The 60948-nt window shown below is 44.1% G+C and overlaps 1 protein-coding gene across 1 annotated transcript; it reads right to left on the reverse strand.

The window, feature by feature from the left end:
• Window positions 1-22295: 22295 nt before the first annotated feature.
• Window positions 22296-59481, reverse strand: TMIE (transmembrane inner ear). The gene is made up of 4 exons (XM_086615052.1): window positions 59383-59481; window positions 44126-44243; window positions 27730-27879; window positions 22296-22621 (listed from the first exon to the last, which is right to left on the reverse strand). The coding sequence occupies exons 1-4, from the start codon at window positions 59479-59481 to the stop codon at window positions 22296-22298; spliced, it is 693 nt and encodes a 230-aa protein (XP_086471178.1).
• Between the last annotated feature and the right edge of the window lie 1467 nt (window positions 59482-60948).

Here is a 60948-nt window from a genome sequence, read left to right on the forward strand (position 1 = left end):
CTCCCGGGCACAGGTCGGGGCGCATTTACTCATTTGAAGTCTGTGAACACAGACCCATTCCCTACAGGTGGGCACTTGAAGATGTTTCCTGTCTGCCTATTTAATTATTATTTTTGCCATCCTATTTAGATTTGTAGCTATTCAGGGCAGAAGCCAGTTGTTAGAAAATGTTTATGTGACAAAGCATGGTGGGGCCCAGACCTTGTTGGAGGCCCCTAGATGTTGCTGTGGTTCACACGTATTTTTATTTGCTACGTGCAGTTACTGCATGGTGGATGAGTCTGGAGTAGACCCAAAGGCCAAAGCACGCACACACACATCCATAAAAGCAAATTGTTTAAATTAGCTCTGCAAAACTCACTGAATAAGGGTCTCTGCTGCTCTTCAGCCAAATATTGCTGGATGCTTAAAATGGTTTTCAAAACATAGTTTTGATCAGCTGCAATTTGCCTTTTTTAAATGAAAAACGAGGAAGTGGTGTCAGAATAGGGGTGTATTTCTCCATCATTGTGGTCACATGTGAAAGAAGTGATGTCTCAGATAATTTCTTGTCATACCTTTGGACCCTGCAAATATTAACATTAAGATGTGTCTCTGCAGCAACGTACCCCACTAATGCACTTAGAAACACTGAGTGGTTAAACACCAATCTGTGCTCTCCTGCACTCTGATCCTTCTGGAATAACATGACACACTTGCCAGTGGAGGTGATGCAACCAGAGATGCAGTGATCACAAATCAGGTTTTGAGTATAGGTTTTGGGTGAGTCCATTCCCCATGCCACCACTGAGAGAGGAAATCATGTTTCAGCCAAGCTTGCCACAAAGGACCTTGAAAAAGAATAATCATGCAAAGAGTTCTTTCCCATTTTTTTCTAATTACCTAATGGATCTGTGATGGGATTGAGCTTTCATGAGCACTGCAAGAAGATGGGATGGTTGGACTCGATCTCTAAGGTCTTTTCCAACCTAGAAATCTATGAAGAGCAAGGGGCAAGCTGCGACCTTCAGGTCAGGAGGATCTCTTGTATCACCACCTTCTCCACCACGGGTCTACATGTCCAGGCAATATGAATGTCCTCTTTAGTGTGTAACTTCATACAGGACTTTATTTTTTTATTTCCTTTTAAACCCAGGTAGAAATACACCAAAGGAGGCACCAAAGAAAGTGGTGGTTGCCTCTCTGTTAAGCACCACTCAATATAGCAACCTTTTTGCATAAGGTGATGGACAGTAACCACAGAATTATTCCTCCGTTCTGGGTGGCCCTCAGTTCCCTGAACTTCCAGCCTCATCTAAGTCTTCACTAGTCCATACCCTTAACCACGCTGGCTAACACACACTCAGAATATATTTTGTCTTCCTATAGAGAAACAGTCTTCTGTCCTTGCACTCTCTTAATGGAGTCAAGGACCTACAAAAATTCAAACAATGCCAAAACCTTGATTGTTTTATTTTTTTTTTTAATCTATATTTTAGTCAAGAGCAACATTTTACGTAGAGGGAAAAAAAACCCCAAAACAATAAAACACAAATCTTGTTGATAGAACACTCTGTTGCTTGCTCCAAGTCTTTCAAGACCTTTTGGAGGTCTAAACCTTTGGACTCTTGACTGTCTGTAATAAGAGACATAAGAATTTTCTTATAGAGCTTTGAGAACTGGTATGGTTATAGTTAGGAAAGTGATTCTCTAGCAACATAAGCCCCTTTCCCCAAAGATCTGTTTCATTATGTCTTTGAGTCATAGTGGATTCTTTAGCAAGCAAAACTAATATTTTACTCCTGTTGGTTCTGCAGAGCCAAAGCCGTTAATGGAAAAATCATCTCCATTTAGTTCCAGCTCATGCATCGTCAACAAAATGGTTGGCCAAATTCCAGTGGCAGAACTTTTGGGGACGACTTGAGAGGCACACACAAAAGGTTTTCATCCAAAACTTTATTTGTGTCCCTGGTAATTAGGGGAGGGGGGAGCACATCTTTCATTTTGTGAATCAGATGGATGCAATCTGGAAGCCGTTGAGCGAAACCAGAGAGGGGGAGAGAATTTCGAACTTCGCCATTTTTATCAAGTCCATTTTCTGATGCGTGGCTACACTTTCATGTGAAAGTTTTTTTGTTCTGGCTTGTGAAAGGCTGCTGGATGTAGAATGAAGGATGTGGAAATGCGTCTGTGCCCAGAGATCAAGGATATTCATGGCTATTTTCATTTTGTTAAGGTTGCAGAATGGTGACAATAAAGAACACAGCTGGGCCACTTAATGTTTAAAGGTTGGATATAAAAGTCTGGTGTTTCATTTAAATGAGAAGGCAATGCTTGGGTTTTTTTTTTTCAAAAGAATCTAGTCTACAAAGGCGTGAGTTAAAAGTCATCCCCCATAGCAAATATTGTGATTTTTTTTTTTTTTTGTGGTATTTAAAGTTTATGATGTACTCACACGTTTAGAGTTCTTTGAGGTTCCTCTCTTCTCAGGGCAAGTCAGAGCCAGAGAAGAACACAGGAAGGTCTGTAAGTCCATTAACTCCCTTGTTGAACTCTTTGTAGGGCAGGGAAGGTCCCATGTTCTGTAAACAGGTGGTCAGGGTTTTAGAAGGAGGCAAGTTCTCAACAGCAGGCTGCTTTGATCACCATGCCGTTGATAAGTAGGAACTGCAGCCCTGACAACTTAATAGTGGAGGTTTTCTTCCATTTCCCTTTCCTTCTCACATCATCACCCTTTAGCCACGGGTGGTTTATCATCAAAACCTCAGCTTTAACAACCCATATTACGTTTCCAGCTCTTTCTCACAGCTTTCCAGGCTGTCTCAGGGACCATAGTTTTGTGATTCCCTGTTCTGTTGCTATTCAAGTGTGTAACACCAAGATGAGCGTCCCAGGGCTCTGCAGCATGCTCATCATCACTTCCTGCTGCAACTACCAGACCTTACCACCCTTCTCTGCTCTGCAGTAGGACACCACGTGGAGAAAGAAAACTCAAATGCCTTTAGATGTCTACAGTGCTGTCATATGCCTGTGGTCTAGTGACCCTGGGCTCCTTTTGTAGTCAGTAGAAGGAAACAGAGCCTTGCAGGGAGAAATTCATTTGATCTAGTGTCCACCTTAGAAGTAGAGGAGAAATGCCTTAGGAGCATTTATTTCTTTTAGCAAGCTGTAAAAGAAGCTTAGGTTGCCATCACCTAGACATGGGCAACTCAGATGTCTCCACTTAGTTACAGAACTCCTGTTCTTGTGCCTCAGTTTACCCAGAACCAGGAATCCAGACACCCTAGAAAACATCAAAGACTCTATCAGTGGTTTTCTTTCTCTCTCAAAATCAAATTGATTACAAATGCCAGCTTCACTGAGAACAAAGCATTTGTAGAACTGGCATTCCTGGTGCAAAGAGCTAAGGATGTTGAGCACAGCACCGGGTTAATAGTCTTATGCTGGCTGACTTCTTTTAAACCTCTGGGATATTTGACCATTGATTTTAATAGTCTCATCCTTACCAACAGTTTTCCAGAGATGTTCATCACATTGATTTAAATCCAGTCAAGATTTAAAGTTATTAAAAAAAACCCCACAATTGAAATTCTCCTTAAAATGCATAATTTACATCTTACAGAGGCCTTACTTCACACTCTCATTATTACACAAAAGCTGAAATCCTCCTTGAAGTGCATTATTTACATCTTATAGAGGCCTCATACTCTGCAGAACACCTTTCTTCTTGTCTAATAAGATTATTTACTTACCAGTTTGCTCTCTCTCTTGCTCCTGGGCTTCATATTATGTCAAGTTGCCATCTGGTTCTCCCAGTGAAATTCATTTTTACTTATGCTGATGCAGTTCCTTTGTTTTAGTAAATGGATGGCCCAGCCCTCAAGCCATTTCTTTACATCAAATATTTACTGACTTGTGTCTCAGAGCAGTGCAGGAAGCCAACCCTTATTACATGATGTTCTCTTGACCAAGATTTTATTGACCTCAATGACTGGTGACAACTCTGGGATGTGAACTGGTAAATATTATGAACAGGTACTGTGCCAGTACTTTGTTACGGTTCAGCTGACTTACATTTGTTCAGTCCATGAATCTTCAACGAGCCTAAAAGTTGACTCTAAAACTTTCAGATTCTCTGTAGTCTGCTGACAAAATGTCATCCTTCTAGCTCTACATCAGTTTTAGCATGGCTGTGGACATTTAACCACATCTGGGGCTGTATATATGTACTGTTTCTAATTGCTCATCGTTGCACCCACTGGATATCATGACGACCTTTGCAGTCTGCCAGTGGAGTCTAATTGCTTCCCAATCTCTCTGGGGCAAAACCAATCAAGTTAGCTTGAGCCACGGTTTTACAGTCATTAAAACCATGTCTGTGTGCTGTCAGGTTGCTCAGAAGTTTCCATCTGATCTAGATTGGACATGGAATTGTAGGCACGTTGCTCTTAAATCAGCCAGAAGTGCAAGGTGTCTTTCAGCTGTGTACATGTATGCCAGCTTCATACCAGAGTGGGAGGCGACCTGACACCCAATCCACCCCAAAGCCTGCAGATATAAACTCATAATGCCCAAATGGTCAGTCTGACAAGGAAGCAAAAGATCCTGATTTGTCCTTGACCTGTTCTATAGGACCTGTATTAATGTAAGAGAGAATTAGCTTCAATATTTCTATTTGCTGGGAAGGTGACCTGCACAGAGACTTGATCATGGCCACTCAGAAAACTATTTTTCCAATTCTTGGAGAAGAAATGGTATGCTTGTGCTGTTGAGTAGGGCCACAGAACAAATTAGATACCACATCCTTCAGTATTTTGATCTCCAGAATCTATCTATACCCCTAACCAGAAACAGTGTTTGAAATATCTGTTAGGTGGGTGCTTCAATACGGGCTGGGGTAACAATGAGAATCATCACCAAGGCCTCTTTTCATTTCACTACACTTCAACATGTAGTGATGTTTGACAAGTTATATGGTGCTCAAGGCATCCTCATGATGCTGGCAGATCATATGAGAGACTCGACAGTACTTTAAGACACAGTTGCTCTTTCCTGGTCCTCTTCTCTGATCTCTCTTACTTGCCTTTTTGCCCACTAGCCTCCCCGCAGTGTGCCTTGGTATGAAGTCCCACATCTAGGAAACCTATGTATGTCTTCCCAGATAAGAAATGTCAAATGCCTTTTACAAAATCCTACTGAAAGAGAAAAGATAAAAAGAGGAAAAAAACCTAAACCCAATTACAATAAGCAAAACCCCCTCCTCCTCTAAAAATACAGGAGATAAAGAGTGAAAAGCAGATAGGAGAAGTAAATAGAATGAATCATAGGATGGTTTGGGTTGGAAGGGACCTTAAAGATCATCCAGTTCCAACCCCCCTGCCATAAGCAGGGAAACCCTCCACTACACCAGGTTGCCCAAAGCCTCATCCAACCTGGCCTTGAACACTGCCAGGGATGGGGCAGCCACAGCTTCTCTGGGCAACCTGTGCCAGTGCCTCACCACCCTCAGAGGGAAGAATTTATTTCTTATATCCAATCTAATAATCTTATATCTAACCTAAATCTGCCCTCTTTCAGTTTAAATCCGTTGCCCCGTGTCCTGTCACTACACGCCCTTGTAAAAAGCTCCTCTCCAGCTTTCCTGTAGCCCCTTTAGGCACTGGAAGGTGCTGGAAGGTCTCCCCGGAGCCTTCTCTTCTCCAGGCTGAACAGCCCCAACTCTCTCAGCCTGTCTCCAGAGCAGAGGTGCTCCAGCCCTCGGATCATCTTCGTGGCCCTCCTCTGGACTCGTTCCAGTAGCTCCATGTCCTTCTTGTGTTGGGGACTCCAGAGCTGAACACAGTATTCCAGGTGGGGTCTCAAGACACCACTGCGGACGGTGGAATTGGAAGCAGCTTTAAATCACTTTGATGCCAATCTCCACTTGAGGTTAAATTCTCAAAAAGTGACACTGTATTTCATCATTTTTATTTTGTCAGCATTTTATCCTTGAATCAGACAGTTTCACAAGGCAGATTTGCAAAGAGTATCCTCTAAGGTTTCCTGGTTTAGTTGGCTACTTCCTCAAATGCTGCTTTAATAAGTAGTGTCTTCCTAAAGGTCTTGAGATATTTATTCATCAGTGCCTGTTCAACTTCGTTACAGTATTGCTGCTTTACATTTGCCTTTGAATTTGAAGATTATGCAAAAAATTCTCCTTCTCCCTGACTCTGCTGTGTAGTAGACTTCAGAATATCTGTTTCCAAGAGAGCGAATTTAGTGTCTGACATCTACAACCTCTCTGATTTTTGTAAAACATTTACCACCATGTTGTGTGTGTGTCTGATATCAAGATTAATTTGGAAGAACAAAAGTTGGACAGCGATAAAGTAAAACCTTCTACGTATATTAGAAGAATTGGAACCACTAAATAATGCTGAGCCTATAAATATTGGATCTGGCTTGTCCCTTGGAAGTGCTCCAATGGTTTCATGGGTCATATCTACACTTGTCAAACAAAAAGGAAGTTGGAGAGTGAGCCAAGACAGGAGAATTCAGTGTTCTCCATTCACATTCTTTGGTATGACCTGACTCTAGATATAGACACATCTGAATCCATAAGTAAAATGGATCAGAGTCTTTCCAGTGATCCTGAGGCCAACTGGCACAACGTAGCCTACGACCCTGCAGCTGAGTTCTTCTACACCTACTTTTAGGTCGTGACAACTTGAAACAGGAAATCTTCATGCACTGCATGTTAGGAACAGTCCTTGGCCTGTGCAAACCTCAGAAAAGACCCAGGCATTTGCTGGAAGGATGCTACCTGGCGTTGGCCAGGGACTTAGAGAAATTAACTGGATGGATGACAGAATTCTTGCACTGGGGGAAGTTCCTTGATATTCTCTAACTTATTAGCATAGACGTAAACAGAATCTTGGTATTATAGAATCATAGAATCATAAAATGGTTGAGGTTGGAAGGGACCTCAAAGATCATCCAGTTCCAACCCCTCTGCCATGGGCAGGGACACCCTCTGCTACACCAGGTTGCCCAAAGCCCCATCCAACCTGGCCTTGAACACTTCCAGGGATGGAGCAGCCACAGCTTCTCTGGGCAACCTGTGCCAGTGCCTCACCACTCTCAATGTAAAAAATTTCTTCCTTAGATCTAATCGAAATCTCCCCTCTTCCAGTTTAAAGCCATTGCCCCTTGTCCTGTCACAGTTAAACAGTATTATAGTTTGGAAGGAGGGAGAAGTTCTTTGTTTATTCTTTTAGGAGTTGCAAGTGTTTCTATACAATAAAGGTAAATTTCTTGGCTTGCTGGTTGAGTTTGGTTTTTCTTACTTAGCAAAGTATGTCACTCAAAACATGTACAGTTCTTCAGAACTCTACAGGAACAACTGCTAGAACTTGCTCGCTGCCAATACAACCAGGCCAAGGGCCTGCCTTGAAGCAGCAGATGTTACATTCTCAGATGTTCTGCACCTACCTCAAAGATGATAGCATGCTTGAGCAGTGACTATGGTTGAAGGAGAAGAGTGATGAGGAAGTTGATCTGGGTGAAGGATGGTCACGGAGGGAACAGTCATTCTGAGGAAGCCTGTCTAGGAGCTTTCAAAGGATTGAGGACTCCTTCAATCTCCCTAGGAGAAACTGGGAAAAGCTGGTCTACGAAGGAGGATTCTTACCCTTGTCAGTGGAAGTCCAAAACACAGATGTCAAAAAAAAAGTGGGCACACAGGTTATACACACATGAGTACATTTACAAGTATGTTTTTGCAGATACCTCTTGGTTATAGGCCAGGCTGGTGGGGTGTTGAGTTCTGACTCATGTTTTTTGAGCTCTTCACTTTGGCATCATGGGGCATCCTGAACGAGCCTCTAATGGGTGGCAATGAAGAGGAGTGGGATATTATTTTGGCTGTGAAGACAAAATGACTTCTGGGAACCAGGAGAATGTGAGTTATTTTCAGGACAGAAAGGACAATGTCTACACTGTGAGTTTTCCCCAGCTTCCAAGCTGGCCTGGAAGCTGTCTGAAAGCACCGTATAAACAAACTCCCAGCTACCAGAATAGGTGTTACCACCTCTTCAGTTTTAACCAGATTTCAAAGAGTTGATCTATTTGCTCTGTTGGCCAACAGGGCTCCATCCATGAGTTGTAAGGCGTTATTCCTCACAAACAGCCTCATGAAACAGGGCAGAGCTCTTTCCTGCACCCCTGCAGAGCCAGTGGTCACAACACAGAGAGGAGAAATTAGTTATTTAAGGACAAACATGAAGCATTTGACAGCAGGGTCTTGATTCCAAGATTTGAGCTAAACCTGTAACTGTTGAGCTACCTTGTTCTAACCATGCTTCAGACCTTTTAAAAACTGCTTTAATTTTGGAAAGACGGATCACTTGCATAAAGAAAGCGTTATTTTTCTCTACCAAAAAAAAAAAAAAGGAAGACTGGTAGATTTCAAGTCAACTTTTAGACAATATTTTTTTCCATTTCGTTGTGTTGGAAGAACAAGGCCTGGAAAAACGGAGTAAGAACCTCTGAAAACAGAAAGTCCTAAGAAAAAAGCACATCCCCAAACCCATATTTTTAAAAATTATTTAAACAAACCTCATGACTTCTAGTTTGAACTGGAAATAATCTGCCACATCTTGTGTGTACCAAACCACCACTTTTCTACTCAAGACATTGTCTCGTTCCGTGTCACAGTCCTAACATTGAATGAGCTCCACCTAAACCAGCCATGATTTGCATCTTACCTGTTCTTAAAATCCTAAAATAAGGGAGATTTCAATATTTCATTACTCTCATTGTTTGGAGTCTGTTATACCGCCTCCCCTAGATGTCTATTTCTAGAATTAAATTCATTTTCACTTGTTCTGTCCACAGTAGACTAGGAAAACACAATGTTTCTTTGATCCAGTCAATGATCTTTGAGGTTTTTGAAAACTATTTCCAGGCTTTTCCTTGGCGCTCTTTACAGTAAGACTTTGTTTCGTTTTTCTTTGCAGGCCATTATTTCCACTTCTCTGATGCATCTCATTAGCAAAGTGGTCTCTGGACCACTTTGACCTTCACCACTGACTCCAAACGAAGTGTAGGACGTATCAACCTTCTCAGATATTCACACTATTTTTTTTCTGTGTTTCAGCATTCATTAAACCCTTGACCATCATTTTCCATATTTTCCATTCTTTTACAGTAAAGGAGTTGCATTCAGCCACTGCTTTTCTATTCACAAATGCGTGAATGTTGAAACAGCGTTTGGAAAGTGTGTTTAAGTTGAACTGAAGTGAAAGAACTAAGTATAATAGGGTTTTAATTTTTCCCAAATCTTCTTTAGTCCCTCTTAGCCATTAGCTTCCTGCACCACTGAAACGCTTCTCTGGAAGTCCTCAGATTGAACCGTGGCTTATATGCTCAGTAAGTAGAATAAAATGGACAAATAAAAGGAAGATCCTTCTCTTTGTCTTTTTCCAGTACATAACAGGATAAAATATTCAGTTTGGGGAATTTGTCTGAAAAGGTTTGGCAGCCTTCTGAGATTTTTTTTGGCCAGTGGGACAATCTGATTTGGCAAACCAGCTAAGAAGTTGTTGAAAGAATTAAACTGTATTATTGGATCAGATGTGGTATAGCTGTTTTGCCAGAACTGTGTTTTGGAGGTCTCACTTCCACCGGCGGGTATTTTTCAAATTATACAGGCTAGGTGGCTTTCTTGTATGTGTGTAGTTAAGAAGGTCCTCAGATCACGCACACAATGAACACGTTAGTCTGAAACGAGCACAGAGTAATTTTCAAGCATTCTTCTTTTTCTCAGAAGTTCACATTCAATGTCTAAGTCATTAGATGCCTAAGTCATTAGGCCTAAATCCTATTGTGAATTTATAGTTTATTTTATGGGTAAAATCCCAGCAGACAGCAGGTCAGTGCTTACATAAGTCACATGTCCTTTTTCTTGCCAGTTCTTGTGCTTGGTTGAGTTTTTCAAGTCTTCAGAGGAGAACGATTGCATTCTGAAAGACTCAGATCAGAAACTTTTACCCTCTTTCTGTGGACAGGAAATATTCCCCTTGGTGATTTTCCATGAGGAATGTGTCTCTCAAATCAATTTCATGCTTGCAATTTGACGTTTACACTCTGAAAGCTTGGCCTAGTGACCTGGAGTTGAACCTATTGTCTTTGGTAAATGCAGGAGCTCTCATGCACCAGCTAAAATGCCCAGGTTAGTTGTCTCAGAGATTATTTCTCTTCTTTCAAGTCAGATCTGGACCCTCCAAGGAGAGAAAATGCCACCCTTTATTCCAGCATGGTTCTACCACCTTTAGCTTCTATTTAATCATTGAAATAATGCTTCATCCTTAATTAACATCTAGGTTTCATATGTGCTGGAATTAGGTAAGAACATACATTCATGGAAAATCTGTTTTTTTAATTCATATTTTTTTGCTAGGTAACCCTGTTAACTTGGAAATGTATATAAAGGCCACCTGTGATAAGTGAGTATTAACTCAGATGTGCCACCAATCCAAAGTCCTCCATTAACTAACCCCCTGGTTACAATTTCTGGCAAATTTACCTCTTTTTATCTCAATTATGCAGCCCACATTTAGCTTCCTTGGAAACAGGTTATAACCTGCCCCACTGTTTCGTATCTCTAGAAATGATGAGCGAAATGTGGCCCACCTTGTGCATCATTCTGATGATCTCCCAGGTGTTAGGTGTAAAACCAAACCTTAGAAATGCACAGTCTTTCCAACACCAAGGCAATGGACCTGGTTCATCTCGGTGGCACAGTAAATATCCCAGCAGAACAGTTTCCAAGTGTCCTCTTCCTACAGATCTTCCTTGTGTGTTACACCATGTCCCTTGAGTATTCATTTGGCAAACCAAAATACAGGCCACCTTCTCATATCTGAATGTCCTGCAATAATCCTTTGTTGCCTGGGGGGTTGTGTCCAGGCTGGTGCTCAAAAACTTTGCTGAGATGTGTATGCAGGGATGGGAAACACAGCAGTTTATCCAAGCTCCACTGTCTCTACCATGTCTTTCACATCCAAGTAAGAAGAGTCTCGGCAGCTTTTTCTTTCCTCTAGAACAAAGCTGGTAACACTCAGAAAGTGCAAGAGTGCAAAAGAAGCTTTTCAATTCAGGGACACCTCCAGAAATGCCTTAGATGGACAATTTTTCTAATATCCTGAGCTGGTACACAACAATTCTGTGGCAGTCAAAGAAATTAATGAATCATTCTTTCCAATAATTAGAGGACATGAGATCTCAGAATCTCCTAACAAGCTTCTTTCCAAGCAGATGTGGACAAATCACTCCATTGAAATAACTTCTTTTGCCCTCAAAAACACAAAATGCATTGCTGTTGAGAAGATATCTTTTTTTTTTTTTTTTCCCAACTGTTTGGAAAAAAGTCTGGATGGAAATTTTAAATTAAATTGAATCCCCTTCATTATCTTGAGGTTCTGTTTTACAGTTGCTTGTCTCAGGATGCCATCACTGGCCTGCGAGGATCAATATTATGGTCATCAGAAATCACCCATAGGGCAGCTCTTAGACACACAAATGAATGAAAATTGGGAATTAAGCCCAGGATACTTCTCTGAAGGATGGAAAGGAGGAGAGGAAGGCATGGCAGTTGATTTACACTTGGCAGGAGGACATCTGTAGCATGGGCATATCTCTGATAGGTGGTGGGGAACCTTAATAGGGCTAAGGCAGGACTGATGTTACATTACTCTGCAGAAAATGGTGTGGATTTGCAAAGAACTGTACAAAAACCAAAGTTTTTTTCCCAAAGTATCAGGGAGGAGCATACTTAATGAGCCCACAAAGAAGAAACAACCCCATGTTTGTGGGATCTGCCACCCATCTACAACTTCCATCAGCAGTTGCTGCAAGCGTTAGAATTTACTGTCTTTACACCAGCAACTCAACAAGACCAGGAGACGGGCCAAACATTGTTCTGATACCACCTATGCTGTTGAGTTTTTGGCTCAGTCTCTAGCATAGTTTTGGCCCAGGTTAACTAATATTTGCCAAAACAATTCCTGGGTATTGTTCAGGCATTATCACAAGCCGGGAATCCTTCCAACTGCACAATTTACACGCAACCAGACTGTTCCAGATTTCAGATATGTGGATGTACGCCCTGGTGGGGCAGATGGCTTCTGGGGCAGCAAATGGTGCTGGCTCATTTCTTTACCAGTGTAGGTGTATCCTCTGAGTGCAACGAGAGCAGGGTTTGTGTCTACTCTAAACTGGACTGCCCTTCATTATGTTATGGCTGTGATAGCTGGACTGTGAGAGTCAAGCTGTTGGATGCGTACGTCCGTGCTTCTACTATGACCATATGTCTGGGGTTTGGTTGTTTTGTTTTTTTTTCCTGGAAACTTTTTCTGCATATATATCAGGCTGCTTACTATCTCCTTCCTTGGATCAGCTGAATTTTTTGCTCTTTCCCAGCTGTCTGGCCTAGGGCACTCTGTTACTTTGGAAGACAAAGCAGTAGATCTGCCGAATCTAGCTCTGAATTTCTCACTTTTTCCCTATTGTCTAGCTCTGAATTTCTCACTTTTTCCCTATTGTCTAGCTCTGAATTTCTCACTTTTTCCCTATTGTCTAGCTCTGAATTTCTCACTTTTTCCCTATTGCTGTCAAGCTCGGTGAAGGTTCTTTTTTACCTTGTTCCTACACAGCTCAGTCTCACCTGGTGTCCCTCCCCAACTGTACATGTCAGGAAAGAGTCAGGCTAAGACAATTAGGATCCTAAGCAAGATTTGGAGATGGATAGTCTCAACTGCATTCAATTTTGGGTTCTTCACTGCAAGAAAGACATTGAGGTGCTAGAGTGTGTCCAAAGAAGAGCAATGAAGCTGGTGAAGGATCTAGAGAACAATTCTCATGAGGAAGACCTTATTGCTCTCTACAACTACCTGAAAGGAGGCTGTAGTGAGGTGAAGGTCCATCTCTTCTCCCAAGTAACAAGTGATAGGACAAGAGGAAACAGCCTCAAGTTGCATCAGGGCAGGTTTAGACTGGATATTAAGAAAAATTTTTTCACCAAAAGGGTTGTGAAACATTGGAACAGGCCATATCTCCCCATTCCATATCCACTATGGACATCTCCCTTCCAGTGTTTTCAGGTGCACAGTCACCACAAGCTGCTCTTTTGCTCTTAGGAACAGAGGCCTGGATGGGTCACATCTTTCAGGCTTCTCAAATTACAGGGCTCCAGACAATTGCTTGTACCTAAAGTAAGTTCTGGCCCAGGTCCTGTTGGTTCAGGAAACCCTCTCTGGAAGGGGTCTTGTTTGCAGGCTGTACTCCTGTGCTCCACATCTGCCTTTGGGAATCTGCATTCATAGCCTCCCTACTCAGCTCATTTCCTCACAGCTGGCTGTTAAAATAACCCCACATGGGCCGATAAGGACCATTCCAGCAAAGAGGTCAGTTTGCTTCTGTGTCTTCAGCGTCCACGCTGACTTGCATCTGCTCCTTCCTTTCCTGCCCCTTGAAGCTCAAAGGCTACACAGCCTGAAGCTCACTTATCCATCATGCCACTGAGCCTGCTCAGGGAAGATTTACTGCATTCAGCTTTGGAGTCCCCAGCACAAGAAGGACATGGAGCTGCTGGAGTGAGTCCAGAGGAGGCCACGAAGATGATGGGAGGGCTGGAGCACCTCTGCTCTGGAGACAGGCTGAGGGAGTTGGGGCTGTTCAGCCTGGAGAAGAGAAGGCTCCGGAGTGATCTTATTGCAGCCTTCCAGTACTTAAAGGGGGCCTACAGGAAAGCTGGAGAGGGGCTTTTTACAAGGGCGTGTAGTGATAGGGCAAGGGGCAATGGCTTTAAACTAAAAGAGGGCAGATTTAGATTGGATATAAGAAAGAAATTTTTCACTCTGAGGGTGGTGAGGCACTGGCACAGGTTGCCCAGAGAAGTTGTGGCTGCCCAATCCCTGGCAGTGTTCAAGGCCAGGTTGGATGGGGCTTTGGGCAACCTGGTGTAGTGGAGGGTGTCCCTGCCCATGGCAGGGGGGTTGGAACTGGATGATCTTTGAGGTCCCTTCCCACCCAAACCATTCTATGATTCTGAGACAGGATTTCAGAAGGACCTCAGGATGTGCATCTAGAGGCACAAGAGAACTTGGGATCTTGGCTTGGTATGGGTGGCAGGCAGTAGAAAGCTTGTAAGGCTCTGGTGTTTACCACAAGAGAGTCAGCATTAAACAGTTATTCCTTTGGACCTTTCCCTCAACCTTATGTCTCCAAAGTGATAACGGACAGTAAGAAATCCCTGCTATATTTCCAAACATGCATGTGAGAGAATTGTTTTTGACCCCTCAAAAAAGGTCTGGGGCAATCAAATCCACACCTGTTTCTTGCACAGGGTGAAGATAATCCCATGGAGCTCACATCTCCTGGAAAGTGCTTCATGGAGCTGAAGGACTGATAATCTTTAGTTTGTTTTTGTTGTTGCCTGATAGTTTGCGTTCCCCAGGAGAGAGGTTTCCCAATGTCTATGGACAGTATCTCCCCAGTATCTCTCCTCCTCAACGACATGTCAGCACCCACTGGGTCAGTTCAGCCCAGCTTTCCACCTCTCTGACTAAGAGAGAAAATGCAGAGGGGAAATGTGTGCTAAGCCCTTTCATTAATAACCAGAAGCACACAACACAAGTGACCCTCAGTGAACGTGGGCCCCCCCCCCGCCCCCTCATCCGTGTATCTGCTGTCCCAAACAACTCGCCCCTGATGGCACATTCCAGCCAGGACGGGACTTGTGCCCTACACAGCAGTTCTGTCCCTCTCCCAGCTCAGCAACTCATCAAACAGAAAGCCACAGAAATTAAACGATTAGCCTTTATTTCTATACACACGGGGCATTGATCCTAGGGTCTGTTTTATGGGCTGGGGAGGGGGGAAATGGGATGGGGACGGGGTGGGAGAGAGCATGAGTGTGTTTCATTTATAAAGTCAAGCCCTGTTCTAGTGAAAATCGAAGTTCCTGTTTCTTTCCCTCTGTATTAGCCTCCCTGTCCTCTTACAGGAAGTCTTAATAAAGTCTCCAGGGACGTTTAAAATTAATTTTAAAAAATAATAATCCCCATATGGAAGCATTGGCATCAGTAAGATACGCCACTGTGTGATAGCATGGAGCCAGGGAATATTTGAAAGCCTGTAAAATAAACTCATTAAATTGGTATTCTGAATGCATTGCCTATGGAGAAAGCTCCCCATAAGCTACCTCCTATCTCTTGAGCAAAGAAAAAGATGTGACTGAGTTTCAGAGCTGAGCCGTTTGAGGCTGGGGTGGAGGAAGAGCAGCACTACATTCCATAGGAGGGACAAACAGCAAGGGACAGACTCTCCCTGCAAAGCACAGAGCTGGATTTCTGCTTCAGGGAGTTTTGTTTCAAAGCCATCCCTCCTCGTACCAAGGAACAAACAGTCCACAGCTCGTTTGGTCAGACTTTTCATGTGCAAGGGAATGACCAGAGGTCTTTGAATGCTAGAAATAGTATAAAGTAGAGATCACCACAATGGGTCTCGGCTTTTGAGAGACAGCAAGGCAGGACCAGCCACCAAAGTGCTTGGAAGTGATGGCCCCAGATGGGTGCGGACCCCAGGCAGCAAGCAAGGCACACTACAGAGGATCATACGAATAGAATATCTATCCAAAGGCCACCAAAATTCCATATCCCTTCAGCATTAGACCAGCCAAAGGTCCCTGTAGCCCAGCCTCTTGTCCTGCATGGTAGCACAAAAATACCCAGGAAAGGCAAAAAGAAGAGGTCAGATATGGACTGAAGATTTTCTGGAGGTAAAAAGAGACTTTCTCTTCCCTGAAATCACTGACTCAAGAGAGCTGTGAGTAACAGCCCAAGGAAAGGCAAATTACCAAAGTCTTTATGTCTTGTTTTCCATTTTCCCTTTACCCTCCTCAAAGCAAAATGAGTTCCTCCCAGTGCTATCACCTCTTTAGTTTCTCAACAGATTTTGAAAGTGAACATGCATGTCTATTATATATTAAATAGGAGCATTTCTATTGTGTCCTACGACCTCCCTGCAAATAGCTTTGTTATGACAGGCAGTTTTATGGTAAGAGAAGATAGCAAAGTTCAGAGATGCTCTGCCACTATTATTTTAGATCAAATCCCTGGAGCATCTTAAGAAGGAAATGTGCACAAAGCCCTGTTTCACAAGATCAATGCTCAGGTCCCATCTATTGTCCCACATTTTGCTTCTGACATTAAGCAGATTGCCTTTTGTGCCCCAGTTACCCTGCATGACACTTCTCAGCCTGCAGGAGTCCAGACTGAGGGACTCAGGACATCAGGAACTCAGCAAATGAAGACGTGTTTTGTTTAGACATAAAAGATTAGGACCATAAAAGTCTTTCGGGTCTTTGTGTAGAAATGAGGGGAGTGCCATGCAAAATGCCTTAGGAAATTAAGAACAGTGGAGATCCTGAGTTATCTCATAGTTGTTGTATGATGCATCTCTAAGACACCTTAGGGGTTTTGGAGTTATTCTTCATGAGAGTGTTTAGCTGGCTGGTGTATTTACAGGAATACGCTCAAAGGACCCCAGTTTCTCCCCCTACTCCCCTGCCCCCTCAAAAAAAATAAGAAAAAGAGGGAAAGTAGAACTTTCAAAGCTCTTTATTTCAGAAAAAGACTCTGTTCTTTAAGCCTGCAAAACCTTGTCTCTTTGAAAATGGCCACCCATGTCAGTAACACAAAGGCCAACTTGACCTACAGATGAAAAGATCCATCCCCAGTCCTGGAAATATCTAGAGGTTGATCCTTTTCTGTTTCGGTCACTGGAAGGAAAAACTCGTGGTTTTAACAGCTCTGCCTCAGGTTAGAGACTCCACATGTCATGTGGTGGAAGGGGGAATCTCCCAGTCCCAGCGAAGACCTTATTTTTTCTCCATGGGTTTAACCAGGTGATCAGGACAGCAGCACAGGTGATCCAGATTTCTTCCTTGCTACATCTCAAAAGGGAGCAGGGCACGGAGAGTTTACTTTCAGAAGGTAGATCCAAGACACTTCCAGTATTTAGATCTGTATTATGAAATCAATAAGAATCATAGAATCATAGAATCACAGAATGGTTTGGGTTGGAAGGGACCTCAAAGATCACCCAGTTCCAACCCCCCTGCCATGGGCAGGGACACCCTCCACTACACCAGGTTGCTCAAAGCCTCATCCAGCCTGGCCTTGAACACTTCCAGGGATAGGGCATCCACAACTTCTCCAGGCAGCAGTTCTTATTCAGAGTCCCACTGTGTAAGGAAGTACACAAAGAGAGGAACAAAAAGACCATATTTTTCCTTGAGAGCCTCTTGGGCAGCTGTAATTACTCCAGAGGATTTCATCCTTTGGAGAAGTTTCCAATTTAGTGGTGAAAAGGTATCATGAAATTTCCTAGCAAGAGATGTGTCTTGTGTGCAGTGTCTCCTGGCAGATCGGCACAGAACCTATGCTTAATTTTTCACCACTTTTCATTAATACCAAAAGCAAAATTGGTGAAGAAAAGGGAGTGAGAGAAAAATAATGCGGACAGCTTTTCCATGGGCTTCTTTCCCAAAAGAACCAGGAGTTAAATTAAAATACTTCAGCTTCCCATGTCCTCAAACTGACTTGCTCATCCGGACTTATGATCCTCACCACAACCCCCTGGGGACACTTAGCTCAGCTGACTTAAGTTTTATCTGCCAAAGCCAATGACTATTTTCTTGATGTCTCTTACATCAATGATATATTTGGGATATCAAGCTGCTGTCACCTGAACTCTTGCCTCTCTTAACCAGTGGAAGAACAACACTGGAAGAACATATGATGGTTTAGGTAGCTAAACCAATGCCATGAAAGTCTTCTTTCCTATGAGGACAGGCTGAAAGAGTTGGGGCTGTTCAGCCTGGAGAAGAGGAGGCTCCGGGATGACCTTACAGCGGTCTTCCAGTACCTCAAGGGGGCCTACAAGAAAGATGAGGAGAGGCTGTTCAGGAGGGCCTGTTGTGATAGGACAAGGGGTAATGGTTTTAAAATAGAGGGAGGTAGATTCAGATTGGATATTAGGAAAAAATTTTTTACCATGAGAGTTGTAGAACACTGGGACAGGTTGCCCAGAGAGGTGGTGGATGCTCCATCCCTGGAGACGTTCAAGGCCAGGTTGGACGAGGCCCTGAGCAACCTGATCTAGTTGGAGATATCCCTGTTCCTTGCAGGGGGGTTGGACTAGATGACCTTTGAAGGTCCCTTCCAGCCCTAACCATTCTATGATTCTATGATTCTATGATTCTTTAGACCGAAGAAGAGATGTCATCAAAGCCAGGCTTGATTTAACACCACAAATAAGACAAAATGTATCCAGCACAAACTACCTTTGAAACAGCCTCCCGTTACCATAGAGGAAGGAAAAGGTCCCTTCTAGTGGAGAGCTATGGAATGTGTCGAGCAGAAGATCCTGCAAGTGCTTCCTTGCCCTGTCTATGTAGTATCTCAGTTTGTGTCCTCCACAGCACCCTTGCCATGCTCACACCATCAGTCTAACCTAATGAAAGCGGAGCTACTGTCATCATCACCTGCCTTGGGTCTTAAATCCTACTTTTGGCCTCTGAGATTTGTTTTCTCACTTACGTTTTTGCAGAAATCAGTGTATGTCCAATCTTGTCGTTAACGACTCAGGTTGCAAAGCTGCAGCAGCTCCGGGTATAAGTTTTCCGACGCAATTTCTCCATCTGGTGGTGTAAAAAGCAGCTCCTGAGCTGCCGTCGGTCAGCGCGCTCCGCTCCAGCAGTGCTATTTTACACCCACCGAGATCCGGATTTCAGATTCCAGGGCAAGACACACATCAGTCTGGGATGGTGCCTGTAAATCTCCTTCCCTCCATGCCCACTTCAGGCATTATGAACAGTTTTCTTAGGCAGGATGTTTTCCTGAAAGTCAGCAGCCCTCAGGAATGTTTTCCCTTCGTTCCACCCCTACGCTGTCGCTCTGACAACTTAGAAACAAGTCCATATATCCCCTCAGATATATGACTCAGAGCTGGGTCTTCTCAGAGGAGGATTTTTCTTTTTAATTAACACAGCATCTTTTTTTTTTTTTCAGTAGGACATGACCACAAGCTAATGCAATCCTATATGTAAGAGTTTTAATGTATTTTCTATCTGATCTTGGCAGAAATTAAGACGAATTCTAACGACTCCAGCAGTCTCAGATGCAGTATTTTATTTATTTTTTTATTTTTTGAAGGAAAGGGCTGTTTTGCTCTGTGGTAGTGAGCTTAATGACAAAGTGCAGGGGCAGATTTTCTTCATTGAAACCTTCAGACCAGGAATAGATCTGCTCCTCTTCCCTCTCACCAGACAGGTACAGACCGAGTCAGCATCCCTCATTCTGCACATTCCAAGTAGGATTAACAGCATCCCACCATATTTCCAGCTGCAGGATGGGGAAGCAGTCTTTCCTGACCAAATCACAGCTGGATCCCATTTTACAGCTGCTTGACCTGTGAACTGGAGTTTATAAGACATAAACATCCACTCAGTCCTCCCGAAATTCGGTGAGCTCACGCAACCTTGCGCAGTTCCCAGGGAGTCCCATCTGTGCACACAGGCAAATAGTATGGCCCGAACGCAGTTTTAAAGATCTTTTTTTCCTTCTTTTTCTTTGTGAATCCTTATGAAAGAAATCAGTTAAACAGGGAGAGAACAGAAGAAAACAGATGACTGAAACATATCGATTGCCACCCATAATGTTTCTGTGTGTCGGGATCAATGTGCTTTCATGAACTCTGGCACTAGGAGCCTCTGAGTGAAGGTGTGTTAAAGTGAACTCATCAGGTAGAATCATAGAACAGAATCACAGAATTTTTTAGGTTGGAAGTGACCTTGAAGATCATCGAGTCCAAACATTAACCCAGCACTGCCAAGTCCACCACTAAACCATGTCCCTCAGGATCACATCTACACGGCTTTTAAATACCTCCAGGGATGGTGACTCAACCACTTCCCTGGGCAGCCTCTTCCAATGTTTAACAACCCTTTCAGTGAAGAAATTTTTCCTAATATCCAATCTAAACCTCCCCTAGTGCCACTTGAAGCCATTTCCTCTTGTCCTATCCCTTGCTATTTGGGAGAAGAGATTGACCCCCACCTCACTACGACCTCCTTTCAGGTAGTTGTAGAGAGCAAGGAGGTCTCCCCTCAGCCTCCTTTTCTCCAGGCTGAACAACCCCAGTTCCCCCAGTTGCTCCTCATAAGGCTTGTGCTCCAGATCCTTCACCAGCTTCGTTGCCATTCTTTGGACATGCTCCAGCTCCTCAAAGTCCTTTTTGTAGTGAGAGGCTTAAAACTGAACACAGTATTTGAGATGCGACCTCACCAGTGTCAAGTACCCTGCCCTACTCCTAGCAACTTCTGGTCAAGCCAGGATGCTCTTGGCCTTCTTGGCCACCTGGGCACACTGCTGGCTGCCAGCCAACGCTCCCGGGTCGTTTTCTGGTGAGCAGCTTTGCAGTCGGTCTTCCCCAAGCCTGTAGTGTTACAGGTACACATAACACACAGACTGGATTATGGACCTGTGCTGCTGCAAGGTTACTGAGATACAGAGACTTAAACATCTATAATATACGTATTCACACTCATCATGAGTATCATTTCAGTGGGTGGAGCTATTGGGCTCCAACCACTTGTCCCTATGTAGGGGCAGAATTTCTGACCCTGACTTCTCTCTGTACTCCTCTAGCACAGCAGATCATACCTGGAGACAGTGAATCATCAACGTTCATGCTCCTAGTAAATATTTCTGTGATTGTGAATATTTTTCACATCCTTGCTCCTCAACTCTTATACCATCCCTTCGGTAGCTCTGGTGCTTTTGGGGCCTTTTATGAGCTGTCTGACCTCACTAACACAGCAGAACATGCTCTTCATTTTTCTGGGTTCATTTTCTACGAGGATGGGCTGGGTAGGAGAGGAGAGAGGGGAAAGGAGAGGTGGAACAAATAAGAAATGTCTTTGCAGTGATAGATCAGCTCTCTGCATTGAAACCACAAGGTGAATAGAAAGTAGTTGGATTAATATGAATCTAACTCATGGGGCCTGAGGTGAAAAAGCTACAGGAGGTAACTCCATCCTTGCCCCATGGAGCAGACAAAGTCATGCCAGTGTATAACACTGAGAGATGGTGTATCCAGCAGAGACAATAGGTACAGCTTTAGTCATGGCAATAGCTTGCAAACTATCCCCTATTAGCTAATTAGCTAAATACTCGGTGGCTGTTAATCTTCAGGCATAAATTGCTGCCATATTTACAAAACACATCGAGAGAAAAGCTGCTCCTGATAAAACTACTCTTCAGAATTTTCCAGGAGGTGAGCGGAACTGTAGCCACGTAAAAGTGTAGCAAAACCCGTGGTTTCAAAACTGCTCAGGGAGAAAGCAATGACTTGAATACACTCATCCTCACTCCCCTGAGACCCTGAGTTTCTGCTGCAACATGCTGAGCATCTTCACATCCCCTTTGTCCCAGCAGGCTCTTGTCATCTCTCACCTTTTCGGTAGGGATGATGAACTGAGGACAGCTATTGCCTACAGCAGCACAGATGCAATTTGCTTTTTTTTTTTATTCTGGGCACATCCTCCTACAGCTTGATTTATGTGTCTTTCATCAGAAAGGAGAAAAAGGTGGATAAATCTTCTGGGAGATATGCAGTTCTTTTTATTTCCTTCAGCAGTCCAGAGAAAGAGGCACCTGAGAAGGAAGGAAAGCTTCTCCCTTGTCTCTAGGCCACCTCTCAGAAACCAAATGAGCTATGCCTTAGAAAACTCCATTCTTTGGGTTTCAGCATCCAGAATTTACTTAATCCCTAAAATTACTCATATGCAAACCCTATTTAGGAGGAGATGAGGGCTAGTAAACACTAATTAAACTCCTTAAGGTCCTCGAGGAGAGTAAATTTTAAATGAATCATGCCCTCCCATTAGTTTAGATCTTCATCTCTGTCCATTTCCATGGTGATCCAAAGTCCTGGTTCTTAATCTAGGCTGTGGTTCAGTTCCAGTTGTTGCTATCATGTAGTTCTGCACAACGCATTGTATTTACAAGATACTGTCCAGCCTAACGGCCAAGTTTTCCTTTGGTGGACAAAAAGCAGCGACTTGGTCTTCAAAGGTAGTAAATCCTATATCCAGTGGCACTCAACAGCCTGAGTACATGAAGACAACAGGTCCCATCTGCTCCCAGAGCTCTACCCACAGCAGTTTGACAGTGTCCTCCCTGAAAGACTGCCAGCACTGTCTTTTAGTAAAGTCACTTCTTCTTTGCTGGGGCTTTGGCATTCCCACCAGCCTTGCCGTTAGTTTTGTTGCTTCCTCCTGATTTTACCGCATCACCTTCTTTTTCACCTTTCTTCCCACCACCTTGTTTCTTGTCAGTAGTGTCTTTTCCCCCCTTTTCTCCCTTTTCTCCCTCTTTCTTTTTGGCCCCATCCTTCTCCTCTTTCTTGGATCCTTCTTTCTGGTCCTTTTCACCATCCTTCTTCTTGGAGCTTTTGGATCCATCTTTCTTACCCTGAGCCTTGTCCACTTTTCCAGACACAGTGGGAACTTCTTCTTTTTTTTCTTCTGCCACCTGTGCTGTACGCAAGGATGAAAAAAAGAAAACAAGCAAGCAGTTAACTTAGGTCAACATTAGCCAGGAAGATGGCAAAACTCTTACTCCCTACTGCCAAACCTTGGACAAAGGGATAAAATACTTCTACTGGGGCTTTGTCCATACAGCTGTCCTCACTGACTACCAGCTTTCCATGTCTTCATTTTGAGAAGATAGGCAAATGGGATAAAGCAGAACTGGTAATTTCAAGAGCTAAGTTGTGGATCTATTGGAGAAAATGGCTCCTGTTGATAGGAACTGATCCATGAATGTTATAAGCACAGTCCATACGTATTTCCCACTAATGACCTTCAACGTGGAGTTGTCTCCTTCCACAAGAAGGAACAGAAATATTTCTCATGCAATTCTAGTACAGACCTGTCTTGGGTTTGTGTTTTGGTTCTTTTTTTTGCTGGTTGGCTTTTCTAATTCTGTGTGAGGCATGTCTCCTGCAGCTGACAGTGGACAGTAGGGAATCTGCTGGGGATCTTTGCTCTCAAAGACAAGCAAGGAGAAGATGGCTTGCCCAGCACAAGACTACAAAGTAGGCTTAGCTTATGTCCTGTCCACATCCGGTCACCACGGGACTGGCTTCCTACCTGTGCCACTGTAATTAATGGCAGCAATCATAGAATTGTAGAATCATAGGATGGTTAGGGTTGGAAGGGACCTCAAAGATCATCTAGTTCCAACCCCCCTGCCATGAGCAGGGAAACCCTCCACTACACCAGGTTGCCCAAAGCCTCATCCAACCTGGCCTTGAACACTTCCAGGGATGGGGCATCCACAGCTTCTCTGGGCAACCTGTTCCAGTGCCTCACCACCCTCAATGTAAAGAATTTCTTTCTTATATCTAACCTAAATCTGCCCTCTTTCAGTCTAAATCCATTGCCCCTTGTCCTATCACTACACACCCTTGTAAAAAGCCCCTCTCCAGCTTTCCTGTAGGTCCCCTTTAGGTACTGGTGAGCTGCTATAAGATCACCCCGGACATACAGCAATTAACTCTGATGCATAATTAGCCCTGGTTTGGTATGTTTTAACACACAAGCCATATTAATTATAGGAAGCTTATAATATCTTATGATATTCTTTATGAAATATTTTTATTTAGACATATCTTGGATTCCATGCCCAGATTCCAGGTGAGAAGACTCATAAGTATCACACTGGCTCTGCAGACTTTAGTTATTCTGACAAAGGTTTTGGTGGCAGAAAACTTTTCCTCATGTTTCTTTCTTTTTCTTTTACTAGAAATGGTTCATTTTCTCGACAGTGTTTCTGAATTCAGATCTTGATCCACTGAACTCTCATCTCAAACTGCAACTTGACACTTACACACAGATTATACTTCATATATTTCTTAAGAAAGTTTTTCCTTTGCTCAAGACAGAGTTTAAAGTTTTGCAAAAACAAGTTAAAATATGTTGTTTCCAACGCCCTTCTTCTCTGAAAATCCCCAGTATAGGACTCAGATGTGTAAATAGATAACCATGTTAACACAACTTAATAATTAAAAGCAGCCCAGATGTAGCAATGACCTGAGAGTGACCTCAGCACATGGAGGATGGTCGCTCACTGTTTAGCTTTCTTCAGCTGGCACGTAGGTGAAGTTGAATTATTCTGTGTTTGTCACAGGCTAAGGAAAGATGACAGTGAACTGGGTTAGGAGATAATTTGGTAAGGGCCTTTGGTGAGATGTCTCAACTCTTACCTGGAGCCATTGGACTCAAATCTGTTTAAGTAGCCCCAAATCTCCCATTGCTGTGGATGTGTGTAGTGTCACTTTCAAATTGCACCAATATGTATTCCAGGTGGAAAATAAACCTGTATTTGTTACATTTACCTAAAATATTCCTTCAGTATGCACATTAAAATAAAATATCATCCTTTGACCTGGGGAACTGGCAATTCATTTGTACGTACCAAAGTGAGTGGAACAATACAGACTCTTTGTTACAACCATAGGGGAAATCCTGACATCTCATATAGTAAAAAAAAAGGGAGAGAATAAAAGAAAGAATGAAAAATAAGGCACCACATTGTCTGCTTCCTGGAAAAATATGGTAGGAATCAGGTGAACTCCAAAAAAGTCAGCTGGAGCAGCCTCAGACAAAAATACTTGAAGATCTCCCAGGCCATGGACCCAGACAGTACATCTCCACCCAGAGCAAAGGCCAAGTCCTGCTTGTACTTCTCCCGCAGACTGGGAGACAGAGCACAAATGAAACAGTTTGTATGTAACATTTCATACACTGAACCCTAAAGTCCATTTTATTTATGTCTAATAAAGGAGTTTGCCATATATGAGACTCAAAAAAGCGCATGGAGAGCCATTTGGCAGTTAGAATATTCCATCACAGTAAACGTGAAGTAGAGTAAATAGTGCCAAGAAATGGGAGTATTTAAGCATTGTAATATATTCATGATTAATAGCATCTGACACTTACAGAAATGTTTAAAACATTTAATGGCCACCCAGTAATTAAAATCACTCAAGCCATCTCTCTGGCCTTGACTGGGTTTTTCAGGGATTGTCAAGAATAAGTGTATAAATAGTCGACAAATACCTACATTATATTTCATGAGCACAAGAATCAAGGTGGGCTGCCAAACGTCAGTGAGCATCACACTCTGTACAGACGAAAATAACAGCACAGAGAAGAAGCCCAAAGGTTTGCATACTTTCCACTGTGAGTGCCGAAATCACGTAGGGAAACTTTTTTGGGGGCAGGATGCACACTAATCTCAGAAGGAGAGCAAACCCGTGGGCTTGATCACCTCTGCAGCTAACAGCTTAGCTGAATTTAGCTGAGTTCAGCTAACAGCTGAGTCGGTCCTTTTGGGTCCCCAGGACTGGAGACACACAGGCATTTTTAAGGCACAATTTACCTCTTCATAGAATCATAAAATGGTTTGGGTTGGAAAGGACCTCAAAGATCATCTAGTTCCAACCCCTCTGCCATGGGCAGGGACACCTTCTGCTATACCAGGTTGCTCAAAGCCCCATCCAACCTGGCCTTGAACACTGCCAGGGATGGGGCACTTCCACTTTAACACCTGCCCTACTATGAAAGGAATCAGATCCTTTTCAAAATTTTCCTCTGTGGATAAAGGGATAAAGTCTAGACAATTAGTGCAGATGCAGACTTCATAGATGTGGATAATGTACTTGTGGATAGATGACTTCCACCCCAGTACCAGTTCAGGGCAACTTAGGCAGATTTATACCTGTCCTCAGAGGACTAGGAGCTTCAGAATATACATATTCACGAGCCATTACCAGATATCAGAAGCCACGCAGCAACGTGTTATCCACCAGCCTCCTACCCTGCACCATGCCAGGACCATAATTCTGGGATTCTCAAAAGGTCAAAGGGCAGTCAACTACTCAACTTATACATTTAACTGGATAAAAGTTTAGGTAGCTTTTATGGTGTAGCTGACTCCTCATAAATTGCTTTCTTGTGGTAATTTATTCATGAGTTCATGCTGCAATAATTTACTGTGATCTGACTAAATCTGCACCAAAATAGCCAGACTTTGGATGGACTACATGTACATGTTTGTGGGATATAAAGGCTGCTTACAGGAGATTGAAATTTATTAGCGTTCTGGGGTGAAATGGTCATTCTGCTGCCCACATACCCTTTCTGTCTCTTCTGGATATTCTCATCCTCAATTTATTGTTTTCTTTTTTCCAGAAGTAACATCTAGGCAGGAAGAGGATGCAGCAGCAAATGAGTGAATTTGGTTTTCTGCTCTCTACTGGCATGAGCCTTCATACCCTCTGGGATCCGCTGATAGCTGGTTCTTACACAGTCAGGATTTGAACTTTTGGGCAGGAAATTGAAGGATACAACACCAAGTACTTCCATGTGTGATTGCTCATACCTGTAAGAGTGCATTAACTAGACCTTTGGGTGGCCTTTGACTTCACAGAATCATAGAATCATAGAATCATAGAATCATAGAATGGTTTGGGTTGGAAGGGACCTTAAAGATCATCTAGTTCCAACCCCCCTGCCATGGACAGGGACACCCTCCACTACACCAGGTTCAAAGTGGGTTAAGAGAGTTTAACTCTATGGGCAAGGGCTTATCTATGCCAACTGGGTTCAGCTTCAGAGAGTGGTCTGGCCATCCTCAGTTTATAGTATAGGCATAGTCAGGTGTCTGAGCACCTCCGAAATACAAACACTGAGGTATGTGCAAAGTCCTACTGTTAAGTACTTAGTTGTGTATTTTGCTGGTGTAGGACTAAATTTCTGCAGTTATGTTATCTGCCTCTTTCACCAGTTTCATGAACTGAAGCATCACATTTTGAGTCAAGGAGACTTTCAGTTTCTATCAAGCTAGAGACCACAGGGCTTGCAGAGACACAGGAAAGAGAAAAAAAAATAATTATAAAAAAGTATTGAGAAAACAGAAGTCAAATGCAGAAAGGGAACTGAGAAGCAGAAAGTCCAAGGTATGATGGAGCTCATCAGAAAACAGAAGCCATAGACAGACAGACAGGAAGGCAATCCCCTAATTTCCTTGCAGGGCCATTTCATCTTCTTCTTTCACCACAGGCAGGGAGTTGAGAGGTCTGGACTGGACATGACCAGAGAGAGTTAGGAGAGTTTCAGTAGAGCCTAGGGTACAGAATCAGGAAAGATGAGTGAGAGGAGAGGAGACCAGTGAAAGAAATACTCTTGGCCATTCAAACAGGGCAAGCCATTTATGGGTAATGTGAAACTCTAACAACTCTTTTTCTTCCTACTGACATCCCCCAACCCAGGAACTGGCCCTTAAAATGAGTCAGACTCTCTGGAAATTTTAAACACGAATTTCAAAGAAATGACCCTGACTTGTACTGATGGAGAAACTGTCCCTTTCATCTAAACAAGCGTGCCTGCTGCCACAAATGCTGCAGGTTTAGTGCATGTGAGTGAGAGGGGTTTGACAAGTCATGTCAATATATTAATGGTTGTGCCCAAGAAGCCACATCGATTGACATGGAGGGAGGACCTAGTGCATTCACACATACAGACAGCAGCCCCAAAAGAAGAGATGGGTCTACATGTGTAGGTGTAGGCATGGGAAGTACCTCCAGGGATCTCTGTCAGCTCGTTGAGTGGTGGGACAGTCTCCAGTTTGTCTGCATATGTCTTGGCTGCTTGTCGTTGAGCATATCGTGCCTCAATCTCTTTCTTTGTCCGGGGAATCCGGCACTTGAAGATACAGCAGAGTGTGATAACTGGGAAAAGAGAGAGAGAAGGGAGAGTATTCAGTTTAGTCAGCAGATCTCAGAATTAACCACTCTTCAGCTGAGCTGAGGTAAAGGACTGAGCGTGTCCTTCTCACCAAAACCAATGTAAACCATCGCCTTAAACTAGGCCACTGATGTTTCTGAGCATCAACTTTAATTCTTCATCTCTTTGGAAATGGCAGCAGCAATTGAGATGTACTGTCACCCTCCAACAGTGTGTTATTGCTAGAGTTTCCTGACAACATGTCTTAGTAATTCATTTTTGTGGTAGGTAGATGCTGGGGCTGCAGACCTCCAGCTGAAGAAAGCAATGAGGATTTTGGCATGGAAACGTTGTAAACCCTTCAAAATAGATCCAGAACAAGAGCTCAATATATGCCTTAACTGACTTTCATCCAAAGCCATGTAGTGCAAGCCAAGAATTGAACCCAGATCTCCTAAATCCTCCCATCATGCTCTTACTATTCCATCCTGCTTCTTTCCATGAGCCAGGCTTCTTTACGTGATTTAAGGATGCAGCTGATAGTTTTACTCCTAGTAAGAAATATTTTCCCTTCATACTTAAACCTGTACATTATTTCAGGATTTCCATCTGCAAATCTAATCGTGATTCAGACAATTCATTGTAATGAAATGGCTATTGTTTGATTTCCTAGACAAGGAATTCACAGGCTTGAGTAGGTCATTGGTTCATCTATGTATCACTTCTGATGACAGCAAAGCAGCAACTTCAGGGAAAAGATCAATGAAGCTCAGAAACAGGTAGTCATAACATTAGTTGTCCCATAGGTCACAAACACATGTCGAGAAGAATAAGATCTCATGGTCTTTATGAACTTTTGAGTTGTTTTGTTTTTTTTTGTGGGCATCTTTAAAATAGTTTGAGGGATTCTTCCGTGCTAAATAAAAGATCAAACTTCCAACCTGCCTAAGTTCTTAACCTTGTTTATGTATCTCATGGAAACGGGTTCTGCAGGCAGGCAGAGCCTTGTGCTTGGAAAGACGTTGTATGACCAGTTTTACATGCTCCATCTCATATTTTAACTGGAGTTCCCCCATGCTGCAGCAGCACTACGAGAAAGGAGCAAGCATCCAACTTTCTGTACACTTCAAAAGTCAGGTAATCTCCTCTGGCTTTCTACCACCATGAGAAACATATCAGACCTTTGAGACTAATCCCAGGAAATGAGAGAAATAATCTGTATGTTCAGTTCCAAGCCTGAGCTTTTCTCTTTCACCAGGAATAAAACCATTTTGCAGACAACTTTCACATCACACGGATCATCTGCTGGTATAAATTTTACTGCCTAGAAGTTTGTCCTGTACCTGTCCAGCCTGTCCTAAGAGGGATCACATTAACCAGAAACGAGCTCTGCATGACCTCTTCAGATAACAAAAGAGAAAAGGAAAGTAGTAAAAAATCATTCTCAGTGTTTTGAGGTTGCTGTGAAGTTACCAAGGAAAGTGCAGCAGCTCCTCTAGCCCTTTGCTGAATTTTGCTGCCAGAAATATCAGTCCCCTTACACAGTTTGTTGCAGATGTTTTGTAGTGGAATCACACTCAGGGCTATTTAAATGTCACAACAGGATGAGACACCTGAAGCTGAAGTAAATTGCCTAAAACAACGTGAAATTGTAACAAACTGTAATTGAGGAAACAATCAAGATGCTTTTATCCTTGCTCTTCCACGAAAAGTCCCTGACCCATGGACAGGACTTTCTGGCTTCACCTCAGTGCTTCATCACTACCAACTTGGACGTGTCTGACGCCAGTTACACATAGCAATCGTGTGAAGATTGTTGATAATGAGGACTGCTGTTTCAAAATATCTATTCCTATAAGATAACAGATCAGGAATTGGACTATACTCATAGAATCATAGAATCATAGAATCATAGAATGGTTTGGGTTGGAAGGGACCTCAAAGATCATCCAGTTCCAACCCCCCTGCCATGGGCAGGGAAACCCTCCACTACTCTTTCATGAATAAAACATTACAGCAATACTCTTATAAAAGCTTAGTATGTGACATGCCATCAGTTGAGCTTATTAAATGATAGGTCCCTGTTCTCAGGGTAGAAGAATTACAACACACAAAAAAAATCCAGCACTAAAAACCTCTGTGAGGATAATATGTACAATTAAAGTACCTTAAACGAAAAGTTTTTGTTTGGGGTATGAAAATGTGCAGGGATATTAATTGGAACTCGGCTGAATAGTGATAACTTGATCACTGTGGATCTGGGTCCATAGGGTGAAGTATTTAGGGGAACAGTTAGCTTGGATGTAACATGAGAATTTGTTATTCTTCTGGCAGGCAGATGACCTGACTTCCAGCCTTGGATGGCTGTTTTATATTAAATGCTCACCAATTCTCGATTCCCTAGGTGAATGCTTTAATAACACTGCTATCAAGCAACATTTAGTCCCTTTTATTCACGCTGTGGGTCTCCTTTTTCCTTTCCAGGATTTTGTTTTTCATTTTAATTGTTCAGAAGGTTTCTAAAACGAAGCCTGAGTAAACCATCACCTGTCTTAAAGCAATCTCCATGAGATGTATCAGTGCCCCATCAGCACCATGGAAGGTCCATGAAAATATTCACCACGAAGGCTTGGAATGGTGACATCATTCATGGCTTCTCTGCTGTAAGACTGCATAAAGCAGCAGAAGAAACAGCCCGTGTGAAAAAATGTAGTGGAGGAATTTTCAATTCTCTCTGTTTTCTCAGCTTTTCTGTATTAATAATATGTGGTCTTGTGACGCTGTGATAATAAGCATCTTATTAAAATAACTGCACAATTAATACAAGCTTTTTCTTTTTCAGTAACACACTGTGGGTTGCTTTGCTGTTTGTCTTCCATAAATCATTTTCTCACCTCTTTTTTTTTTTCATTCCTTTTCAGTTACCTGACATCTGTGCCTGAATTCAGCCGCCTATTCTGAAGGAACATTTCTGTTTTAAATTAAAAAGTCAGGTCTGATCCTGCACGTGGTGTTCTCTTTCCACACGGAAGATTCAAGCTGACAACGTATCGAATAATTTTTCATGGTTTCTGCCAGGCTGATCATGCGAAATGTAATTTTTAAAGAAGGCAACAAATACTGAGTAATCCTTTATGGAACAGGTATTTTAAAGGAGTCTTTTTTTTTGCTATCTATGATGACAAAAGAGGTGCTGTAAGTGATGTATTTTAATTCTTCAGCACATACTAAAAAAAACCTGACTTGGGAAATAATGAAGAACTCTGAGGCTTGCTCCTTTCTGGATTTTTAGCATGTTTTCCTTATTTTCACAGAGGGCAGTGTCTTCCTAATATTCATAACCAATACTATTCAGGTTGGAAATGCTGAGAAATGGCCCCAGAAAACCATCCCCTAAAGCACAAAAACACAGAAACTTTAAACATACAATTTCCACCATAAAAAATTAGATGCTTGTGACTGAACAATGGCTGTGTGTTTACTCCCACTGGCTTAAATAAAAATATGTTGGTTTATAATTGAAACAAGCCAAGAGCATGTGCAAAAGACTGTGGAAGGAGCTCTTTTGGCTTAAACTAAACATCCATGTGGCCAAATTACCCTGTTCATAGTCTCTTTTGTTGTTTTCACTTAAGTGAGTTTAGCTCATGGACAGTAACACAGTTGCTTCTGGCTTAATTGGGCAGTAAATTAAAAAAAAAAAAAAAATGAAAGAAGAAAGAAAAAACCAACTCGGTTCTCCTAGGAGCTGGGAAAGATGTAAATGACATCTCTTCTCCAGAGACCACTTGGTGTGATGTGTCAGCACAGCTATGACTGAGAACTGAACGCTTTTATAAATTGAATGGAAATGGGCTGCAAGACACAGCAGGTTTGTTCCCTTTGAAGCTGAAAAAAAAATACAGCCTGCCAAGGAAGCATTTAATTACCATTTAGCAAAGTAGCCCGTGCTGCTCTGAGTTAATTAGGCTGCCATTCCGTTGTTAATAATGCAAGCAATTAATGCAGATGTAGTCAATGGCGAGTTAACTGCAACACTTGTGTTTAAATGCTCTTCAAAGGAGGAGTTGCTCACTACATGGCTACAGTGATGCTTTAAGGAATAGCTGGTTTATTTTGTCTGTTGGAGCTGCTCACGGCAGCGTTAATAACTGGCTAATTGTGATAATGCAATGACCGGTGGGGGCTGCTAAAGCTGAAGGAAAATTAGTGCTTGGGTGGCTGCTTCATAGAATCATAGAATGGTTAGGGCTGGAAGGGACCTTCAAAGGTCATCTAGTCCAACCCCCCTGCAAGGAACAGGGATATCTCCAACTAGATCAGGTTGCTCAGGGCCTCGTCCAACCTGGCCTTGAATGTCTCCAGGGATGGAGCATCCACCACCTCTCTGGGCAACCTGTTCCAGTGTTCTACCACTCTCATGGTAAAAAATTTTTTCCTAATATCCAATCTGAATCTACCTCCCTCTATTTTAAAACCATTACCCCTTGTCCTATCACAACTGGCCCTCCTGAACAGCCTCTCCCCATCTTTCCTGTAGGCCCCCTGCTTGTAGAACTGGCCCTCTACTCTGCTCTCGTGAGACCCCACCTGGAATACTGTGTTCAGCTCTGGGGTCCCCAACAGCAGAAGGACATGGAGCTACTAGAGTGAGTCCAGAGGAGGCCACGGAGATGATGGGAGGGCTGGAGCACCTCTGCTCTGGAGACAGGCTGAGAGAGTTGGGGCTGTTCAGCCTGGAGAAGAGAAGGCTCCGGAGTGATCTTATTGCAGCACCTTCCAGTACTTAAAGGGGCTACAAGAAAGCTGGAGAGGGGCTTTGGACAAGGGTGTGTAGTGACAGGACATGTGGCAATGGCTTTAAACTGAAAGAGGGGAGATTTAGATTGGATATAAGGAAGAAATTTTTCCCTCTGAGGGTGGTGAGACACTGGAACAGGTTGCCCAGAGAAGTAGTAGATGCCCCATCCCTGGCAGTGTTCAAGGCCAGGTTGGATGGGGCTTTGAGCAACGTGGTGTAGTGGAGGGTGTCCCTGCCCATGGCAGGGGGGTTGGAACTGGGTGATCTTTGAGGTCCCTTCCAACCCAAACCATTCTATGATTCTGAGTGCTCAGATGCTGCTGGTGCCTGAACCACCTAGTTTAAAGATGCCATTGCTACTACCAGAGCTATTGCTCTGCTCTAGTGCCTTGGAAGAGATCCCTGAGCTGGGCTCCAGAAGAAGGATGGAGCTCCTCTAAAGGATGTGCAACCATCTACAGGGCATGTAACTGCATCCTGGCTGGGGCTTGGGATCAGGTTGCGGCAATGGGACTCAGGGTCTGCTTTCTTCAGGGAAAGAGATGTGGATGGTAAAAATGTTAGATGTAAAGTCCAGGTTGGGGGTGGATTAGATGCCTTCTTGACATGCTTCTCAGCCTTGTATTTTATCCCCCTCTGTTCTTTCAAGGAAAGTCTAATACTTGGATTAATGTACTAATTTCCTAACAAGCAAAAATAGGAGCCAAAGAATGAAGAGATCTAGAATGTCGTCCAAATAGTTGTGCCAATATGACTTCAAGCAAAAAAGTTTTTAAATACGTCCAACTTCGTGAAACACCCTGAAGATACGCTGAAAAAAGTGCTGCAAAGGGTCAGGGATGCCCCGATATTTCCTCAGCCATCAAGCTTAACTCTGCTTTTACACAGAATATTTTCCTGGTGTCTGGAAACGAGGGTCTGTCCACACCATCAGATCACATCATCTGACCTCTCTGCACATCCCAGGTTATTATGTTTAATTACTGCCTGAATGGAATAACTTGTGTTGGATCGAATCCCACCTTGCTCTGGGGAGAGCTGTGAAGGGATGCAATGTGGCAATGTTTAATCACCCTCCCTGCCACGTTTATTTCTCAAATTCTCATTTGACTTGACCTGGTTTTAATTTCCAGACTCTACTCTTGCCTCTATCCATTAGGTTAAAAAGATCTTTGCTACTACTTTTTTTTTTTTCTTTTCTGAAGTCCTTCAATGCTTCCAAGAAGTGACCTTTTGATCTTCTTTCCAACAAGCTAAAAAAAGTGCATTCAGTGACACCTTTGTTTGAAGACCTTTCTCTAGGCATTGAACAGAGGTAAAGAGTTTGGTTTGGTTTTTGGTTGGGTTTGGTTTTTTCCCTGAAAGCCTTTGTTTTTTCAGCGTTTGTTTTCATACATAGGCATAAGCATCTCACCAGGACAGCATACAGAAATCACAAAACCTTCTTACCTCTCAGTAACCCACACTAATACATTGAAATAACTTCTTACTGCAGCGTTACCCTGAACCGTGTTGCTTAACTGGTTGTTTTGCTCTGATAATAGTTACTAATTTTTACTAATTACAGTTGTCACTGAATATTTGTTTAATGCTGTAGATGAGGCCTATGTTCTTTTCTCCCAACCATAGATCCTTGCTTCTGCTGTCATTCCCTGCATTTTGTTTGAACGGATTCAGCCAACTCCCTGCATGGCTCCTTCCACCTCTGTTAATCCTTTCTCTATCCTTCTGTCTACCAGCGAGGAGGACAGCTTTAACAGCAGCCACTTTGTACGTGTTCCGAGCTCACCAGCGAAAAATATGGGTAAGGGTTGGATTTCTCATGAGAAAAAGTGTTTTGTTAGGAAATTTTCATCTGAGCATAGCCAGATTTCGGAGCTAGGAGACATTCCATGAGACAAAAAGAAGCAGGTAGTCACTGGGAGCTCCTTGGAGCACCCCTGTAGATCCAGACAGGGTAGCCAGGGTGCTTGAGGACACAGGTCATCTTATCCTTGGGTAAACATCTAAAGCAAACAGATTTGTTATTCCCACTTGTTCTCTCATCTCTTCACTCTAAATGTCTGACCTGAAGGCATCTCTAGGTAGGTGAGATGAATCATAGTAACAAAGTCCATGTTGGATGTTTTGACTGGTAATCTGAGCTATTAATTAACACAAGCCCTAATTAAAAAAAGCTCCTGATTTCTTATGCTTTCTTGTCAGGCATTTGTTCAAAAAATAGTCAATAAGGTGAGCCTGTGTTTTCTGTCAAACTAGAGCTAGCGACAAAACCCAAGATCCCAACACTCACAGCTAAACTTGTGATTTGGGAAGATCAGAACCAGATTTGGATCTAATCTGTGCAGCTCAGACCTGTCTGCCCTCAGACTTCATGTGGCCCTATGGATACACACAGATTTCCATTCATAATTAATTGCAAGCAACATATGGCTGATACCTACATCTATTTACACTAGCTAAGAAGCAGGGATGTAACAGGCTGTTATTTACCCTGCCCTGGGAATCCCCAAAATCACCATTGTTTGATATTAGTTGGATTTTATGCAAGATAGTGGATTGTGCCCTTTCTCCATACTGGGTAGAGAAAATGCACAGGGTGGGTCAGGCATGATAGAATCACAGAATGGTTTGGGTTGACAGGGACCTCAATGATTGTCCAGTTCCAACCCCCCTGCCATGGGCAGGGACACCCTCCACTACACCAGGTTGCTCAAAGCCCCATCCAACCTGGCCTGGAACACTGCCAGGGATGGGGCAGCCACAGCTTCTCTGGGCAACCTGTGCCAGTGCCTCACCACCCTCAGAGGGAAAAATTTCTTCCTTATATCTAATCAAAATCTCCCCTCTTTCAGTTCAAAGCCATTTCCCCGTGTCCTGTCACTACACACCCTTGTCCAAAGCCCCTCTCCAGCTTTCCTGTAGCCCCTTCAGGTACTGGAAGGTGCTGGAAGGTCTGCCCGGAGCCTTCTCTTCTCCAGGCTGAACAGCCCCAACTCTTCCAGCCTGTCTCCATAGCGGAGGTGCCTCAGCCCTTGGATCATCTCCGTGGCCTCCTCTGGACCCGCTCCAGCAGCTCCATGTCCTTGTGTTGGAGACTCCAGAGCTGAATGCAATACTGCAGGTGGGTCTCACAAGAGCAGAGTAGAGGGGCAGAATCACCTCCCTTGACCTGCTGCCCACACTTCACGCATGAAGGTCAAATGGGAATTAAAATTATGGTGGTCCATTGAAATAATTGTAGTAATAACAAATCAGAACATGAAGAGTTAACCAAGTGGGTTTGCCCAGGAAGGCTGCAAATCTGACTTTCACTTTCAGATCCATAAAGCCATACACAAGTGATACTCGCTTGTCCCAAGCAGATCTCAAGCACACTTGCACCTCGTGGACACCAGAGTCCATCTGTGCACAAATCTGCACTCCATCACCCCATTGCTTTGACCATGAACGGTCACCGAGTGGGATGGAGGATGAAGAAGCAGGTTAGGCTTTCATCTGGTGAGGACACCCACACAGGGGTTGTTTTGGAGCCCCTTCATGACCTGATAGCTGTCACATTTAAGAGCAGCCAGCCTCAGGCAATGGCATCTCCAATGCTTTTTAGCTGACAGGGATCACAGCAACTGGTTTTGTAGTAGTCTTGGGTGTGTGTGAACATGCACAATGGGAGTCAAAGATAACGTTGTTGCACGAAACAAGAACAGTAGAGGTTATTTGTTATCACAATAAGCAGCAAGAAAGATTATTTATTTGTTATAAATTGGAGTACATAAACAATTATCTTTCCTTTGTAAAAGCCACTTAACTTTCTCTTAATCATCCTTTTTTGGGCTCAGCTTGAGCTGCATGTGTTGCTGCCAGGGATTTCGGGGGCTTGGGCTATTTTGTAGGCACACAAGTGCAGGACAGCTCTAAACCAAAAGCAAATCTCTCACATGTGATAAGAGGTTTCCACCTGAGAACTTGGGCTGAGGGCAAAAGTGAGGCTCAACCTATTGTCCACATGTAAGAGCCATCCCTTATCCCAAGCGATGTTCTCTGTGATAGAGGACAGTAGTCCCTGCCTTGCATCCATCTCTGTGTTGTCCCCAAAACTAGGGTTCTTTTACCCTCTGTGCAAAAAGCCAGTTCACATACCTGCACAGAGATGGGTGCTAGGTGGGAAAGTCACAAAGCTGGCACACCAACGTGCTCAAAATATTATTTTTACATGTGGAATTGCATAAGTATAAGCTATAAAATTTCTATTGGTGATCATTCTGATGGGTACACGTTTTCTTCATCTACAATTAAAGGTATCAACCTCTAGAAAATCATTGTGCATGCTCAGTGAGTGAAAGTCTTCTTCAGAAGGCAGGTAACCAGCAATGGAGGGGTGTTTTTCCTATTAAAACGAGTAAAGGTCAGCTAAAGGATAAGAATTTTGAAACTAGTTAAACATTTACGTGGCCAAATTGTCAAGATCCTGGTACAACAGGATGAGGCTCCTCGTTTCTTAAATTTCAATGCTTAGCCAGGTCTTTGTGACCTGACTTGATCATCAACCCAGCAATCTGGTGACATATCTTACATCGTTTGTATGTCTCACCTGTGCACCCTGATGAGTATTTCTCACATGCTGGGCTGCTGGTGATGCAGTGTTTGAAGATAGATGGCTTAAGCCTCTCTCAGAAAGCACCATGTGAAGAATCCCTGAGCCAGCCTAAATTATCCATGCCTCCCTGGAAATTCGGCACGGTAATGGAAACATCTGGGTAGTTTTGCCATCCAAAATGTAATGGTTATTTAATAACATAAATCTTTTGCCTGGTGTTTATACTTCAACGCCCGCAACAAGTTGGTAAATAAAAACTGTAAATCTTTGAATTAAACTGTGCCCAGTTAATTGTGTTCAAGATGTTTAACGGCTTTGTTGGTGCTCGTTAAATAATACTTGATTCCTGGGAACAGGTTTGTTCACTATGAGCCTCCCTCCCTTGTTCTCTCTCAATATTTTCTACCCTTTTTGAACCTGTGACAGGTTCAAGGGGAAGACTCCCAGTTTACACCAGCAGATAAGCACAAACTTTGCATCTGTGACTCGAACATCTCCTGATGACAAGACCTGTTTCTTCAAGCTTTCGGGTCTGTAGTTGTATGTCAGGAGAAAAATTGCTGATGCTCATGTCTGGGGCTATATGTTGCTGTTTGACTGGCACAGGTGAGAATGGGAAAACATCTCTGGTAGGATTTGCAGAAGGATACAAAGAGAGGAGAAAAGGGATCAGAACTGAGCCTCTTGCTTTTGCAATCAGCTTCTGCTTTAGCCTAGTATGTCACTCATCTGGGCAAGCCCTACTTCCCAGTAGTACTAGACCTGGTGTGGACCACATGTAAGGATGTGCAGTGAGAAAACCTCTTTCCACGGCCGCAAAGCTGTTCTGATGCCACTAAACCACCAGCACCCAATAAATTAAAGGTCCACCACTCATGGACACAAGGTGGTCTGAAGTTCATCACTAGCTTAGGCAGTTCAGCAGTTCCCTGGCATGATAACTGGGTGCCATTCAAAACCAGGCTGGTCTTCAGTTTGAGTTGAGCATAAGGCATGAGCTCATGCCTGGGACACAGCAGTGGGATGCAGCAACAGCTCTGCTGCAATCCCACCCCATGTGGGAATGTTCCATCCTACCTTCTTTATTCAACTGACTACAGACTCAGAACAGCACGACGAGGAAAGAGGTGTCTCCCTGCCTATGGTACCTGAAATACATCTGGCTGACACTTTACATCAAGCTGGCACGGTGCAGAAGAAGGTGGGCTCTGGGGAGGCGCTGAGAGGCATTGCTTCCTTTTCACAGAACTGTCCCTATTCCCATCACCCTCTTCACACCCTCTCCCTTCTGTTCATGCCTTTCACTCCAGAGGGATATGCCAGCAGGGATGTAGAGGCATTTTGCCCTGCATCCAGACCCAGCTGTGGGATTGCCTCTGCAGAAACCAGTGGGGCATTGCTCAGAGAGGTGTTGCCTGCATCCTCCCTGGCAGGCTGCTGTCAACAGACCCGGGGGGTACATAAACAAGGAAACCAGCAGACCTTGGAACCAAAGTAACATCTAGAGAGGAAAATGAACAGCCCACAGAGCTGCTTAAAAATGGTGGTGGTGGTTGTGGTGCCAAAAAGTAAAGGGTGAGTCAATGGAGAGCACACTGGGCAACCTTGGGCCAGCTGTTGGCCTTCTCGGGGATGGACCAGGACCACCCCCTCCTCCCTGACAGCACTGCAGTTTGCACAGGGTGATACTTTTGGTGCAAAGTCCTCAGTCTTTGTGGATGAAACAGGCTGTGTAAGATTCCAAGGTCATGACTCAATCCCATCCTATCAGGGCGGTAGTGTTGGGCCTCAGTTCCCCATTTACAGCTTTCACAGAGCAACAACAACAAAAAAAAGAAAAAGCAAGACCAAGAAACCAGATAACAGAGCTGAGAGAATCAAATCCTCCTGACAGCTAATCTCATATCAGTTGTTTGCTGTTGTCTCCTCAACAGATGCAATCATTGTCTCTGCTCCTGCCTGCGGGGGTCTCTTTGCTTATCAAGCAGCACTCAGAGGAGCAACCTGGACCAGCTGAATTGTGTTGGGTGCTGAGAGGCAGCCCTGGTAAGAATTCCAAGGCACACTGTAAGGACACTCACCAGTCCAACAGCCTGCCTTGCTCTACCTGATTCAAATACCCAAAAATAAAAGGTTTCCTTAAACCATGGACAAAAATGACTGAGCTAAAACCATGGGGCCAGAGGAGCAAAAGTGAGTTGACCTCCTCTGTGTGGTACCTGAGAATCTTTGTTTTTCCCTCTCACTTCCAGATTTTTCCCTGTGGAGGTTGTGCTTGCTTTAAAAATGAGCTCTCATCTGCCTTCTCCAGTAGTAGCAAAAAGACCTGGCATTCCTGATATTTTAATAACTGAATAAGAATTGTGTAAGGATTGAACCCATCCATGAGAATCATACCTCCAGCATCATCTGAACAATGCTCTGCATGTGCTACAAAGCTGTATTTTCTACTGTGGGCTGCTTTACACCCAAACTTTATTTTTTTCCTCTTGTGATGTATCTTATCACGGAGCAGAAACAAAAGAAAAAGACGGAGATGGATGGGTGCAACAGAGAGATGTTTTCATACAGCATCTGAGAAAGCTGGCTACCAGCTGCTGCAGGAGAGAGAGAAAAGCCTTCTGCTGGCAGGTGTGCAAACACTCCATCTCTCCCGGTCTCTGCTGGGCACAGCTAAAAGTTATCCTGTTTGACTTGTAACCTGCCCAAAAATCTTTTTATCAGTTAGAAGATCTCCCCGCAGACTTTTTGCCCATTTCAGTGGTGTGTGGGTTTTTTGTTGTTGTTGTTTGTTTTTTCTCTTCCTTAGATCAGGAACTGTAAGAGTTTTGGATTTGGCTGGTTTTCCTGCCTTTTGTTATATGATGATGCCATCTTGTGGCAATTGCTAAGAGCAAGACTTGGAAACCACACCTAGATCACGCCTATACTCGCCAGCTCTGCAGGAGCAGGTTTGAGAGGTGGAAGAGCTCAGAGGATCTGCCACCCACAGTTGGTGTATTTCAGGTGGGGCACTCCAGTTTGGTCTGTGGATGCCCTTAGCAATTGTCATGCCTGGCTGGGGCCATACTTTTCCGGAGTAACTATCTCCTATTTCCATGTCAGCTGAAAGGAATTCAGTTGAAGTGCTCCACAATCACACACAGAGAGGTAGCCAGGGGCATTAACTTTAAAAGCATCTCGATTCCTCTCCTCATCCTCATTTACTCCTCACCTGAATTCACATGACAAAGTAGACACACCCTCAAAGCCTTGATAACAAGGTGAGATGGTGAGCCAATGGGATCTTGTGCAGACCCTGGAAAGGATGCTCTATGGTCTCCTACTGCTGTTAGAGGGTTGTGTTACCCTCCTGCTCTGACTGGGAAGGTGCTCCTGGAATCAGGAAAAGCAAGCCACGCTAAAGGTCTTCTCCAGCTCTTGTCCTATTAGAAAATTAGAACGTTTTCTAGTTTTCCAGACTGGTACCAAGGCAGGCTCCAAGAGCTCGCTCACAGAAAAACCTGTGTCTGCTCCTGAGAGCTGAAACTTGACTGGTAAAGCTGGGGAACCACCAATGCTTTGGGGACCACAAAGCAAAGGAGGAGGAAGATGTTACTGGAGCGAGAGACAAGAAATTGGTGAGAACTGACTGCATGATTCAGTTATTCTAATGTCCTTAAGGTTGAACCTATCCTGTTTTGACTTAGATCACAGACTTGATTAATAGTTGCTGTCTTCACCAAATACTTGTTTTCATTTAAAAAAAAAAAAAATGATTGAGGTGGTACACTTGCTTTCAAATCCCTTCTGCTCATTGAAAGAAAATGTCTTCAAATGAAAAGGCTGTAATAGAGCAGCAGAACCCTAAACTGACTCCATTCCATGTTGTGATGTACTGAATTATCTGTCACTGCAACTCAGCAAGTCAAAACCCTCTAATCTCTTAGCAAATACCTTCCTGCTCCTCCAGTAGTATATATCTGTAGCAGACTGGTCTGATTTTGTTAAACTACCTGTGTTTTAGTGGGAACTCAAACCTTAAAGCAGACGTTACTTTACTGAATTGCACATCACCTACTCGTTTGCTTGTCCAAACAGACACGTAAAAGTGTTTTAGTTTCTCAGTGTTCACTACTTTCAGTATCTAGGCAGTAATTTTCTTTGTATGTTGTTTTCTAGAAAACATTTCATTTCTGGGCTGTCACTAGATGAGTGAACTCTCATGGGTGTTTGCTTCTTGTTACTGATATTTTTAGGTAAAAAAAAAAAAAAAATCCTTTGTTTCTTTTCTGCAAACAGTGCATGGTCTGATGTGTTCATGTGCCAGCGTGGGAGACTCTGTGCCTCTAACCCTAAATAACCAGGTGATGCTAGAGCTGATTTTTAACAAACAACAAAGCAATCAGAGCTACTGGGCAAAAATTTCTTTACGATTTGAGGCCTCTGAACCAAGACAAACCAGCTAAATAAACCCCTTCACTAGTCCACTTCTAAAGCTCCTGCTGTCCATTTTGATGCCCATTTCACATGGTGTGTGGAGTCACTAGGGTTAAATACTTGGCTGTGTTTACTTTGCTCACTGGATTTTTTGGTGATTTGTTTGCAAAGGGTGTTGTGGCATGTGATTAATTAGCATAAGCTTCATTTGATTGAGATCAGGCAAGTTGTAGAAGTAGTCATCCCTCAGACTTTGGGTGTAGGGTGGAGTGTTTGCCCAGAAAGGGCAATGAGGGGAGAAGAAAGCAGAGGAAAATGCTTGTATTGGCTTTGAAAATGTGATCTTCTGGTTTAGATGGAGCGTGGGAACATAACAGGAAGGCTATCAGGGAAGGACTGATACTGGTTAGGCACAGCAGCTGAAGACTGGCACCAACAAATGACTTGATTCCCTTGATCTCAGCAGAGACAACATCACACAGACTGCTGTGCTCTTTGAGTAGATCGGGGAACATCTAGATGAGGGTTAAGCAGCAAATCAAAGAGTAACAGGGAGCACAGTTGTTGTCTGCAATACTATGTTTGTAGAGCTGGCCCAGCAAACCCATGTTCTCCTAAACAATGGCTAGTTTGCAGGTCATCTCCTGCGGCTGTTCTTCGCCAGGAGTTTGCATGTGGACACTTTTGGAGAGTGCTCAGCACTTCAGAGGAATGAGAGCAGAAGTGATGCAGAAAGCTAAGGCACTCGAGGCCTTTCTTTAGTCCTTCATCGTTCCACTTGTGAAATTAATTCTGACAAGCAATTAGGGCTACAAGCCAGAATGAGAAGAGAGTGGTAAAAAATGCCTAGAAGATTTAGATGTATCTAAGTCCATATGGCTGGACAATTTCCTTCTTGGAGAGGGTAAAGATTTGAGGTGATCTCTGAGTTGATGGTATTTAGCTTGAGGGAATGGGGACAGGATCTGTCCCTCTGCTCAGCTGTCCCTAACAGGAAAAAGAGGAGGCTCAATGGAGTTGTAAATGAGTCAGTGTAACTTCAACTAATTCATTTCTTTCGGAAAATGAACACTTTGCAAGAGTCTAGATAGTAACAAGAAGATGGGGAAGAAATGGATTTATCAAGTTTGACTCGTATCAAACTGATTTTTTTTTTTTTTTAATGAAGTTACAGTTGGGTCAATGAGATCTTTCCTTTGAATTTTGATAGGGTTATGATAGTGTCCTAAGAGATATTCTTATAAGGAAGCTCATGATGGCAGTTTGCAATGCACAGTGAAGTTGGCTTAAATGCTGCTCCCAGAGTGAGTTACAAGGAGATGAAGCTGGATGAAGACACTCAGGTGAGGAATCAGCCATACCCAGGCAGATTCTCAAAGTGTGCTGGGAGAGAGCACTGCAGTCTCCAGGTCTAAGCCAGTGGTTTCCTAGTGCCTGTGTCCAAAAAAAAGGAGATTTTTAAATCCTGAAAGCCCTGCTAAAATGAAGTGAGAGTCTTGGCACCTATAACAGGACTTAGAGACCTTAATGTGAGATCCAGAGGAGGGCCACGAAGATGATAAGAGGGCTGGAGCACCTTTCCTATGAGGACAGGCTGAAAGAGTTGGGGCTGTTCAGCCTGGAGAAGAGGAGGCTCCGGGGTGACCTTATAGCGGTCTTCCAGTACCTCAAGGGGGCCTACAAGAAAGATGGGGAGAGGCTGTTCAGGAGGGCCTGTTGTGATAGGACAAGGGGTAATGGTTTTGAAATAGAGGGAGGTAGATTCAGACTGGACTTTAGGAAAAAATTTTTTACCATGAGAGTTGTAGAACACTGGAACAGGTTGCCCAGAGAGGTGGTGGATGCTCCATCCCTGGAGACGTTCAAGGCCAGGTTGGACGAGGCCCTGAGCAACCTGATCTAGTTGGAGATATCCCTGTTCCTTGCAGGGGGGTTGGACTAGATGACCTTTGAAGGTCCCTTCCAGCCCTAACCATTCTATGATTCTATGATCTGGCTGTGACTGCAGAACTCTTGAGGCTTCTCAGCATGTGGGACAACACCACAGGAGGTCATGTATGGTTTGAATGGTTGTAGTGACAGAGCAGGACCATGGCTATAACATGCATTTGGGCCTGAATGTGGTACTGTAGCTGAGAACAGTCCCAGCTGTGCTACAGCCCTATAGTCTCTCTTTGGCTCTGGGATGCCACCAGCTAGGACCTGTTGATCAGTATGTTACAAGATGAAGCTGTGGTGGCCAACCTGTGGTTCCTTCAAAGACCCCACCAGCCTTCCCCTGCTGCAAAACCCCCTCAGTGTGTAGCCCTGTGATGCCAGAGACCAAAGAGCCTCAGTCTGTGACCTCCATGGCCGTTTGGTCTGTAGTCCTCCAGGAACAGGTCCTACTTGGGGTGGTGCTATAGTTGGTGCAAGGCAGAGAATTACGACTTACTGACTGCCAGGACAAAGATGGCAAAGATACCAATCACCTGCCAGAGGCGCAGCCCCCAGATCACCACCGTCTCCGAAGTGACAGGGTCCGGTTTCTTTTTTGGGGGTTCTGTGGTGGCCTGGGAAAGAGGGAGAAAAAAAAAAAGAGATATGTGGTTTGAGATTTGCAAGGGTCCCTAAAACAGGCAGAAGGATGCCAATAGCAGAGGTGGTGGACCCCAGTTTACTGGTCCCCCAACAATTTGGAAGTCTTTGAGGAACGGAGACTTCACTGAAGAGCTCATATCTAAAGCTTTTGCCATTTTGGAATTTAACTGAAGTATTGCAAATTTTCAGGACTACAAAGTAAATCTTTTTGGCTGTTATTTCCTAAAGTCTCAGCTTTTTCTAAAGAGTCTGTTTCCTGGGGTCAGGAGGAAATTTCTTATATTTTGCATTCCTATCTTTGAAAGATGTTTTTAAGATTCAGCTGCAAAGTACAACATGGCTTTTTTCTTTTTGAAATGACTTCTCCACAAGTTGTGTTGCAGTGGTATCTGTTCTGCAAGGACTAGATGAGAAGGGAAGGAGGAAGAGAGTTAAATGTCAGGGTGCAATGAGAGCCAGCTGCTCCATAAAGATGGGGAGCTGAGGTGGACAACACAAACAGCAGGGCAGGGGTCTCACCAGCAAGACCCCATCTCACCATGGCCAAACGAGGGAAGCAAGGCAAGCCCAGGGTGAGCAGAGAGCCCAGGTCACCAGACACATCCATAGTGATGGGGCTGGATGACCCAGGGTCAGTGGAGCCCATGGCCAGGCACAGGATGAACACAAGAGCTTTGGCTTAAAGCAACTCCCACTGGACAGGGGTCAACCCTTGTTGACCTTGATCTCACAGTTGGCCCCAGCAGCCTGACCTCCAGGAGGAGGATGCTCTGGCTGCCTGGAGAGTAACTTCTGCCTTTCTCCTGAACCTTGGAGAAACATTGCAGAAGAACTGCTGGATCAAATAGGACAGAAATCATTGTGTGTGAGACAGCAGTCAATGATGACCTTTGGTTGTTTCTTTCTACTTTTCACCCTTCAGCTGGTTTTGGCTGGGATAGAGTTAATTTTCTTCGTAATAGCTAATAGGGGGTTATGTTTTGGTTTTGTGCTGAAAACGGTGTTGATAACAGGGATGTGTTTGTTACTGCTGGGCAGTGCTTACACAGAGTCAAGGCCTTTTCTGCCTCTCACCCCACCCCACCAGCGAGCAGGCTGGGAGTGTGCAAAATGTTGGGAGAGGACACAGCTGGGACAGCTGACCCCAACTGACCAAAGAGATATTCCATACCATATGACACCATGCTTGGCATATAAAGTGAGGGGAAGAAGGAGGAAGACAGGGATGTTCAGAGTGATGATGATTGTCTTCTCAAGGAACCATTACAGGTGATGGAGCCCTGCTCTCCTGGAGATGGCTGAACACCTGCCTGCCAATGGGGAGCAGTGAATGGATTCCTTGTTTTGCTTTGCTTGTGTGCACGGCTTTTGCTTTCCTTATTAAACTGGTTTTATCTCGACCCATGAGTTTTCTCACTTTTATTTTTCCAATTCTCTTCTCCCCCATCCCACTGTTGGGGTGTGAGCTAGTGGCTGGGTGGTGCTTAGTTGCCAGCTGGAGTTAAACCACTACAGTGTTTTTTGACACCCAACGTTGGGTACCTGGGAACATTTTGATAACAGCAATGGCAATGCAGTCTGGTGGATGGCCAGGGCATCACTGCTGTTTCTGTTCTGCTGGACTGGACGGGCTGGAACTCCACTGTGAACTTGAGTTGAAGGGATTGTGACCTGTGGATGAGTCTACATGGGAGCAGGACATCTCAAAGTGTCTGAGGCTGTGGTTATGTCTGTGTTACAGCAGGTAGACCTATAACACCAGATTTCATATGGCCTGAGAAGAGGGCTAGGGCATGGTGCACACTTGGTTCCCACCTTCTTTAACTGCTACCCCACTGCCTGAAGGAGCAGTGCAGGAAGGGACCAGGTAACTTGTCTGCTCTGCATTGACCTCACTAGAGCTGCTATAGGAATCATAGAATCATTAGGGTTGGAAGGGACCTTAAAGATCATCTAGTTCCAACCCCCCTGCCATGGGCAGGGACACCCTCCACTACACCAGGTTGCCCAAAGCCTCATCCAACCTGGCCTTGAACACTTCCAGGGATGGGGCATCCCGGGAGTCGAGGGTTGGTTTGTTGAGCAGAGATAGCCCCGGTCAAGCCTGGCTCACCCACCCTGCCAGGCAGGGCTGGCTCTGGGTGTGCTATAAGAAAAGATGTGAATCTTGACTCCAGTTGTCCTGCTGTGAAGCTCCTCCAGGCATGTACCTCTCTGTGGGCTCGTGTCCAAGTTCTGAACATCTGCACCCTGATGTTGCCTTAACCCTGCTTTCTGGACAGGGAATGCCCCTCTGGAAGGGAGGGGGACTCAGAAGCATGAGTAATCTGCAGTTCTGTGGCATTTCATAGTTCCTTGGCTTTAAAGATGTGAGTGGGAGTAGGATTCAGCCTCTTAAATAGAGACATCTTGTCTTGCCTGAGGTGTTATGGAGTATCCTTCATCAGCCCACCCAGCAGGGCACAGGTCTTGCACTGTGTCGTATGTGCCAGCTCCTGTACTCATGTCAGACACTGTAGGACATCTCAAATGGCACCAGACTTCATAGCAACGTCACAGCAGTGGCCTCATCATCCATAAGTAGGAGACAAAATCAGGAAGCCTCACATCTACACCTTTCATTACCTGCCTAATCTTGTATGAGCACTCAGTGCCTCAGTTTCCCCACTGGTAACAGAGGAAGCAGCAATGAACAAACAGCTGTTTGCGATGAAGAATTAAGGTAACCTGCATTTTCTGAGAGCCTTTGCGTTACTTGAGAACACACGAAATGTGCAGAGACCATCTAGTCGTGCTGGGAGTTCAGAAGGAAGGTCCTGGCCTCTCCCATTTTTTTTTTTTTATCTTCACATTTTCTTCACCACTGCTCACTGACAAAGTGGTGCTGTTTCATTTCTTTTTGTGTTGTAGCTTGCAGGTTCCTTTTGTACTTTTGTGCACATGTGCACAAATTATTTTCCAGATCACAATATGCATAAATAAGTAGGAGACATGATATCAAATGCCTCCATTCCTTAAAACTACCTTTATTTTTACAGTTAAGTGGACTTTTCCTAACTGTAAGTGTACTTTTTTTCTTTCATTTTGTGTTTGTTTTGGGGAAGTCAGGTTTTTTTAGCTGTGTTCTCCCTTAAATAGAAGTTTTGAAAGCAGTTAGTAACGCATTTAAATTATACATAAAAGAAGAACTGATAGTTCTGGTGTTTTTCTTTGTTCATAAATAATACCTTTTTTCTAAGCAGTCTTACTTCTGTGTTTTGAGTCACTAATGACAAGTTTGACTAAAGAAACCTGCTCTTAAATTATCTTGTAGATGTTTTGTTAAGCCTGGTTGACATTCAGGAAAGCTTGTCTTAATCAGTTAAGTTATTCAGGCTAATGAGGAGGTCTTTTAATTAAATTTTGTGACTTGTACTGTATCAAAGGTCAGAAAAGATGTGGTGATGTCTTGCTTAGTGCATATCTACAAAAGAGAGAGGATTTGGGTAAAGAGATGTCTGTGTCTGATGCAACATGAACAACACTCTAGTTTCCAGCTCTTGAAAAAGCTCCAAAAGTGAAGTGTAAGGGGGAAATAAGACAATATGTGGGAAAAAAAATGAATAATAATCATGAGTCTTGTCTTGTGAAGATGATGGGAGCTTTCTTTAGTGGTGATTTGATTAGTACTTCAGTTGAGGTAAATTGCAACCTCATCTCCACTGGTTGAGTAGATCTTCAATATCTGTGGGAGAGTCTGGGGCAAATAGCCTTACAGATACTTGCCTTTGTTAAAAGAAACTTCTCTGGAGTGACCATTTAGGTGAAAACTGGACAAGGACCTGATGGCCTCCATAGCAGCTAGATGTTGGACAAACAAGGTACCTAAGTCTCATTGCAGATCAGGTCCTTAGCTCTTGCGTGCCTCGGTTCCCCATATCTGAAATGAGGTTGAGCACGTTTCACAGGTGTGTTAAGAGGACAAATGTTACTGGCCAAATAGTTTTAGACCAACTCCTGTGGTCTCAGTGCAGTGATGATATGGTAGGGTCACGCATGCCAACAAGAAGCATTTATTTTCTTGGTTTATGGCTTAGAAAATCGGAGATTAACAACCTCTCACTGCTAACGAACTTCATGTTATGATGTGGTGCAGCAAATCATAGAATGGTTTGGGTTGGAAGAGACCTTAAAGATCATTTAGTTCCAACCCCCCTGCCATGGGCAGAGACACCCTCCACTACACCAGGTTGCCCAAAGCCCCATCCAACCTGGCCTTGAACACTTCCAGGGATGGGGCAGCCACAGCTTCTCTGGGCAACCTGTGCCAGTGCCTCACCACCCTCAGAGGGAAAAATTTCTTCCCTATATCCAATCTAGATCTGTCTTCTTTCACTTTAAAGCCATTCCCCCTTGTCCTATAAATCGTAGAGTTAAAACCTGCTAGTGACCTTTCGGAAGGGTTGTTACCAAAACGCTTCCATTGCCTTATATCTGACCGGAGGATCTGATCTGAATTGGCAACAGCCTTTTGATGGAAGCTGAAAACACTTCATTTCTGAAAAAAAAAAAAAAATCTCCTAAACAGGCACATCAGATTCCCCGCAGTGCCCTTCCCTTCTCAGCCCATCAAAGTGCTGCTCAAACGCAGCTGTAATGGATACCACTGAGTCAACTGGAGCTGCTCTCCAATTACCTGCTTATTTGTGCAATACAAACCATATTTTAGTCTCTTCCTAATGAAGGATGCTTCCCGCCGTGTCTGGAGTGCTTTGTCTCCCAGGGGCATCCTATTCAGAACCCATCAGTGGTGAACAGGAGTGTTGTCTGAGTCAGTATCTTCCAAGCTGTCTTGGCTACTCAGCACCACCCATTGCAATTTGTGACAGTCACCCTTCTCTCGTAGGGCAGGGACTGGCCATGGGGCATCTAATGTTCAAAACCAGAACTGCTACAGGTGAACTAAAGGAGAAAGAAGTCTGGCCAGAGTGGTGTGGTGTTGTAAAGGCATCTGGGATGATCAAAGACCTAGGAATCCGTGATATTTGATACTGAAAGTTCTCCCTTTTCACCTGTAGGATTTCTTTCTACTCCTTGCAAAGCATCCAACAATAAAGATAAGAAATTGAAGGAGCTGTGGTAGACAGCAGTGCTGGGGAGGGATGAGGGGACTGGTTTAGGTTCAGAAAATTTTCCTCTAGTTGGAAGTGCTGACCCCAGAGATCATAGAATCACAGAATGGTTTGGATTGGAAGGGACCTCAAAGATCATCTTGTTCCAACCCCCGTGCTGTGGGCAGAGACACCTTCCTCTAGACCAGGTTGCTCAAAGCCTCATCCAACCTGGCCCTGAAAACTTCCAGGGATGGGGCAGCCACAGCTTCTCTGGGCAACCTGTGCCAGTGCTAAGTTGACTTCCTGCCTTGGATTCAGGGTTCCTACCTTACTACTGATCCTGGAGTTAATCTCTAGGGTGGCCTCAATCTGATTCACAGGAGACACTTCATTAGCAGTACTTGGTATGATTTTGCCATTTTGTGAAGCTTAGCTCTCCAATGGATGGGTCTCTTCTTCCAGACTTGTCTCTAATGGACAACTGGGAAAGGGAGCCAGATATTAAAAGGAAAACCAGTGAGAAAAAGAAATTGTGGGGCTTCTGCTGGAACTGCATATCCGGGTAACTCTGAAGTGCACATCAAGAAGGGAAAAAGAGGCAAACAGGGATGGTGTTAGTCCTGCCGAAGTTATACCATATGGGAGCAGAGGTGAATTGTTAGCTGTGTAGATGGCTGGAGGTTTAAGGTTGACTGTAGCTAATGCTCTAGACTGTCTTAGGAGCAAGTCCCCAGAAGATCTAATGATAGTGCAGGGAGGAGAAATGCAGCTCTGGAGGCTATCATGGACCTATTGCTCACTCAGCCCAGCCTTGCACATTGCCAATGGTCCGTCCTTCCTTCCTTCCATCTGTCACTGTGGCGTTTGCAGGCCTGTGTTCACAGAGCAACACAATGCTCCATGCTTTCTTGACCATGGTGGAACACTCAGCATGAGTGGCGATCTGCTACAAAGAGTCCCAAGACAAGAGAGAGGCTGGATCACTACTCTACATCCCAGAAGTGTGTTTTCTCATGAGGGTCTGCTCTGGAAAGACCCGTGCTTGTGGGTATATTCTCTGTCTACAGTTGTGGAGAGCAACCCCTTGTTGGTCATGTACCTGGTTCCATTTTATGACCAGCCATAGGGTATTTCATGCATCAGAACCTGATGATCTTCAGCAGTTTATTTGAGTCTACCATTAATAATTAATCAGCAATAATAATAAGATTGTGTCCTCAAAGAATCCGGAATAAATTAAAAAATAATGCACATTGCAGATCTGAAGGTGAGGGAATAAGAACCCACCTTCAGCTCCGTGGCTTGGAAGTGATGGTACTGGGTTTCTACAGCCCACACAGTTTTTGACATCACAGCTGTCCTCTGTGCTTGTCTCCAGCATGAGTCAAGAGCAGGATGTGTTCATTTCTTTGTGGGACTTCTGCACAGGATTGACTCTGCAGCAGCAGAATAATTGTAATCAGAAGCAGCAAACCAAAGTCAGAGTCTGCATTGGCAGCGTCAGGCACAGACCTGTGGGACTAGAGATCCTCGCTGCTTTTGCCTGCTGAACCTTCTAATGTTGGTCTCTTTGCTCTGGAGAGATCTCAAAGCACTTGATGCATCATCCATGTTCAACAGAAGTAATATTGCCAGCTCAGAGTAGAGTAGCTTAGATGGGCAATTAGAAAATATTCTCAAGATCATGGCACAGATAAATAGCTCTCCGGGAAATGGCATGGATAGCAGGATCCTCCTCCAACTGCTGCACAATTTATGTAGAAACCTTCACAGAGATGGAGCATGTAGTAAGCGTTATTTTGATACTTAAGTATTCTCCAGTCAAAGTTCTGAAGGCATGATGAGCAAACTGTTGGACTAGTAAAAGATGGGGAAGATGCAAATAGACAGAAAGGTCAGGGATGTGCTGACATATTGGGTGCTACAGCAATTGTGTGCCTCAACAGGAGGACAGCCTAGGACTCTGGATCGCTGTAGAGGCATGTGCTTACCATCAGGAGCAGGAAAGTGAGTGATTGGAGCACTTGCTGCCAGTTTATGGCCAGTTCTGGAGGAATTTGTGGATGAGGAACAGCATAACCTTAAACAAGGCTGAACTTGCATTGGAGGGAAGAAACGACAAGATTTTATCAGCAATAGTGTGGCCAGCAGGAGTAGGGCAGGGATCGTCCCCCGGTGCTCAACACTGGTGAGGCTGCACCTCGAATGCTGTGTTCAGTTTTGGGTCCCTCACTGCAAGAAAGACATTGAGGTGCTGGAACATGTCCAAAGAGAAGCAACGAAGCTGGTGAAGGGTCTGGAGCACAAGTCTTTTGAGGAGCAGCTGAGGGAACTGGGGTTGTTCAGCCTGGAGAGAAGGAGGCTGAGGGGAGACCTTTTTGCTCTCTACAACTACCTGAAAGGAGGTTGTAGCAATGTGGGGGTTGGTCTCTTCTGCCAAGTAACAAGCAATAAAACAAGAGGAAATGGCCTCAAGTTGCACCAAGAGAGGTTTAGGTTGTATATTATGAAAAATTTCTTCACTGAAAGGGTTGTAAAGCATTGGAAGAGGCTGCCCAGGGAAGTGGTTGAGTCACCATCCCTGGACATATTTGAAAGACTTGTAGCTGTGGTGTTGAGGGACCTGGTTTAGTGGTGGACTTGGCAGTGCTGGGTTAATGGTTGGACTAGATGATCTTAAAGGCCTTTTCCAATGATTCTATGTAACTATTGTGTATAAAAGAGAAGCTTATGGCTTAGTTTAGTAGCCTGAACTTATATGTAAAGGAGACAATGACGTAGGTCTTGGTAAATATTCCATGTAACATTTATGGAAGACCTGCACTCTGGAGCAGCAGCTGGAAAACAGGCGGAGTACAGCACGATGCCTAAAATAAGATGAGACTGCTATGTTTATGGAAATGAAACTAACTCCTAGCTGATATGAATGACAAATATTGAGACCAAAGATGGGCTGTTGATTGGAGCATCTCTTGCAAGACAGTGGAACAGCTCCTCTAGACTCCAACTGCATTGACTATGTCTCCTATGGATGATGAGGCACTCGGATCACTTGTTGATGCCAATACTGTAGACACGTATTTTTGTGTTTTAACCTGCAAGCTAAATCTCTCCCTCTAAAAAAATGCATCTACCCTTAGGTGCTTAAAAATGTGTGGTACGAGTAGTTAAGCCTTAGCTGGTTATTGCATGGTTATGTTTGAGAGAAAGTGGCACGTCTATAGGGTTATTCATCCCATTGAGGAAGCTTATCTAGAGCCAATGAAGAAATCATTATTTCTCTTCAGTAATTATTAGTGGGTCCTACAGTGACTAGCTCAGATTTGGGTGTCCCCTTTCTAGATTCCCACTTTACAGCAGGTAAACCCTGCCCTTGACATCCAATTCTCTGCTTGGTCTCTGGGAGTAGCAGCAGGGAAGAGTGAAGGGGATTTTTGGGATGTCCTAGGGATCAATGTCAAGTGGCTTCATGGCAGGAGCTGGAACAGGGGCTGGTGGCCTATTGTTGCCCAATGCTCTGTGTTTCCAATGACTCAGACCCTGTAGGGCTGTTCTGGGGTCACCTAAAGTAGGAGCCAAGGCTGGACCATGTTCACGATACCCCGACCTCTCTTTTGCTTTACCACCCGCCATGGCAGGTTCCCCTAGCTTTGGGGTCCCAACATCTTCCAGCGAAGACTGGACTATGCCAAAGACTTGGCCTCCAAGCCATGCTGGATGGCATGTCCCCAGGTGTGGTGGAGCCTAAGCATGTCTCCCCCATCCCAGTGTGTCTCGGACTGCAGTGAAGGAAGGCTCTCTGTGTTACGTGCATTCATCACCTTTGCAGCTTCTCCACGTGCCCAGCAAGGGCTGGGAGGAGGAAAAACAACTCTGCAAGGAGCTGGATCTAAACAGATCTTGGACATTCAGGGCTGCAAAACATCAGCTAAACCCCAAAACATTAAATTATTCCCAGGCAAGTTGCGTTTTGAGGTCAGAACAGTTTGACACTGGCTCTTCTAAAATACTAAAAATTCTTGATGGCTTTGGTTCTGATTCATTTCAGGCAGGCAGAAACCATCAGGGGTGATGGGGTGAGGGGGGAAGCAGAAGCACCATTCCCAGTGGAAAAGAAGATAGCTGCTGGAGACAGGAGTTTTATTCACGTTATTGAGCAGCAGAGAAGAAAAATTGCAAAAGGCACCACTTTTCAAGGTCTTTTTTTTTTTTTTAAATGCCCCTTCTAATTAGGCTTGACTGGTGTCGCTGCTTTGCCTGCAGCATGGCTGAGCTTTGCAAAACTAACGATGTTTATTACTAATTGCAGTTGATTACACATATCTAAAGGCCACAGATGGCTCCGGAGAACTGAGGTTTAAAAGGAGATGGACAATCTGACAATGGACCTCTATGTAGGCAAAACTTATCTAGTGAGGCCATCAAGATCCTCTGGAGTGGTGGGGAAACTCTGGCAGGGTCCAGATGCAACATTGAAAATACAGTAATGATAATTGATCTGTGGCTTCACAGGTCAAAGACCAATATAATAGGATTATGTATTTAGAAAAAAAACCCAAACTGACCGTAATGACTGAATTTCAGTGTGATAGCTAATAAAGCTAGTATTTAATGTTAAATAAATAAAATAAACAGATTTAGCTGTTGCCCTGGTCGTGAGGCTTGCTTGTGCTGGGGCTGCTCCTGGGCTGGCCAAACGACCCCTCTTGTGGTCTCAGACCTTCAGCCTCCATCCTTCCTAATGAGAACCTGATTTTTTTTTTTGTACCCAGACCAGTTCACCGTCCTGTGAACAAGTTTCAGCTTGAACCCTGATGCCTCTTTCCATCTGAGAGGGGCAGCACTCACGCAACAGCCTCTTTAGCATCGCTGTAGTGTTTAGGAGAGTTGTCTGTTAGCAGAGACACTACATTTAGTCGTGGTTGCAATCCCTGTGCAAATAATAAAATGCTCAGAGAGCATGTTTAGGTTTTTCTTTAAAGTTTATGTAGGTTTGAGAGGGTCCAGGGACTTTGTGTACTCTCTGTCCCTCTCTCTTGAGCCTGTCTCCTCAGACAGACCATGACAAGGAATTTACCAGAAAATGGCTTTTGTAATTTTTTTTATGATACTTTTAATCCAGCCCACCCAAAATCATAGAATCATAGAATCATAGAATGGTTAGGGCTGGAAGGGACCTTCAAAGGCCATCTAGTCCAACCCCCCTGCAAGGAACAGGGATATCTCCAACTAGATCAGGTTGCTCAGGGCCTCATCTAACCTGGCCTTGAACGTCTCCAGGGATGGAGCATCCACCACCTCTCTGGGCAACCTGTTCCAGTGTTCTACAACTCTCATGGTAAAAAATTTTTTCCTAATATCCAACCTGAATCTACCTCCCTCTATTTTAAAACCATTACCCCTTGTCCTATCACAACAGGCCCTCCTGAACAGCCTCTCCCCAGCTTTCTTGTAGGCCCCCTTGAGGTACTGGAAGACCGCTATAAGGTCACCCCGGAGCCTCCTCTTCTCCAGGCTGAAGAGCCCCAACTCTTTCAGCCTGTCCTCATAGGAAAGGTGCTCCAGCCCTCTTATCATCTTCGTGGCCCTCCTCTGGACCCTCTCCAACTGGTCCAAAATACTGGTATCATCCTTAAAGATCCCTTTCTTAAAGCTAACACTTCTCTCTCAAATCATCATGCGTGTTGCTGGTGCATGTCCTCCTGAACGATTATTTTCTTGTTTGTTCTTTTTATTGTCAGCTATTGAGTTAAATCTATGCATCCACGTGGGAAATCAACCTCAGGAGTCCACTATAACTGCTCAGTAATTTTACCTGCCTTTGTTTGAACTACAATCACGCATGAGTATTTTTAGATTATTGCATACAGCATCTCATCCATCACGTTCCCTTGAAGGCTACAAATGAGGATTACTGTCCCTTGAGCCCGACAATATACAGCTAAGTATAACATAAACTGAACTCCACTTGACACCGTGTGTATCAAATATATCATTTGTCTACGCAGCAATTTGAAAGTGGAAGGTCTTGAAAAACATCTGAAAGCCTTTAATTAACCCCTCCTTTTTTTTTAAAAATGGCCTTCAATTTATCTTGCAGTGATCTTCTTACCCTACTTCATCAAGACCTGCCTTTGTTCCAATGAAGCTATTCATAGCCAGCAAAAAAGATTAGGTTGGTTGGTTGTTTTTTTGTTTTATTCCCTGCTCTCAAGTCTCTCTTGCAGCTTTTCCAATAAGACCAAGCTAGAAATGACAGGAGACTAGAAGCATCTTTATTTTAATTCCTTTCTTGGTAGAGAGAAGGGGCACCTTTTTCTGGTCTGATAAAGCTTCTGAAGAGTTTCTTTTATGTGACATTCTTGGACAGAGTTTAATCCCCTGAGTAGGAAGCTCCGAACTCCAATCCAGAGACCAAGAGCTTAATAAAGGTCTGACAGATGCAGAATTGACTCAATAAAGGGATCATTGATTAAAACACATGCTACATCCCAAACACCTGATACACCTTCCCATTCCAGGGTACAACTTGGCATCTGGTCCAAGCCTTTTAAGAGGTGATCTGATGCACATTATCCTGATCAGGTCATCATGGCTTTTTTTCTCCATGAGGAATGCATTACATTCCAGGCCAGAGCACCCTGTGATAACCCATGAGGCTGATGGGCCTAAACTCTGTCAAAAACAAGGTTGACCTCTCCTATAAAACAGTGGGGGTTGTAAAGGTCCAGTTTTCAGGCTCCTATTCACTTTTTACATTTGTTTTTATCTAGCTTGGTTGCCTCCTTTAGGTAGCTGCAGACAGATAGGAAAGTTTATAACCAAGGATAAAATGCAGGTAAATCAAATGAGGTCTGAGAAAAGCCTTGGGATAGAAATCAGAAGACAATTATGTCAATAAGGAGCTCAGTAATGAGCCATACGGGGATGACTGGGAAAATATGGTCTATTCCAGCTGGTTTATCAGTCCTTAGTATTAATAAAGTGGCTTAAATAAGCATAGAGATTTCCCTGTGCTTTCTCAAAGCAAAGTCCTGATGGTTTTCCTGTTATGCAGAAGAGCAGACTATTCCTTAAACTGATGACAAAAATAGTTATAAAATAATACGGTGCTAATTTTCAGCCCTGACCCAAAAGAGGGCCAAATCTAAGAAGTGGTAGAGTTCATATTGTTCTTCGTAAGAGGAAACTTCTGTTCTAGAGGCACTGGAGATGTTGATGCTCCTCCCTCCTCAGCTTGTCCTAATTCTGTTTCCAGAGCATCCCTTGGGCATGTCGAAGGTCTGACAGGCAAAAACATCAGTGGTATGAACAGTGCTACCACCTTGTCCCTCCTGCTACCTGCTTCTTGAAATGCATACTTTATCCCAGCTGCAGATCTTGGAGAAATGATGGGTAAAGTGGAAAGCTAAAGAATGGGCCAGTGCTATACCCATTTCAGGTCATGGGTATTATTTTGTGGGAGCTAAATGTATTTTCTGAGCAGCCTTGTGCAAGGTGGGGAGGGCGGGGGGGAGCCAAAGATGTGCTGTCTTGTTCTTTAGTCTTTTCAGTGCTAGAGCATCGGGGTGCTGCTGGAAAAGAGACTTTTCCCAGTCTTCTAGGTGTTTCTCTAGCACCTGCTAATGTCCGTGCATGTGAATGAATTTTAAAGGTAGGGATACTTGGGCACTGAGGGGTGCCCAGGTGGAGCTATGTGGGTGAGTATCTTGACAAACCTGTACAAACTACGGTTGAACTTGAACAGGATCATCTAGTTCCAACCCCCTGCCATGAGCAGGGACACTTTCTACTAGACCAGGTTGCTCAAAGCTTCACCCAACCTTAGTATTAATAAAGTGGCTCAAATAAGCACAGAGATTTCCCTGTGCTTTCCCAAAGCATTTCCAAATTTCCCCAGTGCCAGGGTAGCTTGCTAATCCTTGGGCAGCTAATTTTCAACCTGAGGGACTGAGAATTCTTCCTCAAGTCCTATGAAAGAGGAAAGCTTTTTGTCAATGCAATTAGATTCAATCTTCAGAGGCTTTTATGGCCTCTTTGCTCCCAAGTGGAAAGTGTACATGAATCTGCACATTTGAAAACACTTGAACATTGTTAAACAAGAGCATTTTCTTGTTTCTTTACTTCTCCTTACTGTGTGGTTTCTTTATTTTTTTTTTTTTAATTTATATTTTTTTGAGCTCGCTGAAGTGTTCTGATGTCCAGCTCCTATGACCTTTCTGTTTGCTTCAGTGGGCTGGCTTAGCATAAATTGAATTATTCAAGATTGTATAATTATTTGAAGTAAAAAGTCCTTGCAGAGCTTTGGAGCAGCGTGGAATTTGTCTGCCTTTAGAAATACAAAAGCTGACTGTCCTTCTAATCTTATTTTTGGATAGCTGGTAGTTAACCTGCCATGCAGCTTGTGTTTGTAGATGAGATTTACTCCCTCTCATGTGATATAGGAAGTACACGAGTTTTCAAGAAGTCAAGTGGACCATAAAATTACACCTGTTTTGTAACCGTTTTCATCGTTCTGATTATTTTTGTTTCGCTTTGGGGTGAGGAGAATTCCTGTAAATTGTGCATCTGTGAAACATAATGAAAGGGAGCATCTTCCTGGCGGGTGGATGCTGTGTCTGCACGTTGCCCTGGCTTCAGCGAAGCGTGCTCTGTGAAATGTGCACTGTAGGAGAAAGTTCTGCCTCGCTTGTCACCTTGAGAGCTGCTGTAGGCTGAACAGCTTGGGAAAAACGGGAAAAATGTCTACAGCAGAGCGGGCATGAGTTTGGATAAGGGAGTTTTAGGTTCCTGTTCGCCTTGCCTGGATTGTTGTATTGTGGTTGGATAGGATGGGTTGGTAGACTCATTTGAAAATAATGAATTAATTAACTTTAAAATGAGACAACCAGAGGGTCAGGGAAGAAGTTGGATCACAGGGTGGGGATATGAACTCAGCACGGTCGTTGTTGTCTCTGATGTGTTGGTGATGAGCTGCTAAAATCTGCAGACCAAAGCCTGCATAGGTCAGACCTGGCTTGACAAGAGGCCAGGTGAGGGGCAGGGCAGCCAGGCATGCAAAGTTTTAAAATGTTGGGGGGAAAAAAAAAAAAAAATCTTATGCTGGCCCATCAGATCCCTTAACACAGCTATGCTGGTACAGATGCATTTTTGAGCAGTTTAGCTACACCCAGAAATCTGGGCAAAGCAAGCTCTGCTGCAAGAACACGCTGCTCGTTGGCACTGCAGCACTGGGGGTCTGACAGCAGCTGCCTCTAACGTGGCTCAGGACTTGGGAAAAGTGATGAAGAGGTTGCAAATGGCTGGGCTGCTGGATTTTTGGCAGCTGTAATTTGGGGGGGGGGGTGGAGGGGCTGTCCTTCCAGCTAGGACTCTCACTTCTGAAACTGCTGGCAGTAAGTTATAACCACTGCCTGGGTGTATTCCTGGATTGTGAAGCTGCTCTTCCCTCCTAGTTCATCCCAGCCTTGTTATAGGAAGCTGGGGCCATGGGAGCACGTAGTCATCCTCAGGGGAAAGCTCTGAAACTGAGCTGGGGGTGAGGAACATCACCTCAAAAGTTAACATTTAGGCAGAAGGAATGAGGGAAGGCAGAGAAAGAAAAATGCAGCCTGAACGTTTGACTTGGGCAGGTACATCCCAGGACAGGATCACCTGGATCATGCCTGGTCCATCTCTATGTTCCTTGAGCCTTTGATGTGGGGCACTTGTTGGACACACAGTACTGGGCCAGAAAATGCTGTGCTGTGACTTGGGCTCTCTGCACTGTGTCAAACCCTCTTCGGGGCTTCAACCAGCCCTTAAGTGCTGACTGTCCTCAGCAGCATTTTAAAAGCACCTTCTTTCTAGTGCTGGGCCTGTAGAAAGCAACAAACATCTCCCAAAGAAGCCTCTAACTCCTTGGAGCCACCTTAAATTCCCTGCTGTCTGCCCTACCTGGGTAACATGCATGGAAAAAAAACATGATTCCTGGACACCCCCCAAACCCCCCAAGTCTGCAAAGCAAGTTGCTCCTTACCTCGATTAACTGTGCCACGGCAGCTCTCGAGCAGGACAAGAAGAGGGAGGAAGACCTCACCCAGGAGAAAGGATGCTGCAAGGGTGGATCCCACGCCATCTTCTCTTCCCAGTATCTCTCCGAGTTGTGCGCTGCAGCCCCAAGCAGGGGAGGTTATGGATAACCCAGGCAGCTCTCGGCAGCGCCCAGCGTTTACCAGCAGCCGTCGCACGCTGTCCGGGCCCTTCTTTACTGCCTTCTTCTCTAACCCAGCAGCCACAGAGCTGACGCCAGGGAATCATTAATTAATTAGACCGGTGTCGCTTACAGAGTGCTCTGCTGCTCCTCAAGCCAGGCTCCGTGAAGGGGGGGACGCGGGGAGCCAAGTAGCGCTCGCAGCTCTGCCGCTCCCCCAGAGGAAGGAGATTCACTCATTAAGACCCTGGCTTTGCTTTGCTTTTTTTTTTTCCTCCTTACAGCTGCCTGACTGATTCCAGCTCTCTTGTTCTTGTTTTTTTTTTTTTCTCCTGGCCTTTTGAGAGAATTCCCTTCCCCTAATGAAAAAGGGCTGTAAGCCAAGCTGATGCATCATCAGCATCACCGCTACCCTACGCTAGCAGGGTCCAGTGTTGCTAGAGGTGAGTATTTGACATCTTGGGATTTTAAAAGCAACTTGAATCCCTGAAGGATCTTGTGGATGTGTTGTTACAGTCTGCAACTTCACTTGGACTTGATCTCTGAAGGGAGCTGAAGGCAACTGGGAAGAGCATGGGCATAGCAGGCTGGAGAAGCTAAAGCTGCAGGGCCACCATATCCAGCCCAACTCTGCTCGAGGGGCTCAAGAAAATTATCTGAATCAGACGGGTAAGGAAAAAACAGCTTGAGGGATTTGAGGGAAGGTGGGACTCTAATCTGAACTGTTCTTCCACCAAGGAGCAAACAAAACCTTTGGTCTCGGAGCAAAAAAGAGGGTCAGGAGGAGAGTGAATGGATGAACCAGGTTTACTATCATCTCCCATGATCATCATTTCATAGTATTCCTTGCAGGGGGGTTGGACTAGATGACCTTTGAAGGTCCCTTCCAGCCCTAACCATTCTATGATTCTATGATTCTTTACGGAGAGAAGCCTGGCGTTTTAGGCAAGAAAACAAGCAATGAGATTTGGGAGGACACAATCACTTCTGCTACTGTGTTCTAGCACTTTTAGAGACATAAGCACAATTTCAGGGAAAAAAATAGCTCCGTAGCAAATTAATATTTCACAAGCTCAGATAGGCAGGCCAGCTTTAAGGTTTGCCTTACTGATTAGAGGAGGGTGGAACGATGCCAGCGCGTGCGTTGCTGCGGACGAAAAGCAGCCGTTGGGTTCTGTGCCACAGACTTACGGGGCGACTGGTGGCTGCCCTGTTCCCACCTCCCAGTGAGATGACTGGGAGACGGTGTGCTCAGAAAATGGGTTATAAGAATTGGGTGAGGTGGAAAGGGAACGCGGGATGCTGTGTTGTGAGGTCTCATCAGCAGACGACAGACGGTGGCAGCATCGAGGCAGGGAATTATGTGTACATCTCGGAAATTGTGCACCTTGG

Source organism: Tauraco erythrolophus, chromosome 7, assembly GCF_009769465.1.
Source record: "Tauraco erythrolophus isolate bTauEry1 chromosome 7, bTauEry1.pri, whole genome shotgun sequence".
NCBI classification, from domain to species: domain Eukaryota; kingdom Metazoa; phylum Chordata; class Aves; order Musophagiformes; family Musophagidae; genus Tauraco; species Tauraco erythrolophus.

Excerpts from the sequence above, each read along its gene's own strand:
- TMIE (XM_086615052.1), bottom strand. The coding sequence starts at position 59,481 with ATGGCGTGGGATCCACCCTTGCAGCATCCTTTCTCCTGGGTGAGGTCT. Across the intron at positions 44,244-59,382 it reads CCGTGGCACAGTTAATCGAG|GCCACCACAGAACCCCCAAA; the intron begins GTAAGGAGCAAC and ends CCTCTTTCCCAG. Across the intron at positions 22,622-27,729 it reads GCTGACAGAGATCCCTGGAG|CACAGGTGGCAGAAGAAAAA; the intron begins GTACTTCCCATG and ends CCTTGCGTACAG.